The sequence below is a fragment of the Salvia splendens genome, chromosome 21 (genome assembly GCF_004379255.2).
Source record: "Salvia splendens isolate huo1 chromosome 21, SspV2, whole genome shotgun sequence".
NCBI classification, from domain to species: Eukaryota; Viridiplantae; Streptophyta; class Magnoliopsida; order Lamiales; family Lamiaceae; genus Salvia; species Salvia splendens.
The window spans coordinates 23010504-23069390 of NC_056052.1; the positions used below are offsets into that span (position 1 = coordinate 23010504).

The 58887-nt window shown below is 37.0% G+C and overlaps 6 protein-coding genes and 1 pseudogene across 10 annotated transcripts; 5 read left to right on the forward strand and 2 right to left on the reverse strand.

The window, feature by feature from the left end:
* The first annotated feature begins 11095 nt into the window (after positions 1–11095).
* LOC121784391 lies at positions 11096–13781 on the forward strand. The gene is made up of 3 exons (XM_042182537.1): positions 11096–11666; positions 11880–12047; positions 12138–13781. The coding sequence occupies exons 1-3, from the start codon at positions 11160–11162 to the stop codon at positions 13779–13781; spliced, it is 2319 nt and encodes a 772-aa protein (XP_042038471.1). The 5' UTR covers positions 11096–11159.
* A 7236-nt stretch (positions 13782–21017) lies between these two features.
* On the reverse strand, positions 21018–22633 carry LOC121783425. Its single transcript, XM_042181492.1, has 3 exons — positions 22414–22633; positions 21746–21934; positions 21018–21329 (listed from the first exon to the last, which is right to left on the reverse strand). The coding sequence occupies exons 1-3, from the start codon at positions 22474–22476 to the stop codon at positions 21141–21143; spliced, it is 441 nt and encodes a 146-aa protein (XP_042037426.1). The 5' UTR covers positions 22477–22633; the 3' UTR covers positions 21018–21140.
* A 3911-nt stretch (positions 22634–26544) lies between these two features.
* On the forward strand, positions 26545–32162 carry LOC121783256 (secretory carrier-associated membrane protein 4-like). The gene is made up of 12 exons (XM_042181275.1): positions 26545–26751; positions 28621–28725; positions 28814–28876; positions 29318–29351; positions 29436–29558; positions 30022–30084; positions 30174–30267; positions 30367–30412; positions 30500–30567; positions 30715–30763; positions 31418–31483; positions 31738–32162. Exons 1-12 carry the CDS (start codon positions 26689–26691, stop codon positions 31768–31770), a joined length of 807 nt encoding a protein of 268 aa, XP_042037209.1. The 5' UTR covers positions 26545–26688; the 3' UTR covers positions 31771–32162.
* Positions 32163–32849: 687 nt separating this feature from the next.
* On the forward strand, positions 32850–35741 carry LOC121785180 (phosphoribulokinase, chloroplastic-like). Its single transcript, XM_042183559.1, has 5 exons — positions 32850–33572; positions 34424–34508; positions 34716–34800; positions 34889–35133; positions 35271–35741. The coding sequence occupies exons 1-5, from the start codon at positions 33043–33045 to the stop codon at positions 35520–35522; spliced, it is 1197 nt and encodes a 398-aa protein (XP_042039493.1). The 5' UTR covers positions 32850–33042; the 3' UTR covers positions 35523–35741.
* Positions 35739–38338, reverse strand: LOC121785179 (plastidal glycolate/glycerate translocator 1, chloroplastic-like). The gene is made up of 8 exons (XM_042183557.1): positions 37986–38338; positions 37569–37884; positions 37198–37459; positions 37010–37125; positions 36762–36871; positions 36483–36660; positions 36273–36402; positions 35739–36166 (listed from the first exon to the last, which is right to left on the reverse strand). Exons 1-8 carry the CDS (start codon positions 38274–38276, stop codon positions 36016–36018), a joined length of 1554 nt encoding a protein of 517 aa, XP_042039491.1. The 5' UTR covers positions 38277–38338; the 3' UTR covers positions 35739–36015.
* Positions 38339–40761: 2423 nt separating this feature from the next.
* LOC121784486 lies at positions 40762–45918 on the forward strand (annotated as a pseudogene).
* Positions 45919–46469: 551 nt separating this feature from the next.
* LOC121783463 (probable phosphoinositide phosphatase SAC9) lies at positions 46470–58659 on the forward strand. 5 transcript variants are annotated; one of them, XM_042181539.1, is made up of 14 exons: positions 46470–46718; positions 47049–47135; positions 47872–48470; positions 49482–49614; positions 50469–51685; positions 52269–52376; positions 52709–52879; positions 53515–53757; positions 53834–54310; positions 54631–55455; positions 55621–55818; positions 56541–56996; positions 57150–57377; positions 58087–58659. In XM_042181539.1, exons 2-14 carry the CDS (start codon positions 47123–47125, stop codon positions 58366–58368), a joined length of 4950 nt encoding a protein of 1649 aa, XP_042037473.1. In that variant the 5' UTR covers positions 46470–46718; positions 47049–47122; the 3' UTR covers positions 58369–58659. The 5 variants fall into 5 exon arrangements, with proteins under 5 accessions (XP_042037473.1, XP_042037475.1, XP_042037476.1 ...); XM_042181541.1 differs by having other exon boundaries at positions 54634–55455; XM_042181542.1 differs by having other exon boundaries at positions 47875–48470.
* The last annotated feature ends 228 nt before the right edge of the window (positions 58660–58887 follow it).

The window sequence follows — 58887 nt, forward strand, 5'->3', positions numbered from 1 at the left end:
TTTTTTGATTTAATTAATAAAAGTGAAATTACACATGGCAAATTTTAGACCACAAGATTTCTAAAATCCTATGGTCTTAAATTAGTTGTAGTTAACAATTAAATGATGAGTTAGCAATTGATCACTCCACTTACACGATATATATATATATATATATATATATATATATATACATATGTATATATATATATATATATATATATATATATATATATATATATATATATATATATATATATAGGGGAGCGTTATTCTCCTATTCATCCCTTAGAACTTTTATTCTTCTTAATATGGGCCGTTAGATCTCATTCATCAACGGTCCAGATGATCTGCATTATTACACTATAATGGTGCATTATTAGTCAGTGTGCATTATTCAACTGAAAATCTGCATTATTACACTATAATGGTGCATTATTAGTCGGTGTGCATTATTCAACTGAAAATCTGCATTATTAAATGACACGTGGCACCAATCTAACCGTCGGATGACAAAATCGTGGGGCTGAGATTAAAAAGAACAAAGAACAAAAGATACAAAAAGGAAATGATAGGGATGTATTCATTTCCTTTTTGTATCTTTTGTTCTTTGTTCTTTTTAATCTCAGCCCTACGATTTTGTCATCCGACGGTTAGATTGATGCCACGTGTCATTTAATAATGCAGATTTTCAGTTGAATAATGCACACCGACTAATAATGCACCATTATAGTGTAATAATGCAGATCATCTGGACCGTTGATGAATGAGATCTAACGGCCCATATTAAGAAGAATAAAGTATCTAATGGATGAATAGGAGAATAACGCTCCCATATATATATATATATATATATAGGGATGTATTCATTTCCTTTTCCTATATTTCCTCCTTTTTCCTTCTTAATATCAGCCATTAGATTAGAGAAATGGACGGTCAAGATCAACATTGGGTAATTAATCCCGTGTTGCATTATTTGTCCTATTTTGTGCATTATGAGGGTACAATAGTAATCTAATAATGGCTGGAAACCGCTACGAATAATGCACCAAATGGTCACGAGTAATGCATATAATTGACTATATAATGCACAATATGTGAACTGCAATGCATACGACATGTTATGATGTTTGGACACACGTTTCTTGTTTCCCCTAAGGGTTTAATAAGCTTAGGGGCTAGGGTATACTACGTAGACACGTATGTAATCTTCACATGGTAACGAGTAATGGATATAATTGACTATATAATGCACAATTTGTGAACTGCAATGCATACGAACAAGATGTGCTGTGTTATGATGTTTGACACACGTTTCTTGTTTCCCCTAAGGGTTTAATAAGCTTAGGGGCTAGGGTATAGTACGTACGCATTAATAACAAATTATAAAACGATACGAATAATTCACCAAATTGTCACGAGTAATGGATGTTATTAGCTATATAATGCACAATATGTGAACTGCAATGCATACGAATAAGATGTACCATGTTATGATGTTTGACACACGTTTCTTGTTTCCCCTAAGGGTTTAATAAGCTTAGGGGCTAGGGTATAGTACGTAGACATTACTAAATGCACGTATGTAATCTTCAATCTGTTGATTAATCCATATACACAATACCTTTAATAATGCATAATATACTGAGATAATGACAATTAACAGCTACATAATGCACTACCTAAACCAAATAATGCACATACGTATATTCAAATAACAACAATTTGTTAGTAATGTCTACGTACTATACCCTAGCCCCTAAGCTTATTAAACCCTTAGGGAAACAAGAAACGTGTGTCAAACATCATAACATGGTACATCTTATTCGTATGCATTGCAGTTCACATATTGTGCATTATATAGTTAATAACATCCATTACTCGTGACAATTTGGTGAATTATTCGTATCGTTTTATAATTTGTTATTAATGCGTACGTACTATACCCTAGCCCCTAAGCTTATTAAACCCTTAGGGGAAACAAGAAACGTGTGTCAAACATCATAACACAGCACATCTTGTTCGTATGCATTGCAGTTCACAAATTGTGCATTATATAGTCAATTATATCCATTACTCGTTACCATGTGAAGATTACATACGTGTCTACGTAGTATACCCTAGCCCCTAAGCTTATTAAACCCTTAGGGGAAACAAGAAACGTGTGTCCAAACATCATAACATGGTACATCTTATTCGTATGCATTGCAGTTCACATATTGTGCATTATATAGTCAATTATATGCATTACTCGTGACCATGTGGTGCATTATTCGCAGATACCAAAATGTGGCAGTTACTTTTCCGTCAAATGTCAATAATAACCCTGTAATGCATACAACCACCTTCTATAATGCAACACGGAACCAGTTTTATAGAATCAATCTGATCCGTTGATACCTTAGATCTAACGCGTAATATTAAGAAGGAAAAAGGGTCTAAGATGTGAAAAGGAGAATAACGCTCCCTTATATATATATATATATATATATATATATATATATATATATATATATATATATATATATATATAGCATTTCTGGATTTAAACACATACTTATTTTGATCATCTCCATATATATATATATATATATATATATATGTGGGTGCATTATAATGATAACCCCAATTTCCGTAATAACCCTATAACTAAATCTGGACCACACATTTTTAAAATCACGTGGTCTAGATTCAAACTTAGATTAACTTCATAAAAAAAAGCGCGGGGGTAAATATGTCATTTCGCTCAAGATAAAATTTACGTATCCAAATTTCGCTAATTTAATTTCTGAATTTCGCTCATTTTATCATTTTATCAGTCAGTCAAAAGTATCATTTTATCAACTCAGAGTATCATTCTATCCGGCAAAACTATCATTCTATGCAATAAACCTAACATATATCATTTTATCATTTTATCAGTCAGTCAAAAGTATAATTTCATCAACTCAGAGTATCATTCTATCCGGCAAAACTATCATTCTATGCAATAAACCTAACATATATCATTTTATCAGTCAGTCAAAAGTATCATTTTATCAACTCAGAGTATCATTCTATCTGGCAAAACTATCATTCTATGCAATAAACCTATCATTTTATCAATTAGTCAAAAGTATCATTTTATCAACTCAGAGTATCATTCTATCCGGCAAAACTATCATTCTATGCAATAAACCTAACATATATCATTTTATCATTTTATCAGTCAGTCAAAAGTATCATTTTATCAACTCAGAGTATCATTCTATCTGACAAAACTATCATTTTATGCAATAAACCTAATATAATCGGCACAATACATAATATACAAACCTACAAAGCAGTAAACGTATCATTTTATCAACTCAGAGTATCATTTTTATAAGGTTACTGTCATTTTATCCGCTTAGATTATCATTTTATCAGGTAAAAGTATCATTTTATTAAACAAAAATGTCATTTTATACACCAAAAATACCTATCATTCTATCGGCTGAAAGTATCATTCTACCCGGCAAAACTATCATTCTATCGGCTGAAAGTATCATTCTATCCGGCAAAACTATCATTTTATCAGTTTTAAGTCATTTTGTCACGTTAAAGTATCATTTTATCAGCTTATATGCAATTTCTTCAGCTAAACTATCATTTTTATAAGGTTACTGTCATTTTATCCGCTTAGATTATCATTTTATCAGGTAAAAGTATCATTTTATTAAACAAAAATGTCATTTTATACACCAAAAATACCTATCATTCTATCGGCTGAAAGTATCATTCTACCTGGCAAAACTATCATTCTATCGGCTGAAAGTATCATTCTATCCGGCAAAACTATCATTTTATCAGTTTTATGTCATTTTGTCACGTTAAAGTATCATTTTATCAGCTTATATGCAATTTCTTCAGCTAAACTATCATTTTTATAAGGTTAGTGTCATTTTATCCGCTTAGATTATCATTTTATCAGGTAAAAATATCATTTTATTAAACAAAAATGTCATTTTATACACCAAAAATACCTATCATTCTATCGGCTGAAAGTATCATTCTACCCGGCAAAACTATCATTCTATCGGCTGAAAGTATCATTCTATCCGGCAAAACTATCATTTTATCAGTTTTATGTCATTTTGTCACGTTAAAGTATCATTTTATCAGCTTATATGCAATTTCTTCAGCTAAACTATCATTTTTATAATGTTAGTGTCATTTTATCCGCTTAGATTATCATTTTATCAGGTAAAAGTATCATTTTATTAAACAAAAACGTCATTTTATACACCAAAAATACCTATCATTCTATCGGCTGAAAGTATCATTCTACCCGGCAAAACTATCATTCTATCTGCTGAAAGTATCATTCTATCCGGCAAAACTATCATTTTACCAGTTTTATGTCATTTTGTCACGTTAAAGTATCATTTTATCAGATTATATGCAATTTCTTCAGCTAAACTATCATTTTTATAAGGTTACTGTCATTTTATCCGCTTAGATTATCATTTTATCAGGTAAAAGTATCATTTTATTAAACAAAAATGTCATTTTATACACCAAAAATACCTATCATTCTATCGGCTGAAAGTATCATTCTAACTGGCAAAACTATCATTCGATATATATATATATATATATATAGGGGAGCGTTATTCTCCTTTTCACATCTTAGATCATTTTTCCTTCTTAATATTACGCGTTAGATCTAAGGCATCAACGGATCAGATTGATTCTATAAAACTGGTTCCGTGTTGCATTATAGAAGGTGGTTGTATGCATTATAGGGTTATTATTGACATTTGACGAAAAAGTAACTGCCACATTTTGGTATCTGCGAATAATGCACCACATGGTCACGAGTAATGCATATAATTGACTATATAATGCACAATATGTGAACTGCAATGCATACGAATAAGATGTACCATGTTATGATGTTTGGACACACGTTTCTTGTTTCCCCTAAGGGTTTAATAAGCTTAGGGGCTAGGGTATAGTACGTAGACACGTATGTAATTTTCACATGGTAACGAGTAATGGATATAATTGACTATATAATGCACAATTTGTGAACTGCAATGCATACGAACAAGATGTGTTGTGTTATGATGTTTGACACACGTTTCTTGTTTCCCCTAAGGGTTTAATAAGTTTAGGGGCTAGGGTATAGTACGTACGCATTAATAACAAATTATAAAACGATACGAATAATTCACCAAATTGTCACGAGTAATGGATGTTATTAACTATATAATGCACAATATGTGAACTGCAATGCATACGAATAAGATGTATCATGTTATGATGTTTGACACACGTTTCTTGTTTCCCTAAGGGTTTAATAAGCTTAGGGGCTAGGGTATAGTACGTAGACATTACTAACAAATTGTTGTTATTGGAATATACGTATGTGCATTATTTGGTTTAGGTAGTGCATTATGTAGCTGTTAATTGTCATTGTCTCAGTATATTATGCATTATTAGAGGTATTGTGTATATGGGTTAATCAACGGATTGAAGATTACATACGTGTATTTAGTAATGTCTACGTATTATACCCTAGCCCCTAAGCTTATTAAACCCTTAGGGGAAACAAGAAACGTGTGTCAAACATCATAACATGGTACATCTTATTCGTATGCATTGCAGTTCACATATTGTGCATTATATAGTTAATAACATATTATGTGCAGTACGTTTATTTATGCAGAGCATTACGTATACATACAAAGGCATTATTTACAATATATTATGCATTATGAGATTTATCATGTGTATATGGGTGAATTGGTTTTATAGTCCTGAACAGGCGTGTAATTTTTTAGTTTCTTACGTACTTTTGTATTTTGGTATATTATGTGTGTCGGCTTAAACTACTACCCTAGCAGTTAACATATCATGCATTATATATTTAATAACTTGCATTATCTATTAACAGTTGGTGCATTATGTGTATCGGCTTAAACTACTACCCTAGCCACGCCAAAATCTAAGCCCTTAACGGCGGACTAATACTCGAGGTCTTTCGTAGAGGTTGTCTTGCTTACACTATACCACACCCTAGCCCCCGGAATTGGGCAACCCTAGGGGTATGAATGAACCCTAAACTCCAAATAATCAAAACCAGACAAAACGGCTAAGAAGATCAATACATTGCAGTTAACATATCATGCATTAAATATTCAATACCATGCATTATCTATAAACAGTTGGTGCATTATGTGTGTCGGCTTAAACTACTACCCTAGCCACGCCAAAATCTAAGCCTTTAACGGCGGACTAATACTTGAGGTCTTTCGTAGAGGTTGTGTTGCTTACACTATACCACACCCTAGCCCCCGGAATTTGGCAACCCTAGGGGAATGAATGAACCATAAAACCTAAATAATCAAAACCAGACAAAACGGCTAAGAAGATCAATACATTATAGTTAACATATCATGCATCATATATTCAATAACATGCATTATCTATAAACAGTTGGTGCATTATGTGTGTCGGCTTAAACTACTACCCTAGCCTCGCCAAAATCTAAACCCTTAAGGACGGACTAATACTCGCGGTCTTTCGTCGAGGTTGTGTTGCTTACAATATACTCCACCCTAGCCCCCGAAATTGGGCAATTAAACCCCAAATAATCAAAACCAGACTAAACGACTAAAAGATCAATACATTGCAGTTAACATATCATGCATTATATATTTAATAACATGCATTATCTATAAACAATTGGTGCATTATATGTGTCAGCTTAAACTACTACCCTAGCCACGCCAAAATCTAAACCCTTAAGGACGGACTAATACTCGCGGTCTTTCGTAGAGGTTGTGTTGCTTACACTATACTACACCCTAAATGTTCATTGCATATCACATATAATGCATTATAGAAACTAAACTATGCATTATACTATACAATTTGTAGATTATGTATATCACATATAATGCATCGTCGTCTTCGTCTTCATCGAAATCTCGATCGAAAACCTTGTGTTAGACGTGAGGATTTTGATTTTTCCTCTGATAATTCCTCAGCAGATACCTCGCCACCTCCTCGACGGGGCGATTTTGATCCATGACGGGCGCCATGTGCTCTTCGTTGATCACGCTTCTGATGTTGTTCATGTTTAACCAACCCATCCTTAACGACAATCACGCTGACCGGAGAGAATCTCACGGATCTATTTGCGCCGGTGGAGTGGTTTCCTCTTGACGACGGCGTTTTGCTGAGGCAGGATCGGGAGAACGACGAAGCGGATGAGCACTTCGATGAGTTTCTGGATTTCAGCGACGGCGACACGTCACCGTCGATTTTGCTCTTCTTCATGTTTCCGCCGGCGAAGAACGAGTTCAGGAATTCGGCGAGTTTGCCGCCGGGGGAAATCGGTTGCTTCACCTTCTTCAAATCGCCGTAGATTTTCCGCGCTCACAGCCGACGGCAACGTATTCGGATCAATTGTGGGAGTGGAGTGCGATATCGGAATCAGAGGCATGAAGGAATTGAGCAATATGTTCAATCTATGAAAAGAAACGATAACCGTGAAGATCTTAATGGAGTAAATTAAGGAAGATTCCATAACTAACAAAATATTGTATTTCAATTTTGCCCTTTTCGATTTTTATTAGAATTAAATTTAATGATTTAAGCCAATAATTTAGGCCATAGGATGTAGGAAATCAACGGCTGAGATCAAGAAGGAAATAGTAGAAAAGATGGGAAAAGGAAATGAATACATCCCTATATATATATATATATATATATATATATAGGATTGTGATCAAGATAGAACCATTCTTAAACGTAGAACCATTCTTAAACGTAGAACAAATGCCAAACGGAGGTCGTTAGATCTTTTAATCCAATGGTGTTGATTTGCACAGCAACTTCCCATTACAACCAAAACTATTATTAATGGGTGAATGCAGAGAAGTGAAAAAATAAAGCATGCATGGACTCTTCTTCGTTTCATTCATTCTTCCATCAACATGCGAGTTTTTTCACATGTTGAGTCCGGAATGTCGTGAAAACATAGTCTAATATGTATGATTTTTAATCTTGACCGTCATTTTTCCTCATCCAATGAATAAAATATGTAGAGTTCTAGGTTTCATTTGAAATTTTCATGGAACTTCTAAGCCGAATTTATTGATAATATATTTTTATACGTAGTAAAAAATGTATTCAAAAGATTCGAGCTCATTATACTTTATAGTATTAGACTATAATTCTTGCTCAAAGCACTAAGTATATCTAAGTGGAGAGACCTAGAATTTTGAGGACTAAAATAACATTAATTAATCCACCGTCAGAAACATAAAGTAGCTCAAACTTACAAACCAAGTATAATGAACTTTTCTTATTAAGTCGTGAAATTTGGATGAGATTAGTAAACAAATAAAGTAATCTTAATTGAAATAATTGTAATGTTGGCAATTGGGATGATGCAATCTCAATGATATCTAAGTATATCTCCATTGTCTAATTTGATGACTTATAATGGAGCACTTATATAGTAGTAGTAGTAGTAACAAATCTGGTGTCCCTTCGATTAAATGAGACTAAATGAATGTTGAATTTTGACTAAATATTTGGGGCACGATCACTTTGCGAAAATAATAAGAGGCGTAACACGTTTTACTATATACAGGCAATTTCATTTAGATAATGAAGTGAAATACTTAGTTTTTCATTAAGCAGCCGGTAGTGTCAGTGGCGTATTTTTTACTAGTATATCTGATTAGCTGTTACTCATTTTCCTTTACACTTTAAAACTAAATCAAGAGTTTAATCACTAAGTTTAATTAAATTTATTACAATTAATTTTACAAATGTTAGTATTTATCTTTCTTTCTTGTATAGTTTGCAGGCTATTATACAGATAGAAAACATCATAAGTATTTAAATTTACTAACAATAATAATAATGTATGAAAGTGAGACCTGCATTTTATTAATTTTTTTATTTTTCTTTTTTACATTTTAAAATTTTTTAAATTATAATTAATTGATAGAGGAGCGGAGTAGAAAAGTGCGTTACTATAAAATGAAATGAGTTGATAATCATGATTCATGATCATCCATGTGTGGTGTAATAGGCATCCTAATTAAGTGCCCATAACATGACTCTTTAATCTCATTCTCATTACTACAACCTCTCTCTCTTTCTCATGCGTTTCCCATTTGCCTCTTAATTTCTTAATTAGCAGCTAAATCTAAAACGGTAGGGTCATTATAATCTATCCACTTTAATCACTTCTGTAACACACTAATGCAAAACCGAATTCATGATGATTTCACTAAGCACCACCCTCACGCACATGTGCCAGATTTAACACCCCTTTTCTCATCAAATCCTACTAATTAAAAATAACCATAATCCACACTATATCTCATAATATAATACTATTACTACTTGCACCAAAACAAGCAGCACACAATTCCTTTCTCTTCCTTCCTTTCTTCCTACTGGCAGATTTTCTTGCGACAGCCATTAAAAAATGCCAACAAACAAGGTTCCTATTTTTTTATCCAAAAATACATTTGTGCCTTAGCTTTATGCATACATATATTTTATTTTTTTCTCCTCTTTTTGAGCTTTCTTTATTAGCAGTCGAGACAAAGTGGGTATATGGAGGCTGGACACCATGTCGCGGATCCAGGTGGGGTCGCGCGGGGTAGGCCGACTCCACCGGCGGTCCACCGAACACTGCCGGAAAACATCATCTTCGACCTTTGACCTGGTGCAGTTCCGTCTCCGACCCCACGGCCAGCTTCAACTCTACCCGAAGCCTTCCGCCTTTTCCAAAAACTAAGAGGAGAAAGGAACAATACTAATAAGAATAGAGTAGAGATAGATAAGGGGAGGGGTTGCAGAAGAAGCTGATGTATTCTCAACGAAGAAGATGAACAGAGAGGTTAATATTGATTTTTGGGCTGAGGAGTGGTTAATACTCCTATTGATTGTTGGGTTAGAAAATCTATAAGGAAAAAATCTAATTGATTGCCTCTGGTCACTCGCCGTTAATACTGCTTTTTCATTTAATTCGCCTGCCAATAATTTTCTAAGCCATGTAGTATTAACTTTTTTTCCTCCTTAATTTTCCCACAAATTTACATAAATTCCTAATTTATTTAAGTTTATTAGTTAAAAAAATCAGTCAATACTGTCCTTTTTAAATAATTTTATCTTTATTACAAGAGTTACAACTTTCTTTATAAATAAAAATTCTATATTTCTACCCAATTATTATTTTGATTAAATAGAAAGTTATAGTAGGAGACTAAGATTAAGATTTTTGAGGGGCATAGGCTTTGCACAAAAAAAATTGGTGCGTTATTGATATTCTTTTAATCATGTTTTATTATTTTTTTACTTTTATTTTGTTTATTTGACCTAATTTTTATGAATATAATAATTATATACTTATGTTTTTTTATTATTGATTTTAATTACCATCCATATTAAATTAATGGATAAATTTATTTTAAAAATATCTTGAGTTTGTATCTGTTCTCATGAGTTTTATCTGATCTGGTGCTAATGTTGAACACAATCAACGACTGGAAGATATGTTTGCAATTATTTCCAATGATAAAATTTCGGCCAGCTTCAAAATATGAATATTCGTAAAAGTTAAAAATATGAACTCGTAAAAGTCAACTATCGTGATAAAACAAAGATAATTTTATTTGTAATGTATTTTTATAATATATAATATTATTATATTAATTATCTCGTCCGACCCCACGATTTTTAAATCCTGGATCCGCCCATGTCTATATACATTTTGTATCTATGTGAAAAACACACAACCTCCACCAAAGAAATCCATAACACAGCTTTATGCATATGATATATTGCTTACATAAGACTATATATGCAATGTTAGAGATTTTCTCTGTCATTTTCAAGAATTTAATGAATTCTCATAGATTGTAGTAATAAAAAAATAAACCTAACAAATAATCTGCTTTAACGAACTTCTCCCATTATAAATTTATAATATTGCCAAAAGAATTTTCGTTAGAAATGACCCTTTGTCATCATCAAAGATCAACAAAACCTTCCAAATCTTCCTTTACATAAACCCCCATTTCCTCATTCAACAACCTCCACCTCTCTAGCCTTCACCAATGGCAACCACCACAGCCTCCGCCGTCGCCGCCACCTCCCAATATCAACAAGACCGTGCCAGAGACATGTGGCGGCGCTGCCTCGCCTCCGCCTTCCGCACGGCGCTGGCGTGCACCATAGTTGGCGTTGCCACCCTCTACGGCCCGGGATTCATAACCCGCCACGTGGCCTTCCCGGCCTTCTCCTACGTCACCGTCATCCTCATCGTCACCGACGCCACATTGGGCGACACCCTGCGCGGCTGCTGGCTGGCCCTCTATGCAACCGCGCTGGGTGTCTTCCCGGGCATCCTGAGCCTCTGGCTCATTGGCCCGGGAAGGCTCACTGCCGCCACCACCTCCGCGGTGGTGGCAGTCAGCGCCTTCGTCGTGGCGCTGCCCGAGGGCACGCACCTCGTCGCCAAGCGGATAGCCCTCGGACAGATTGTGCTCGTGTACGTCGTCGCCTTCATCAACGGCGGACGCACAGAGCCCGTCATGCACCCGCTCCACCTCGCCGCCAGCACCGCCCTCGGCGTGGCCGCCTGCGTTTTGGCCCTTTTGCTTCCCTTTCCTAGCTTGGCTTATTGGCAGGTAACCATGCATGAAATTTGCATGCATGCTTTTGAATCAGTCAAATTATCGAAAAATCATGAATTTTGGATTAAATTAATGTTCTCCATACAGAAAATAACGTCGTCGAGTTGAAAAACATTAACAATAGCACAAGTGAATTTTTTTACTGAAAGTTGGCGGGCATACTAGAATTTAACCAAACTTTATGGTTTTTTCTGTCGAACTTCACAGGTGACAGAAAATTGCAAACTGTATATCGACAATGCATCGGAGAGATTGAAGCTATTCGTAAGGGCATTTTCTGCGGAAGACAAGTCATCACCCAAGATTTTGATATGTCAAGCCAAATCTCTTAACAAGGCAGCAAATAAATTTCTCCATTGCATTAAATCCAAACAAGTAAGTATTAATGTAATTACACTTAAAATTGATAATATTATGATTATGGATAAGAATAGTATGTTGATGAGTGATTATTAATGTGAGCAGGAAAGCATGGAGTGGGAGAGAGAACCAATCAAGTTCCTAAAATCATACAAGAAAAATCCAGCACAGCCATTACAAGGCCTGGAGACAATCCTGAGAGGAATGGAAAACGCTCTCGAAAACTGCTCCGAATTCCCAGTCTCATTCATGAACGACGCACAACTGAAACACAATTTATCGTGCGCCGAAGAGCAAATCCTGAACCAAGTGAAGAACATGGCCATGCAAAACTCAATTCTCCCACAATCCGAAGATAGCGAAAAACAACACAAGTTCCTCCAAACACTTCAGCCAACTTCACTAAATCTAAAGGACTTGCCCTCTCTGTTCTTCCTCTTCTGCCTCAAACTCCTCCACTCCAAACCATCCCCGAATCCGAATCCCGATCAGAAACAACAGGCGCAGCAGAAGGAAACAATCATGCTCAAGCTATGGAGCAAAGGGAGGCTAATGCCTGCTTTAAGATGCTCTTTGTCATTAGGATTCGCTGTATTTTTCGGGCTGATATACAGCAAGGAAAACGGTTTCTGGTCGGGGCTGCCTGTCGCGATAAGCCTCGCCTCATCGAGGGAGGCCACGTTCAAAGTCGCGAACATCAAAGCTCAGGGGACGGTTCTTGGAACAGTGTATGGAGTGATCGGATGCTTTGTCTTCGAAAGCTATGTTAAAATAAGGTTCGTGTCGCTGCTGCCGTGGTTTATCTTCAGCTGCTTCCTCAGGCAGAGCAGGATGTACGGCCAGGCCGGGGGAGTCTCTGCTGTCATCGGTGCATTGTTGATTCTTGGGAGGAAAAATTTCGGAACTCCTGGCGAGTTCGCTATTGCTAGGATAACCGAGACGTTTATTGGGCTTTCGTGTTCGATAATGGTGGATATTCTGCTGCAGCCCACCAGGGCTTCTGCCCTGGCGAAGGTGCAGCTGGCAGCGAGTCTGGGCTCGCTGCATGAGGCCGTGGAGGCCGTGAGTGTTGATTACTCGTCGAGCAGGTTGGTATTCGAGGAGAGGATGAGGAAGCTGAGGATTGATGTGATTGAGCTAGGGAAGTTCATTGAGGAAGCTGAGGTGGAGCCAAACTTCTGGTTCTTGCCTTTTCATGGTGCTTGCTATGTGAAGATGAAGGTGTCTTTGTTGAAAATGATTGATTTCTTGCATTTTGGGAGCCATGCTGTTAGGTTTTTGGAGCAAGAATGTAGAGAATTGGATAGTAAGATGTGGAGAGAGGGTGCATTGAAGGTGGAGTCTGATTTGAAGGTGTTTAAGGATGCTGTGTGCTGTGGGGTGAAGTGTTTTGAGGAGGTTATTTTGGTAAAATCGGTTGCGGGGCTGGAAGGGAAGGGCTGCGTTGATCTGGAGATGGGGAAGTCGGGCGGGGGGAAGTGGTTGGGGAGGGACGAGGACGGGATGAGGAAGAGCGCGGCGTCGTTTATGCGAGAGATGGAGGGAGGTGATGGTGTGGAGGAAGGGAAGAAGAATAGGGTTGTGTTGAGTTTGGGGGCATTGGTTTATTGCATGGATGGGGTGTTGAGAGAGAGCAAAGAGATTGAGAAAGGAGTGAAGGAGGTTTTGCAGTGGGAGAATCCCTCAAATCAAGTGGATGTGCATAACATTGTGTGTAAATTGCGTGCTTTAAAGAAAGGTGTAAACTAATACTACATCATACTTAACAAAGAATGCCAATTCATAACATTTTTAAATAATACATCATACTTTGTATAGTATTCCTACTGATTAATGCAGACTCTTTCTCAAGGTAAATTTATATGATTGCATTGAACTAATTCAACATAGTAGCTTGCAAAATAATGAAAAAGGTGAACTCTGTTTCTACTGCAAACTAGTAAGTCTGTGGCTTTAGTTGTAATTTCTGGTTATGAAGCTCATCAGAATCCATATTCACAAACACTTCAGAGTGAAAATGTAACACCCTGTTAAAAAAACCAATTATTTTTAGTTCAAATTTTAAATAAATATTCTGCAGAGATTTTCCTCTCTCCGTGATCTGCAAATAAAATATCAAACAAATTCAAATAAATCCAAGAAAAAAAGGAAGAATTCGAAATTTACTCCCCTCAACTCACATTGAAACCGCCCACTCTCCTCACCCCTAAATCTCTCCCATATCTTTAACCACCCTCCCCCTATATTATTCTATTCAAAGCAGTTTATTCTTCTCTCTTCTAATCGTTCTCGCAAGGAAAACCAAGACCCATTCTTCTCCACTTCAATTCAAGAAATCACCATCCGGAGGAACCCCTTTGTTCTCCCACACACCATCTCTCTCCCTCTCTCTCAAGTGCTTCAAATTGATTCTTCAAAAAATTCTTCATCTTTGTCTTGATTGGAGTTGGAAACTCAAGATCCGTTGAAGAATCAAACCACTCGTCGTTTCTACCGATTATTCTCCAACGGAAACTCAAGATCCGTTGAAGAATCAAACCCCCGTGCATATAGTTGAGTGGAGGAATTGTAGATCTAAGAACTAAATGGTTGGGAAGGGAGTTTGCACAAGAATATGTGTATATGTGTGTGGATGTATCAATTGTGAATATTATGTGTGATGAGGAAGGCATGGTTGTGAATCCGTTTTGAAGCATGAATGTGTATTTGGAAGCATGAATATGTATGTGTGGAAGTATGATAGACAAACTAGGGTTTGTGGGTGTTGAGCATGAAAACTGTTGTGTACGGGCAGTAGGTTCCGACGACTGTTAGACCAATCAAACGATCTTATTTTGGAACGAAATTTTAACTGGATGAGGTTTAAGATGTCTTCTGTGTTGTTTCCAAATTTCAGCTTCAATCGATGACGGATGGATTTTTAACAAATTTTACAATTGAACTGCGCAGTCCTGCCAGAATCGTATTTTGCTATGTAACAGTTCAGTGAGTTTCGACTTTGATTTGACCGATCAAAAGATGTAATTTTGGTGCGAAATTTTAAATGGATAAACCCTTATGTGTCTACTGTGTGGTGACCAAATTTTAGCTTCAAATGATATCGGATAAAATTTTAATGATTTTTACAAAGGGACTGCGCTGTTCTGCCGGATTCTTGTTTTGCCGTAATAGTCCTTGTTGACAAGTTTTGAATGAAGTGCATGTATGAGTAAGGATCTGATCCTATGAAGTGGTTAAGTGTTGCACGTTGATGTATGTTAGAGTGATAGTTTTCTTATGATTGTGAACGATTATGATGGGCAATGTGAGAAAATGATGAAAGGAACGATAGGGCATGCATGATTAATGTGTTGGTGGAAAACTGATTGTGTTATGTGCTTATGGTGTTGACAAGGGTTATTGTGCGTACGTGAGTACGAAGAAGCAAGAGTCGTGATAAAGTTGTGAACTGTGAATTATAAGCAAGAGAGGTGGGCTTTCTAACTAAGTATTTTGTGGGCTTTCGAACTAAATACTTTCAAGAGCTTTAGTTTTAATATATTGATTCGAGCATCATTTTATGTGACGAAATTCCTTTTAACTGAGATTGCAAGCATTATTAATTTTATTCGATGATGGTGTGATTTATGTGCTTAAAGTGAAATGATTAAAGTGAAATTCATGTTATGTGATATATGTGTTGATTTATCGAGTGATTTGTGATTTGCTCGACTAGTTGATGTAATGTGAGATGATGCTCGACCTTGACAGAGAAAAATGATTTATGTTTCAAATACGTTTTATGAGAAAAATAAAGTTGAGAAGGGTATGGCATGTCATGCTTTTGTTTTGAGAAATGCCTATCTGTTTATTTAGCAAGGGAATTGTCCCTACTAGACCTATTGAAATTGAATTCGGGTCTGACTAGGGAGTGAGTCCCTACTCAGGTTAGTGTACACCAATGGGGATCGTGAGCCGTCTTTTGGGTCGGCCGGTCCAGTGATTGAGTTTGCGGCCACATTCTCGTTTCACATTATATTGTTGATGTTGATGAGATTGATGTTGATGTTGATGATTGCTTAGTGGAGAGTGAGTCCCTACTATGAGTTTAATCGAATTCGGGTCCTAGCAAGAGTGCATCCCTACTCGGACTAGTGTACACGATGAGGATCGTGAGTCATCAGTTTTCGTGCTCGTGGAAAGTGGCCCCCTTACACGGCGCCCTAAAGAACAGATATGGCAGTTTCTTAAATAATTCAAGGAGAAATTGTTGTGTTTTGAAATGATGAGGAAAAAGGATTTGAGGATGAGTTGAAAGTTTGTGTTTGAGATATTTTTAGTGTCTCGGGTCTTTTCAAGTTAAAACCCTGAGGTCACTCAATGGTGGCATGATATAACTGTTTTTATAAAATTGTTTTGGCATTTGTTCACTGAGTACATCAAGTACTCAACCCTACATGTGTTTTCCTTGTGTGCAGGTTGAGCGGTGACGAGCGCGGTGGGTGTTGAGCATAAAAGTGAAGAATGTCTATCAAATGTCTAGAATATGTTGTGTCTTCATACATAGCATTATTCTATTCTCGAAATGCTTCCGCTAAATATTGTTTCTTTTGAGTTCGTGTATTGTTGAGATATTTTCATTTGGATTTGTTGATTGTTGAAATGATACTATGATTTTATTCGAGCTATTCTCGTTTGTTTCGAGCTATGGTCGAGTTGTGTTGTTTTCCCCTTTCTTCCCCGCTTCTTTAATCATCCCCTAATAGCGATCAACCGTGTTTTCTATCCTTAGAAAATGCGGGCGTGGCAGAAAAATACCAAATTTGGGTGTGTATCCTTCTTTGTAACCTACTGCTACCGTTGAAAAGTAAAGACAAAACCTTATGTATAAACAATTTAATTCTGACCCTGCTAACAGCCCAATTCCTAGCAATGTAATTAAATGTGTAGTACATTGTAAATTAACTAGTAATTGATTGTAAAAAACGGAAAGTGAAAAAGCGAAAAACAAAAGTTACTGATTACGGATGACCGTAGTTGTTAGTATATAGTATTATACAGATTTATCAATAATTTAAGATGTTTTCTTTCAAAGTCAATGATTTAATGATTTAAACATAATTTACCCGCCAAACAAGTACTACCATGTTATGAGGACTAATTATCTTAAAATTAGAATATTAGATAATTTTCAGTTATAACAACACCTCTAATGATTTCGCAATTACAGTCACATCCATTTTGCCTGATATTTTAATTAATGAGTATATTAACATGGAGTATAACCATAACGCCATGTATACCATCATTGACCACGGTACTAATGGAGATGATGATAAGAAAAAAATTGAGAATTGCCGTACAAACTTGCTAGAAAAAACTAGAGCGTCTAAAATTGTACTTAGAACTAGTAAAAATATATAGATGCTACATGGAAATTGCATAATATCGTGGTCATATATTTAGAGCATCCACAGTGGTGCGGATGTCCCGGCCGACTTTCCGGCGGACTTCCCAAAAACACCTCATACCACGTCATAAGGACCTCTCACCGCACTGCCACGTTATAAGGACATCCACTTGCACAATGACGGACATCCCTACGGACATCCACAAAATAAAAATTCACAAATTCACAAATGTGCAATTTACGGAATTAAAATTTCGACACGAATACAGGAAAAATACAACCATTTTATTTCAAAAAAAACATACATATTTAAATTTAAAAAAATACATACTTCACCAAAAAAAAAAACACATCCCAAACCAAAAAAAACGATTCAAACAAAGTACATGTTATGCCTTGAATTTGTATAGTTTGCTGTTAGCCGAACGGGGAGGTCCGTCGTGGCACCGCAATGGCGGACGTCACGACGGACGTCGCCTGAAAGCCGCGGATCTGCGGTGTCCGCAGTGGACGTCCGCATCTGTCCCTCCCACGCCTAATGGCGGACGTCCCACTCAGACATCCGGCACGCCGGTCGGACGTCCGCCGGGAAATCCACTATTGCGGATGCTATTTGTGTATAATTTTTTTACTTTAATTCAAATTTTAAAAACAATAGAAAGGAAATTCAAATATAAAAATAAAAAATGAGGTTAAAGGCTAATAAGTCTTTTTAACATGTCCACTTACTATATTTATTATTTTAATATATAATTAATACATCAAATTATTAATACTCCCTTCGTCCACAAAAAATAGACCACATTTGCCATTTTTAGTTGTCGAAAAAAAATAGATCAAGTTTGTAAAAAGACCCATATTTGCTACCTAACACAATTAAACACTATTAATAATATTAACCCCACATTCCACTAACACTACTTCTCTTTTACTTTTTTCCCCTTCTTTCTTACTTTACTAATTTCACATAAAAACTCGTGTCATTTATAATGTGGTCTATTTTTTGTAGATGGAGAGAGTATAACCTTATTTTAGTCATACAAAATTTGGCTATTTATCATCAATCTTTACGTGGTAATGTAAGTAGTTGGCTTTGCTTCATGTGATAACGATAATGTAAGTAGTTGGCTTTGCTTCATGTGCAGTTATCACTTCACATAAAGTTAGTGGGAAACTGTTCCGAGATCGAATATACTAGTATTATTATAATTACTCATTAATTAACATATCTGATTGCATAGAAAAGAAATCGTTACGTACACTCAACTAGTTGAGTTCCCAAATAAAATTACGGCACCGATTCCAAAAGGACCTAACCAAGAAGGCAAATCAATAAACGAGGCAGCAAAATGTGAGATCATATCTCCATGATGTGCCACTCGCACCTTCAAAATGCCATAAAAGGAGCCTTTGCCAGTTTTTGCTGTTTCATCTACTTCTCAACCACGACAAGCACTCGTGGGGGTGCTCGGGAAGGCGGGCAAGCTGCATCGGTAGAGGGCGCCATTGATGAACCATCGAACATACAAACTAAGGTCACCCGCAACGCGTCACGCGGGTGGCCCGTAATCCGTCACGCCGGGACTAGACGGCAGCGTGACGCGTTGCAGCGCCCCGTCTCATCCCTAGCCCGCCGAGACGGATGGCGAGACGTCTCGCCACGCGCCAGCGCGACGTGGCGCGCTCCGGCGCCATGCGTGACGCCCACTCGCCGACCCGCGAGTGGGCATCGTCACGCTGACGTAATAAATCATTTAAAAAAAAAATCGAATTAAAAAAATTTTAAAAAACGAAAAACGGTAATATTACCGTTAATATTACCGTTTTTTTCTTTTTATTTTATTTTTTTACTCTATAAATACTCCTAATTCATCCTCAGTTCACACACAAATACACATCTATTCTTCCCAAATCATCTTCATTTCCTCTCCAATTTTCATCTAACCTCTCATCACAAGATGTCCGGCTACGGAAACTCTGGCGGTGGCTGCTCCGGCGGGTTCGACATCAACGCGTTCGGCGACTGGGGGCATGTACAATGTCCTGGGTGGTGGTTCCGGTTCGTCGACGCCGGACACCCAGGGTTCGTCGACGCCGGGGGTACCAACCATCCCATTTTGATGTGGATGCATACGCCCGTCCCTCCGCCCCGAGGTATTCGCAGGGATTATCCCAGATTCGGGAGAATTATTCCGTTGAATCCACTCCGGAAGAAGGCTGAGGCGGTGGAGGAGGCCGAGACGGTGGAAGCTCCAGGGTGGAGGCGGACGAGGAGGAGGAGGAGGATCTAGGCCGGCATCCGTACAACTCCAAAGAAACGCTGGCGGTGTACAATGCCTGGATCAGTGTCTCGTACGATCCCATCGTCGGGAATCAACAATCCCGGAAGCGCTTCTGGGAAAATGTCACCGAGGCCTACCACGAGATTAAGCCGAATGGGTCCCACCGCCGCACATTTAAGATGCTCCGCGCTCACTTTGACCGAGTCGACAGGGAGGTCAAAAAATTATGCGCCATCTACAAGAGTGAAACGGCTCATTACCAAACCAGAGCCACGGGAGCCGACATTCTGAGGTCGGCTTTGCGAGTCTACTTCGACGACACCGACAAACAATTAAAACATGTCGATGTTTGGGAGGTCGTCAAAGACAAGGAAAGATGGGTCGGCGGTGTCCGATCCAGCTCGGGCTCGACCTCGAAGCGCACGAAGCACACGGTAGGTGGCCAATATTCGTCTAGTGAGGGCGGTTCGGGCAGCGCCGCACAAGAGTTTGCCTCGCAGGAGGTTGAGGGCACGGCAGACGATGCCGGGGGTTCCTCCCGTGGGCGCCGTCGGCCGCAAGGGAGAAATGCGGCGAAAGCGGCTAGAGGGAAGAGGGGCTGAGCCGAATCAAGCCAGGCGGGTTCGGGGGCATCCTCGAACTCCCTAATGTCCATGTACATGACCGCCACAATGGCGGACACTTCCCGCATGACGCCTCCTCAATACCAAGCTAATCTTGCCAGAATTGAGTTTATGGCAAGACAACTTGGTATTCTGCCTCCAGGTGGCTTCAATGCACCTCCACCGCCTTCGGGGGATGATTCGCCGACAGAGTAGTTTTTTTTCTATAAAATTGTATTTTAAATTATGTCATTTCTATTTTTTTAGGATTTTAATTATGTGTTTTTTTTAATTTTAAGTTGTATTTTTATTTTATGTGTAATTTTATTTTATTTAATGAAGTGTGTTTTTATTAATTGAATTTGGTTGAAAATGAAAATAAAAATAAAAAATGAAATTGAATGAATAGTAATTTAAAGGGAAGGATAAGAGATGTAGGGTTGCAGGTTCCGTCCCTTAGTTAAGAGATGGAGTAAAAAAGTACAGTGGGGCCCATGAATAGTAATTTAAGGGACGGATAAGAGACAGCGTTACAGATAGCCTAATAACCTCATCAACGTCAACCCCACAGTCGGAGCAACTGTGGTGTGTACTTGTGCTTCTGTAATTGCTCCTCGTGAGTTGTCTGTAACTTGTACCTCAGAGTATGTAACTGAGATGCAGCAACCATTAGCTGAGGCAGGAAATTATGAGACATGTTTCTCATTCAAAATGACATGAAATGAGTGGAACTGGATGTGATATATGAAAGAGGCAAGGCTACAGTACATAGAAAAGATGATCACGGCTTTGTACAGCTATTCTGCAAAAGAGATTGTGATCAATTATTGTAACATTATATCCCAGATGCATTGCACTCGTCTAGCAATTTTAGCATATTATGCTCCGGGGCACTGATTGATGGCACTAGCGGAGGTTTTCTCGAGAGAGTATCAGATCCGGTTGAGGTTCGCTTCTGCATGGCCGGCGTATCACTTCTCCTTTGTGAAACAGAAGATACTCTCTCCTTCCATATTCTTCCATCCTGATGATCAGGAAGAAACAATCTCAAGAGGAATACATTTGATCCAGTCCTAAAACCGGGAAAAGAGTAAAAAAAATCACATAAATGTGGACTAGCTGTGGTTACAAATTATCTGACAACAAAGAGTTACTATATTCTAAGAGCTCAGAAACACAAAAGGAAAGTGAAGAACCTGCAGGCCCATAGCCTATAACAATATTAGACATGCTTTTGTAACACTAAGCTTGCAACACTCAGCAGTAATAAAAAAGTTCTACATATCCTTATGATTAGTAAGAGTATAATGGAATTCAACAGCACAGACAGAGAGAAAACAGGAAATCATCCAATCAAACTTCATGAACAAGCTCATATAGGGGAAATGAGATTGAGATTGCATGATTTTTTTTATCACATCCTTGGTATTGAAAGCTTACATTGAGAATTGATGGCTCGGGCAATGGACATTGAACTGGTTGGTCATTGTCAAGAGGCTCGAAGGGGCGGTCGATTGGCTTAAACTCGGTCGCAATTTCAATACCATGGGTGACAGAAGATATAGATGCAGCTGTTGCAATGGCACCCGTTGTTGGCTCTGAAGCTGAAGGCAACCCTTCCCTTGCATCCTGTTTGTCAATAAAACGAATCATCATCTCAAGCACAAAAAAAGTGTTGAACGCAGTCCATGAATCAGTACAAAAAACAACATAGAGTACTTGATCTCTGGAAACAGCAATCACATGCGCAAAAACTATCATCAGAATCATCACTATCAGTTATCATCAGATCAACATATATGCAGAACAAAACCGATCAATTAAAAAAGCTATGTAGTTTCAGAAGATAAATACAGAATTGTGTTAAATCAAGTCCAAAAATCAGTGTTAGATCACATTATAATTCCTAAATGTTGGGAATTAGGGTAAGAAGAGTTCGAGAAAATGTCTCCTCGGTTCAGTTTAACTAAATTCATCAAGTAACAAAAGGCATAAAGGTATGAATGCATACCTGGAGATGAACACGATCACTAAAATAAACAGCAATGGATCAGAAAGTACTTAATGTAAACACGAAAGCTGTAGAGAGAGAGAGAGAAAGAGCTCACAATTGCACTTTGAGCGCGACGATGACCGTTCCTGGAGGAGAACCTTGAGAAAATTCCAACCATGTTTAAGCTCTAAGCACGAAGCAATCGAAAGGGCTGCTTTCAGTGGGAAGATCTGATGATTTTTGGCTTTGCCTCAGAGAGAGAGAGAGAGAGAGAGAGAGGACGGTTCCAGAATGAGATTGTAGTATGGGCTTACTGACTGTGGGAATGCGATATGTATCTGACTCTCTATTAAATATAGGTTCACACGAGCACCCTACACAATTTAATGATAAAAAAGCATATACTACAAATTTGTTCAAGTCGAGTGGTGCTCGATTATTCAATTATTGTTTTATTTTAATTCATTAAAGTACTAGTTCAATAATACAACTATGTAACAACAGACGAAACAAAAGTGACCAAAAATAATTCAAGAGATAACATGGCACAAAATTGTTTATTGTTTTGCTTTTGTTGTTTGAAGTTTTCCCAACGGGTTGGAGTTGCTACTAGACCTACCCAATTTGACGAGTGTTGGTGGAAAACACTAGAATGAATAAGTGATGCTCATTTATTTTCTTTTATATTGGCTTTGTAATGTATTTTTATATGATACTCCTACTAGTTCTATATTAAAAAGGGAGACAATAAGGAATCTCACAAAAAGAGGGCATCTGGCTAGGAAAATGTTATTACTAGTACTGTATTAGTTATTAATGCAAGAAAAGAATATAATGGAAATGAAAAAAAAAAACATTTGCAATGCATATATTGACTTTGAACTTTGAAGGATTGAAATGGCATGTGCACCGCTTTTATCAATTATCATCATGTTTGATTATTACGTTTGAAAATGTAATGTTTGTTGGCATATATAGTTGACATTAATGGTGGGAAACATTTTGTCGCCTCTAGATATTTTTATTTTGATTACATTGTATATTTGGTATTTTCCTTTTGTATATGTGTTTTATTATACTAAAAACAGAACTTGAATATCCCAATCAATTTTGTGTATTTTGTCTCACAGAATTTGAAGATCATTTTCAAATTTTTAATAGTTTCACATGCCATCAGGTCCACTTGAACTACATATAATTAACATCTAAACAGCAATTAAATGGAGTATATCAAATAGAGGAATTCATCAAATTCCAAATATTGAATACATATATCTTAAATTGTTAAGAACTGCCAAAATATGTTCCGTATTCCTATGAATACTACATCGTTGTTTGGCAAGAGCAATATTTTTTTGGGTTAATTGTAATTTTAAACTTAATTAAAGATACAGTTTAATTGGCAAAAGTCTAAATAAGAATAAGATGAATAGGTAAAATGTGATTTAGAGGGTGCAACCATCAAATATCTTTACATGAGTATGAGTTGTAGTTCTTTCTTTATGTTGGCAGTTAGGGAACATTGGGGCTAGATCAATTTATTATTAATTCAAAAATAGTAGCAGTACAAGAGATTCTTATAGTATATCATACAGCAGTATATGAACTATGACGTAGATAGATATTTTTGCCATAAAATAACAAAATCTATGCACAAAATCATTTCAAACACGATTTCTCTAAGAAATCGACATCACATGCACCATATGAATATAGAAGAATAATGCTCGTCTCGTCAAGCATGAAGCACCACTCACTCCACAATTTAAAACCTCTACTTTATTTTAGTCACACATAGAATGATAGAAAGCCTATCCACAAAATATAGTTGTTCAATTACTTCACAAGTCTTGCACTTGGGTGGTGTTCGGTTTGAAAGATAAAATAATACCAAGATATAATCTAGGATTGAGTTGTGAGATTATTTTAGTCATAGGGGGTTAGCTATGACTAATTATCCCACGATTATCCATCTAGGATTGAGTTGTGAGGTTGATTCTCATGAACCGAACACACTACAAATTTAATCCCGGATACAATCTTGTAAACCGAACACACTACAAATTTAATCCCGGATACAATCTTGTAAACCGAACACCCCCTTATGGATAATTTCAGAGTACTGTACCATATTTTAAAAGGAGCCCATGAACATCGTTGCCGAAATTGGTCAGAGTTAAGCCCATGACCAATGCTACGACTTTATCGGACCTCCTACTATTAAAAAGGGTAAATTTTCATTAGCCATATATGCACACAAAAAGTCAAATGAAATTTTTATATATTGACAAGATTTTATAGCTCTACTAAAATATGTGTGTTGCATGAATCAAGATGTTTTGTAAGAGTTTTTGATTGGCGGAGTATATTTTATAGTTCGTCTAAAATGCAGTGCTAGGAATAGGTACTCTATTACTAAAGTCGGAATAAGATGAGATGAAAATGGTTGGAACGTTTTTAATAGAAAAATATTACTCCCTCCGTTCCACGATAAAAGTCACACTTTGTCATTTTGGTCCGTCCCACAATAAGAGTCACACTTCATTTTTACCATAAATGATAAGTAGGTCTCACATTCCACTAACTCACATTTTATTATAAAACTAATATAAAAAAGTGGGTCACATACTTCACCAACTTTTTCAACTCACTATTCTTTACATTTCTTAAAACTCGTGCCCACAATAAGAGGGACTTCTATTATGGGACGGAGGGAGTATAAAGAAAAACTTGCAAAAAATAAAATGACTAATTTTTGTAGACAGATTAAAGTGAAAAAAAATAAGACTATCGATTGTAGACTTGTAGATGGACAAAATATAATATTTTCATTATTTAACTTTAGAAATGCAATTTTTTGAAGTTTCATTATAATAATAGGTACTAACTCACAAAGCTCAAAATATTTTGTGTAGGTTATATGTAGTTCGAACCATGCTCAATTTCCAGGACAAATTGCTTATAATTTTTGACATGGGACAATTCAGATGTGTATACGTTGACAAATTTGTTGGGGATAATATATATTTTCAGGAGAGTTTATACGTTCTTAGGAGATAGGAGTATAAATTTATAATGATTTTTTGGGCAGATCCGAATATGTCTTTAACCCATGGCAAATTCAATGCTCTCATCTTGAATTAGCTATGTAACTTGTATGTGTTAGTAATGTGTTATAAAGACTAATGAATTTTAATTGCTTTTATATTTTATTCATACTTACAGTTTGTCCAAAATTTGATTTTATTTATACCATTCAGGCATCCATTGTAGTAATTCATATTCGATCGACCTATAACTTTAAAGAAATATATTGTGCTCTTTTACATTTTGCTTTGCAAGAATAATACTGCTGACTAGACCGATCAAACGTAGTTATCACTGAACTGAGTTTATGTTAAGGCAAATTCGTGATCGTGACCATCCTACTTAGCTTTATAAAGTGCAACAAAATATGTTAGTGGCAGAGTTGCCTGATTTCTGTTTTTGGATGTTACTAAGTAAAATTAGATAGTTTTATACTAAATTAGCCTACTATATGTTTAGTTTTTGGTCTGAATAAGAAAAGTTATAGAGTAGTTATTACTTTAGTAATGTCCAATTGCACAATCTACCAACTTTTAGTTCAAACCGACTTGATTGTTTGATAATTGGCCGATTTATATTTGGTCACACGCTGGGTTGGAGCTAGAAATTTATAGGAAGGGGAGCAAATTTATATAGGAAGAAATTTTAAGAATTTGAGACGGGATATTTAGTGAGAAGTTAAAAGAAATAAATTTAAAAAAATATGAGAGTGGAGCAATTAACCACCACGATTTACTACACTGTCCCCTTTGCAAGTAATCGTGAGGTGAGAAAGCTAATACTACTATGAGGCGCTTATTAATTTTAAAAAAAATCAATAATAAATAAGTAGTATTTGTTAATTACGATGTCTGGCCTTTGAATTAGATGAAACACTAATTAAACTATGATTTATATTGTTCTACATAAGGATTAGCACACTCCACAGATAATCCTTTCAATCTAAAATGTTTATTATTCATTTTAGTTTGCATCTGGATATTTATTTTTCAAATTTGGAAATGAAAATTTCTTTCAGTTCTCTTTATTAAATACTATGTAATTATTATTTTCTTTCTATTATATTAATTTATAAATACATCCAAATTTTCGTGCCTATTGAAGATAAATCCAGCAGTAGAAATTGGGTGGTGGTGTTTTCGGAATTTCAGCTAATTCCAAAAATGCTTACTAAAGCAAAAAGCACGTTCAGTACGTAGTGCCAGTCCTCTGAGGTTCTCTCTCGCTTTACATACAAGACATCTGTACTGTCTGCATAGCTTTACCCGCATTTTACTACTCTGTTACCGAGAAGTTGGCGGCGATGAATCGCGGAAACGATCCCAATCCGTTTGACGAGGAAGAACCTGAAATCAATCCATTTTCGGTAACAGCCTTTCAAATTATTCAGATCTGCCTAAATATAACATTACATTCCTGAATTTCGTGGTTAATTTCGTCAATGTTGCTTGTTTCTGGTTTTTGTGGGAAGTTGTGATACGCTTCAGATCCGAGACCTACGGCTATGTTCGTTCGGTTAAATTTGAGGCTGGGTTTCAATTTTGAAACGAATTGAGTGTGTGCGTACTATTTTGGGAGTGAGATCTCTCTTTGGCTTGGGAAATATGAATGTTGTTTTTCTAAATAACCGATTCCGAATCAATTTGGGATTTATAGCCAAAGACGTGTAACAATTTTATCCTTATTTTGCTTAATGAATGTATTTGTGTGCATTCTTGTATTGTTACTATAGTAGTAGGAGTATAATGTTAGGGTAAGGTAGCATGTGATGTGGCACTGCATTTGAAGCTCCCGTTCACTGCTTATTTCTCAATTCTTAATACAACTCTTAGGCATCTTGTTTGCCCCCTCTAAATTTTCTAAATTGATTCAAATGTTTAAAATGAATGGAAAAATCTTCGCCTCCTACCATATCTCAATACTTAATCACTTATCACTCAGTGTTATTAAAAAGCGGAGATGGCGGGGCCGTGGCGGATGGCGGTGGCAGTTTCTAGGCTCAACGCCACCGCCACCATGTGATATGGCAGTTTACTCCCTTTTTTGAATGGCGGCCGCCATTCGCGAAGCGCCGTGGCAGGATATGGCTTTCATGGCGGTCGAGATGCCTTTTTGCCTTGTAAAACGACCCCACTTACCCCACTATCCGGCCCACGTGACATGTAACCTAGCCCATTGGCCATTATAAACAGTCTATTTATAGGGTTTATGGGAGTTTCTGGCTTCAAAACATAACCGCTGCTGTCAATCCAAGTTATCGTCTCTCCAGTCTCCACATGCACAAGGCTCCAGATTCTAGATTTTCATTCACGATTCAAGATAGCTGAAAATTTTTATGTACTACTACTTGGACCATCCACAATAGCATCAGACTAGCATAGTCTAGCCAAAAACTCTTCCTGCCACATCATCATGCCCTTCCTACAGTGATCGGCTAGCCGGTTAGTCCATGCCCAACCTCTCTTCCGCTCCGCGCTCGTCCATACCGTTAGCCGATTGCAATAGTGGACTAGACGCCCGCCCTAGCTGCTAGCCTGTGGCAAGGGCGGGCACTAATCCACTATTATGGATGCTCAGTTTGTATTAATTCCACTATTTAATTCTCTCTCTTTTCTTATAACTGTTCTACTCGATGCATGGATTAATTCAACTGTATAATTCTCTCTCTTTTCCTATAACTATTCTACTCGATGAAAGCGTCTCCATAATTATTGTCTTCCACCATTTAATTTTCTAATTTTCCTATAACTATTCTAATTTTTTTTTGCATCTTATGTTATGTATTATATTTTATTTATTTGTTAATTTATCGACCGCCATTTACGCCATAATACCGCCATGCCGACCGCCATATCCCTATGGCGGTTTTTTGACCGACCGCCATAAGCCTCCATACGCTATTAATAACACTGTTATCACTAGCATAATTTTTAGACCTTTCTCCTAAGATACAGACCATCACGGAAAAATCAGGTATCTATTGACTGCATTTATCATATTTTTATGATGTCAAATGTGAAAAATGATGTTGTAGTTCACTGGTATTACATATTTTCCATTTATTTAATTCCTATATATACATAAGCTTAAAATGTCTCACTTAAAATGATGCATACCATAAAATTCTATGCCTTTCGTGGTTGGTTTGAAATGTGTGTTGATACTTATGAGAAACTGCTTGAGTTATCCATGTTCTACCAAGTACCAACTAATATGTTGTTTATTTGTTCTCCAGAATGGTGGCAAGTCAAAGTCTCGCATTCCCAATGTGGTTGCGAGTACACTAGGTTTTGGTCAGAAACATGATGCCACTGTAGATATACCATTAGAGACAACAAATGTAATCTTTTTTAGAAGCCTACGTGTACCCATATCCACACTGCCACTTAATTTTTTTTTTTTCATAACTCCACTGCATAACATTTCAGGATCCGAAGAAAAAGGAGAAAGAACTTTCCACACGGGAAGCAGATTTGAATAAAAGAGAGAGGGTGAGTTTAAGTTAAGGTTATATTACAGCAGGGTGATTCCAAATGTTTAAATTCCATCTGATTTTTTCATTTCAATATAAGGTGTTCATTTAAGCGGACATAGTCTGCCTTTTAGGATTTTAACATGTAGTAAGTAGTAGTATTCTATCTGCATTACATCTGATCTTCTGCAATATTAATTTCTAACTATCCCACTCTTGATCCGTCTTTGCTATAAAAGAAATGAACTAAATTGACAATTCATGATGAGTACTCATTTAAGTGTTGTAGCCATGTAGGTAATTATGAATTATCAAGATTATAATTTTGTTCGTAGTCTTTAATTCTTGAACTAGATGACATCTAATTTGCAAAAATCATTGGTTTGAGCTCTTTATTCCTGGTTTTATGTGCTGTCGTATTTATTGCAATTAAAAGTACTCATTGGCTTTTGTCCTGCAGGAAATTAAACGGAGAGAAGATGCTGTTTCAAGTGGTAATTCTATGGGGCCAAGACTAACAAGCTTGTTATTTTTTTTGTTCTTTTGTTTCTATTTCATTTAACAACACTTTCATTCAGCCAATGTTCCTGTGGATGATAGAAACTGGCCTCCATTTTTTCCCATTATTCATCATGATATATCCAATGAGATACCAGTTCATGCTCAGAAGTTACAGTATCTGGCTTTTGCAAGTTGGTTAGGTGGGTATCCTCTTCTTGTCAATTGTCATCAAATCACACATTCTATTAAAGCGTGGTATTGGTGCAACTTATATCCTTGCCCATAGCTTGGTAAAACTGCACAATCTGTTGCTTTTTAACTAGATTCTGACTTAGTGACTTGTGATTTTGATGTTTGAGCATTTGACGTTTGTCCTGATGGAAATGATCTTTCCCAAAGATGCAATACTGAATATTTTGTTTTAAATTGTTTGAAATAATTGAATTATAATGAGGTTTCAAATCGACCAAGTGCTTTTCTGTAACAAACTTGAGCTAGGGGAATTAGTATGCCTTTGGCTTGTGTAGCTTGCTCATATTTAGTTCATGTTTACTAAAATTAGATTAATCAGCTCAATGGTATTCCGTCACCTATATTGTTTGATTAAGACTCTGATTTTTTTTTCTGGAGCAATTACCTTATCTTTGTACGATTTTGTTACAGGTATTGTACTTTGCCTTGTATTCAATGTCATTGCAGTCACCGTTTGCTGGATAAAGGGTGGTGGTAAGTGTCTGATTGTGTGCTTTAATATTGGTGGTTGCAAATTCAAAGTTTATGGTTCAATTAAAAAAAATGTCATTTACTGTCTGTAGGAGTCAAAATCTTTTTCCTTGCCATAATCTATGCCCTAATGGGATGCCCCTTCTCATATGTGCTGTGGTACAGGCCTTTATATCGTGCAATGAGGTACTTGAGATCTGCTATTTATCTATCTCTCATTCTCGGGCGGAGTTATAACATGTTGGGATTAATTTTTCTTGTTATACTTCTGGTTCTTATCCTCAGGACTGATAGTGCACTGAAGTTTGGGTGGTTTTTCATGTTCTATATGGTACATTTGGATGTTTCACCCTTGATTTTATGTGTATATGATGGTAGATTGTCCATATTGATAATCTCTGAATTCATTGCATTGCAGCTTCACATTGGGTTTTGCATTTTGGCTGCAATTGCACCTCCAATCGTCTTTCATGGGCAATCATTAACGTGAGCAATTTCATTTTTCTTTAAAATCTTTTCTCTGAAGCAGAGTTTAGTATATAGCATGTTTCAAGCTTGTTATGCTTCAGTGTGGATAGTGATATCACACAGCTTGTATTATGACTTGTATTATTTGTTTTCCTTCTCTCTCAGTGGCATACTTGCAGCCGTTGATGTCTTCTCTGACCATGTCATTGTTGGGGTGAGTTTTTTTCCTTTGTTACTTAACCTGTGACACCTTACTGTTTTCTGAATTCTCATATAGGTGTTACATTGAACCTTAGTGTACATGCTGTGATGCTGCTTTGACACCTTAGTTAATTTTGGACAGACTTAATTCCAGTTTATAATTGTCTCTGACATTAGTATGGTAGGATTTCTTTGGATATGTTGCATAAGCAAGTGAAGGAAAAAAGTTTTGTACTTATTACCCTCCACTCTGCATGCATTTGCTTTAGGAATCCAATTTTATTATAGTTTGTGTTTTCCCCAAAATAGTTTCTTATTGATTGAAGATGGTTGGGATATATAAAGAAAAAATAAAAATTCAATGTCGTATCCATTATAAATTTTCTGTTGGCCAGTTGAAAATAATCTTACGTTACTGGCGGAATAAATCTCTTTTTCTGAAGCTATACAGCCTACTTAATTTGGGAAGAAGTTTCAGATGTGGCCACTAAGAACTATGGTTTGGGAGTATTGTTCAGAGTATCTAGGGTTATTTCACTGTATTTATGGGTCTGCCTCTCTTTTATTGTTTTGTTCCTAGCTTCTCTGCTTTCTTATTTCACTTAATGGCCATTGTGTATCTTTTCACGTGACACATCCAAATTATTTAACCATCCATTCTGTGCAGATCTTTTACCTGATTGGATTTGCATTCTTTTGCTTGGAATCCCTGCTGAGCTTATGGGTCCTCCAGGTTAAACTCATAGATGCATCTTAATTTGAGAACTCCAGCATATATAAAAATAGTTTCAGCAGCAAAAGAGATGTTTCATTTCATGTGAATCTTACATTCAAGTGTGGTTATTTTTCTATGACAAAGCCAGCTGTTAATAGGGAGGGGAACTTATATTTCGGGTGCTCTTGGTTTGATTGATGATATAAGATAAGATTGGTAGCTTAAAATCAGGATTGGACTACTTGTTGATCTCTCTCTACTCGCTCTTGCAGAAAGTATATACATATTTCAGAGGAAACAAATGATCATCAGACGGCATCTGAGACTGAGAGTTGTAGCCCTTTTTGGTTGAGCCCGCAAGTATATAGATTTATTTCCCATCGAGATTGACTTCCTCGTTGATTCGGCCACTTCTATAAAATGTGGAAACATCTGTGCTATCTACTCATCAAACCTGCATCACTTCAATTTTTTATGTTCATTTGTAACTGAATACTACTCCACCAATTACTACTACTATATGTTAAGATCTAGTATTTCTTTTAGTTTGGGGTAAGACAACTGTTTTAAGTTGATTTCATGTCGAGCATGGCTTTGGAGTTATCTATCGTGAAGTTGTATGATTGTATCATTAGTTGCATTATTCACTATTGAAATGTGTCATGTCTATAAATTTATTCCTTTTTAACTGCCTCAATATATTTTCTCATATCAATTTTATTTTTTTTGGTTCTTTTTTACATGAACTAAAACGGTCTTGTTCCAAGGTCCTACTTCGTTTTCGAGTTTCTACAATGCCCAATGCCATCATTCTATATTCTTTGTTACGGAGTAGAATTTTGTGCTGTTAAATTTCAATTAAGCATTCCTTTGTCTCATGACATCATTTTCACGGAATCAATCATAATAAATTCGCTGTTTGGACATCTACTATAACAAAACACTTCAATTATTCACTTCACGAGAGAGACTCTTGATTGAATTTTAATGATATAACTCAAATCTTCGATGTTAGTTAGATGAGAAACATCTTAAAATTTCTAATAACCCATTTTTACTCTACAAATGCAGTGTAGAAAGTTCAACATAAAAGGTCCAAAGTCCAAACATACTCTCCTCCTCCTCCCCATATCCTCACACCCCTAATCTCTTAGTAGCCAATCATCTCATTGCCACGTGGCACCCAATATCCGAACTTCAAGATATCACCACCACCCTTCTCCATTCCTCCAACATTTATCACAAATATATAAAAAAAACATAATTTCATTTATACATTTTCAAAGAAAAAGTTCATTTGAATTGACAAAAACACCCTAAGAGAAACAACAGTTGTCCCACTCCCACCTCAAAATCACCTCTAAACCAAGGGGTAGTCATAGAAACACCTCTAAACAGTGACATATCACACCAAAAACAGCCTCCTATCCTAAAAAACTTTCATCAGTTACACTCTAACCACACACCATCTTCTTCCTACATCTCTCACAAAAGAAAAAGAAAAACCCATATTTTTCATACACACACACACTCACTAAAGCAATAGAGGGATAGAGAAAAAGCGAGGAGACGCAGCAATGGCAGTCTCCACAGTGTACACAGTCCAATCCCTCAACTTCTCCACACCATCAAAACCCTTCTCCCAAAAACACATACTCTTCTTCAGCACAACCAAGAAAGCCACCCTCACCAGAAGCTACAAACAGATATCATGCTCCGCCGAGGACAAGACGGTGGTGATCGGCCTTGCCGCCGACTCCGGCTGCGGCAAGTCCACCTTCATGCGGCGGCTGACCTCCGTGTTCGGCGGAGCAGCCGAGCCGCCCAGGGGCGGGAACCCGGACTCAAACACGCTGATAAGCGACACGACGACGGTGATATGCTTGGACGACTACCACTCACTGGACAGAACCGGACGGAAGGAGAAGGGCGTCACCGCACTGGACCCAAAAGCTAACGACTTCGATCTCATGTACGAGCAGGTGAAGGCTTTGAAAGATGGAACCGCTGTTGATAAGCCTATTTACAACCACGTCAGTGGTCTATTGGACCCGCCGGAGCTCATCAAGCCTCCCAAGATTCTTGTTATTGAAGGTTTACACCCAATGTAAGATTTCTTATTGCTACTACTTATTACATGTGTGTTTGCATGGTTGATTCTTGAGGAGAAGGATTTGGTGAAAACTGAATTTGGATGTTTTGTGTGGATGATCAAAGTGATTGATATATTATCCATAATTCTATGGTTGAGGGATTGAGATTTTTGTCTGATTGTGACCCATGCGTCAACTTAAGGGCCATGCAGTCCTTATCTTATATAAGGACTCCGTGAATACCTTCCTAATTAAATGCATAATTTTAATAAATAAATATGAAAGGAAAATGAATGGACAGTGAAACATATTAGGAGTATTTCTTACTTGTACTCTCTCGTTAAATATCTTATATTGCTATTTTAAGATGTTTATCGATAAATATGTGATTCAATTTTAAGTAGCAATATCTTATATTGCTATTAGGAGTACTATTTTTTAGTAACTAACTTTATGTTTCACTTATATTTTAAGTGAGATCGATAATTCACTAACTTTTTTATTAACTTTCTTTTACATTTCTTAAAGTTCGTGACAAATAAAAGTGAGATATTTAATCTAAAAATCCATCTTGGAAGGATGAAATACTATTAGTTTTATAGTATTAAAATGTGAGTTGAATGAATTAGTGGAAGGTGAGATCCATTTAATCTGAAGTCCATCTCGGACAGAAAAAAATTAGTTTTATGAGTAATAAAATGTGAGTTAAGTGAATTAGTGGGACGTGAGACCAAAAAAAGGTACTCTATATACAAATATAAGTGAAATGGGAGATTTAATGGTGAGATTTACTAGCTGAGAAAGAGTGAAGTTTTAAGTTTGAAGATGAATTATTTCTAAATTTAGTTTTACGTTAAATGTGAAGGTACGATGAACGTGTTAGAGACCTCTTGGACTTCAGTATTTACCTGGACATCAGCAACGAAGTCAAATTCGCATGGAAAATTCAGGTAAATTCCCTCTTCAAATAAGCAAGAGTTCATAATTTTTTATTGGAATCGACAAATAATATGCTTACAAGTAAAATCACTAAATGTGGTAGTTATGGAAAACAGTAAGAACTTAATAAATGTGCCCTCACACTATGATAAAATGATCAAGTAGGGTGGTGTTTCACACTTGAAACATCTGATCATCAAACATTTTGGACAATGCAGAGGGACATGGCTGAAAGAGGGCACAGTCTTGAGAGCATCAAGGCCAGTATCGAAGCCCGAAAACCCGACTTTGATGCTTACATCGGTAACTACACTCTCCTTCCTCTGCATCTTCAAAAACTCACAACGCAACACATAGTGAACGGGTGATGAACTTGTTTTCAACAATGCAGATCCACAGAAGCAATACGCGGACGCTGTGATCGAAGTGTTGCCAACTCAGCTGATACCGGATGACAACGAGGGCAAGGTTTTGAGAGTGAGACTCATCATGAAGGAAGGTGTCAAGTTCTTCAACCCTGTCTACCTCTTTGATGAAGGCTCCACCATTTCTTGGATACCCTGTGGAAGGAAGCTCACTTGCTCCTACCCCGGCATCAAATCCTCCTACGGCCCCGACACTTACTACGGCCAAGAGGTAGTATATACCCCTCCATTTTTCCAACCAAGAATCATGTTTCATCTTCTACAATCTTATACAGGGGTGATAGGGGGCTTCAGCACCCCCTACCATTTTTATAAAAAAAAACATTATGTTTCTGTTAAATCTTGCAGGTTTCTGTACTGGAAATGGATGGGCAGTTTGACAGACTAGATGAGCTGATCTATGTGGAGAGCCATTTGAGCAACCTTTCGACTAAGTTCTACGGAGAAGTGACTCAGCAGATGTTGAAGCATTCAGATTTCCCTGGGAGCAACAATGGGACAGGGCTGTTCCAGACCATCGTCGGGTTGAAGATCAGAGACCTCTACGAGCAGATTGTGGCGAGCAGGACGGCTGCTACCCTCGAAGCTGCCAAGGCATGATGAGTTGAGTGCTCTATATATCTATGCTTAGAATTTTCCCACTGTTAGCGCGTTGGTGTTGGGGGGAATTGGTATTGTTCCTCGTCGAATGAGGTGTTGTTGTCTATTTTGTATTTATTCTATGAGTTGAAACTCTGTGGAGATTTGTAACATAGAGAAACGACTTGCACATATTTCAAATGGAGGAATCCTATAATTATAAACACATTTCATACATAATTTGAGAATGCCATGCTCTTTACATATCAATCAACAGATAATGTACATATGAAAAATAAGAATATTGACAATGATGAATTTCTATCTACAGTCTACATACATATCTAAATCTTGAAACGTGTAGATAGAGAGAACTAAAGAAGAAAACAGTTTGATGACATGGTTGAATGGCTAATACATGAAAGATTTTGCTGATCCTGCTGAAAATTTTAGCACAGACAGCACCAAATCAAAAGGTTGATTTTGACCAAACTCGACAAGTTACTAGAGACTTTCAGCCGATTATTGCCAGCAAACTCTGTCTGACAGCTGGGACTGAGCAGATCACTGATCCAAAAATGCCGGTTAGGGCATATGCAATCGCGCAAAATGGAAGAGCCTCGGGTTCCTTAGCTGATAATGCAGCCGTTCCTAGTCCGTGTGCACTGAAAAGCATAACCCAAAACGTTAGAGGATGGGTTGGAGAGAAAGTACTAACTTCTCATTATAGTTGCATGTATGTTTCCTACTATATTGAAGGTTTTGGAATACCTTGATGCAGTTGCAATTCCACGAGCAATAGGATCGCGGAATCCTAATTTGTCAAGTACTGTCTGTGCAAAATTGGCCCCAACTAGTCCAGTTACTACAACAACAGCTGCTGTAAGAGATGTATTGGCACCTGAAATGAAACAAAGGAAGCGGTTGTCACAGTTCTAAATCACATTGGGATGTAAAATGTAGAATAAACTCAGTTTTAACCTTCAAAGAAGGATACAATGCTGAGAGCAAGTGCCACAGTTATGCATCTGGGTAGAACTGATAGTGTCAATGATGGTTCCAAACCAATTAGACGCCCAATGAAAGCCGTTGAATACAATGAAAACAGTGTGGAGAGGATCACAGAGCTCAGTATCTCTGCAGCATGCCTCTTCACCAGCTGCAGTGTGATCAGATTGAAATTACAGTTTATGATATTGAATGCTAAAGCTGCTAATTCCTTCCATATAAATTGCTAGACGTTGGAAAACATGCATTTACCTTCCTTTGTTGGAACATGGAGAAGGCAAATGAGAGAATAACAGATCCCAGAAATCCCATCAAAATGTCACCAGCACCCGGATTTGATGAGACCTTTGTTAGATAGTATCCTGCAATATTCAATTTTTTCGCCCCTCATATACATGATATACTAATAGTATTAAACAACAATAAGCAAACAAAATAACCTTCATTGGATCATAGGAATTCCAGCATAACATTTTATTATCACTTAGATTTAATTATACCTAGAACAGGGTCGAGTCCAGATTTTGATACGTATCCATAAGCATATGCAGCAAGATCTGCAGCTAAGGAACAACAGATAATTGGATGGAAAACCTTCTTCACACCAGTTGGCAACCTGAAGCAAACATGAAGTTGAGAGATACAATTTGAGCAAAATCAAGAATGTGTTACTAGTTCTCTTTCTTACCCAGAACCAAAAATGTAGCCTAATACTGTGGAAGCCAAAAGGAATGGCAAGCATGTCCTGGCATTCGTTCCAAGTATAGTTGGATAAAGAAATGCAGACACAAAAGATACTAGAAATACACCACTCCAAGCCCAAAGCTCAAGCGACGAAAAGGGGGAAGGCTTAGCCATAGGCTCGGCTGGCATCATTTCAGTGTTCACCAACTTCCTCACTGCTATAGCCGTGAAACCTGCTACAGAAAGCGATGCCAACCAGCCTCCAGCTGCACCAAATTTAGGGTAAGAAAAACACACATTACATCCACTAACACCAAACAAGACTTGTCAATCTACAATCTTGGATGGAAATGGAAGCTACATTCCTATATATACCAATAATGTAGATGATTTTAAGGCCAGAAGCAGCCGGAATATCTTTGATGGCAAGGGGCAGAACCACCAGAGACGGAACATAGAACAAGGGGAGCCACCGCTGGATAAAGAGCAGCGCCGGCTGGAAGAAGTTGACCAAGCCAGTTGCCGCAGCAGGGACGGTGGAATCGAGAGCTATCAGAATTGTGAATATGCAAAACATTCCGAATAAAGCACTCGGGAATTTGATGGCGGCGGAAACAAACGCCTGCTTCAGCAGCTTGTCAACAGCCACAATGATTCCCAACGAAACCGCCAAATGCAGCAGATTCAGAGCCTGAAACAGAGTAACCGTATCGCGAATCGCATCCAATTCATTAATTAGAGCAAAATACAGGTCAAAAATCAAAATAGGGCATGATCGATCGGCGCAGTTACCGTGCTCTGGAGAGTCGTCGCCGAGGTTAATCCACCTTCCGATCCGGTAGATTTCACCACAGCAGTTCTCTTGTGATGCGATTTGTTTGGATCCACGAGCGGGAATTTCGATTTAGTAATTAGGTTTGATCGCGATTTTTCCGAGAAAGTGGCGTTCCTGCAACCGGAAGCCACTAGTGACTTTGATGAGATTTTAGTGAGTTTTTGGCATGGCGAGAAGAGAGAACGGTGGCGATTGGGGAGAAGAAGAGAGGGAGTGGAGAATGCGGAAATGGAGGAAGTTGCAGACATGGTGGAAGGTGAAGTGTGGAGAGTGGAAGAGGAAGAGGAAGAGAAGAGGTGACATTCTTCAATTTGTGTGGACAGTTTATTCCCGGGAATTTTTATCTTTTTCAAATTAACAGTTTTGTTCGTTGCTTAGGTGGGACCGCCAACAGCTATAATATTATTCTGTCATTGAAATTACTTGGCTTTGATTTATTACTATAGCATTTTTAGTGTTATTTTAAGTATATTTATTTTATTTCACTTTTTATGATTGAGTAACTAAACCTCGTGTATAGAGATATACAGTGTTTTAATTTACTCCATTCATTTAGTGTAAATTCGACCAAATTGATCAAAGATTCGAATTATGAAGCAATATACCGAATATATAGATATAGAGTGAGATAGTTGCGTTTTGACTAAATGGACGCAACAAAGAGACCTGTCAAAATAGGAGTACTTATAAATCATAAGTGGTATATAGAAGATGATATTTAGAATTCATTTATGATTGTTTTGGGTTTTAGACGAGATAATGCTCAAACCTTGTTATAATCTTTCAAACCCCAAACAAACTTATACACAAAACTTAGTCACTCATAATTCAATTGTTATCTTTCAAAAATTAAGAACATCACATATATGCTAATAAATTAGAGGTGGCCCGTTGAACACTACAATAAATTTATCTTTTAAGGACGCAGTCACTTGCGTTATAAATTTTTAAAAATATCCAAAATTTAAGACGCAAAAGATAATTGTCTTTAAATTAGAGGCGCATTAAATACATGCATCTCTAAATGTATAAATTAGGGACACTTTTAGTAAATATGTCTCAAAAAAGAAATGAATTTGAGATGATGAGATGATGTTTGTTTGTGTGTACAAATATACACTTACTCAGGTTGCGATATTTGGGCATGCGTGAAATACAAATAGAATAAAATAAACAAAACATGATTTGCTATCGTTATAAAAATGATAGTACAATATTTGTATAATTTGGTGCGACGCAAGTTATTATATGCATATTATATTATATGCACATAGTAAGGAAACCAAAATGGCTGGGATTGACTATATAATTAAAGGCTTTTTTTTTCTTCTTTAGAGAATTACATGGTGATTTATTAATATGATACTATCACAGTATCATGTAATTATTGCACATATATTGTTTCCTTAATACATATGTAATCATTATATGTAGTCATTATATGTAGCCCAGCTATAGACAATGCCAAAATTATATAATTTCTATATTTGTCTGCCTTTCTTTTTATGCTTTCAATTAATATAACTTTCTAAGAAAATAACTTGGATTCTCTTTCAAATTTCTTTTACTGTGGAAGGGCCGAAGATTCTCTTTCCAATTCGTTATTTATACTCATCATGGTTAATCTTCTGAGGCTTATAATACCATAATCCAAAACTATGACTAAATCTATACCCTTGGATTTTGAAATGAGTAGATGAGATTAAAACTCACAAATTTCAATAAATAGTAGACAAAATATCAACAAAAAAGTAATATCGTCATTATGTTATTATAGGATAATTTTCGTGGGTGTTTTTTATATCAACATATTGTATTACAAATATCAGCAATATGACATAAGAATATCAACACAAGTACAAGAAAATATCAACACAATTTTATTGATGCTTTACCTACACTATATTGAGATTTTGCCTACACTATATTGAAATTTTTTATTGCATTTGTTGATAAAATCTGTTTATCAACATGTACGAAAATTGAAATATAATTTATCAAATTTCATCATCCGAACATCATCGGAACATATGCAATTGTGATCTCGTTGGAATCCTTATAAAATTATCTTTAATTTTGATATATTTTTTGAGAAAAAATAATTTAAATCGAAAGAGCTACGTGAATTTAAAGTTTTGATATGATTTTGATTAGAAAGAATTGACATTAATACCCTTAAGTTTATTTTATAATTTTTTTATTTAAAATATAATCCATGTGACATTATTTCAACCATTAGATCTTTTAATCTAATGGCTAAGATTTGGTCTTAATTTGTGATTACTAACTAGTTAGCAATTGATCACTCTCTTACTCAGTATATTCATAAAAAAATATATTGATGGGCATTACATATTTTAATATATAATTAATAATATAAGCGAAAGAAAAAGAAAAAAAATAATACTACTTCACTTCATAAGTTTATTTTTCATAAAGAATGAAAATATATAATTATACTTCATTCTTCCATAAAAAATATTGCATTTTTCCATTATTGCTCCTCTACCAAAATTAATCCCATTTCAATTTCCTAAAACTTTATTACTACTTGACCCATTTTGACATAATTTTTACAAGTACTAACATTTTTCGTCTTTCCAATCGTTATAGTAAAACTTATTCATGCGTTTCAGAATTGTTTATTATTTAATTAAAAATTGATTATTTTTTAAGACACTGAAACCGAAAATCGCGGCGAAGGATCCGCAGCGGCGGAGCATAGCCTGAAAATCACGGACAAAAAAAAGACCTTTTTTTCACACTATGCCAACTCTAGACACTGAGAAAGCATTTGCCACTAAAAAAACAAGGCACCATCACGAGCACAATAAAAAAACCAGACGTTTCCAATCCCCAGCTACTGAAATTCTTCCCCTTCAGTTACCAAATCCAAAAAGCAACCAAAAAACCCCATACCACTGGTCCCTATATTCCACTCGACACACACTTAGCGTGAGCAAATTTCTATTTAGCAATACTAATATTCTACCTTAAATCAAATAAGCCATCACCATACTCAGTGTGCAGAAATTATACTACAACCCATTAGCTGACCTTTTTCAGAAAATGGTATGTTGCAATTCTTTGATGAAGAAGGGTTTATGTGTGATTGGGCAATTACCAAAATAGTATCTTTCGTTTGGTGTAGCATGATAAAGTTGATAAACTGTGTCATCTTTCTAGTAAATACCCACTTTTCTTCTTCTCCTCCTATTTCCCTTTCCCTTTCCTTTTCATATTCTTTTTATGTTTGAGAGTTGAGGCGGAGAAGAAGAGGAAATGGCGAGTCTTGGTAATATAGGGGTGTCGGCGCTGATCAACATAATCAGTGCCTTTGCATTCTTGCTGGCTTTTGCCCTGCTCAGAATTCAGCAATCAACGACAGGGTTTACTTTCCCAAATGGTACATTGCTGGGAAGAGGACGAGCCCCAGGAGCTGGGGTGGTGTGGTGGGAAAATTTGTCAATCTGAATATTATGACTTACTTCACCTTTCTTAACTGGATGCCTCAGGCGCTCAAGATGACTGAGCCTGAGCTTATCAGCCATGCTGGCCTAGATTCTGCTGTTTTCTTAAGGATTTACACTCTTGGGTACTTGCACTTTTCCTTTTTTTTTCACCCCCTTTTATCTTCTGATTATTTGTGATTTTCAGTTGAGTTTAGTGGAGTTTTTAAGGTGCTTTTTGTCTGTGGTCTTGCCAAAGTTTCATCTTTTTTGCTTGACTTTTTGCTTGCTATGAGATTTTGTCCCTTTTTCGGGAATTGGTATCTTGAAGTTTATAATTTGTTTATATTGGTAATGTATTTTTATCAATGTCATTGCTGCTTTTAAATCTTTTTTTTTCTTTTCTTTTTTTAGGTTTGTATACCTGGTGGCTTTGTGCATCTTCTGAATTCAAGAAACCTATATGGTTTAGGGAATTGATTCATTGATTAAGCTTTAGGGAATTGCTTCTTCGATTTTTTTTGAAGTACTGAATGAAACTTTAGGAATATGAAGGAAAAATTCTCATATATCAGTACAGTGTATTTCGTTCCTCCGTTTGCAAATTCAACAGTTTTGTTTAAGAACATCATTTGAAATAGGTACCGTTGTAGATACATTTGTGTTTTGAAACATATGTACTATATATTTGGTTCAGACCACCACTAAATCGAAAGCTACATTACATGTCTAGGATGAAAATGATATGCATATTAGTGCCTGTAGTTGGTGGAATTCTTTTAATTGACTGTTTAAAAGTAACAACTCTCTTGAATGATGTGTATACTCATTTTCTAAACTCTTTCTCTTCCTGTTGTGTATTTATGCCTCAGCTGTCAGATTTATGTTGCAGTTAAGTGAATGTTTTTGAAACATTAAGCTAATGTCCTCATTTAGGGTCCAATCATATTTTGATGAGATAATGCAAGAAGCTTAGTGTTTGCTAATGTTGTTTTGGTTTGAAGCCTAACTTGATGTTGAAGGTGGAATTTCTTTTATGATATTTACACGTTGTTAATGATGTTTTGGTTCCATCATGTTGAAGATATTTGCACCAATTGCAGTTGTGGCAATTCTAATACTGATTCCAGTGAATGTATCTGATGTAACTCTATCTTTCTTGCGCACTGACTTGGTTGTCGGTGATATCGACAAGCTTTCAATCTCAAATGTTCGCCCCAAGTCTAATTTATAAGTTTATGGCCCTCTTACCAAAAAATATTGAAATGTCTTGTCCTACTAAAAAACTTCAAGTACATTTTGCATGACATAGAAAGCATATTGTTTGTTGATGTCCGTTTTTACTTTCCAGTCGATTTCCTTATTTTCTTTTTTATTACATCTTCAGTTTTACAAGACCCTAGAGATGACTGTTGTTGTTGAATCTCAGGTTTTTTGTCCACATATCGATGGAGTACTTGTTTACTTTCTGGGTTTGTTTCATGCTTTATAAGGAATACAATAGAGTTGCTTCAATGCGGCTTAAATTTCTGGCTTCTCAAATCTCAAGGCAGGCGTCCAGAACAGTTCACGGTTAGTCATGTGATCTTTGCTGTAACTTGAAACGTGCATTTCTTAAGCGATACTTGATCAAGACTCAATGGGATAATATCTTTGATAATTCTTATTGGTGACACTTGAAAGTGCAAGAAAAGTTTCTTCTTTGTAAAGTTCATAACCTGCTATTTAGTCTTTTTTTACTTTCAAAAGTTGTTTTTTAGATATGCTGTATCATGAGAAGACAGTCATTGCCATATACTTATCGAAGTTTTTAAAAATATAATCCTCAGGTTCTTGTTAGAAATGTACCGCATATTTCAGGACGCTCGATATCAGATAGCATTCAAACCTTCTTCCAGAGAAACCATCCAGATCGTTACCTAACTCACCTGGTCTCTTCCTCCATCATCCTCCAAATCTTGTCATTTTTAATCAATCGAACCTGCTTGATCTATTTTTTACATTTTGTTAATAACCTTTCATGTGCTGTACCAGGCCGTGTAATAAGTTTGCCAGACTCGTTAGACAGAGACAACGACTTCAGAACTGGCTTGACTATAACCAGCTCAAGTTTGAGAGGCATCCAGACAAGAGGCCTAAGACGAAGGTGTAGTCCTTTGTCAATTCGTTACCTTCAAGAGATATTTCCTCAAAATAAGTTTGTCTGGCTTAGAACTTATTTAATATTTACTGTTTTTTCATTGTTTAGAGTGGTTGCCTTGGACTTTGGGGTAAAAAAAGTGGATGCAATTGAGTACTATAAGGATCAAATTAAATATCTTGACAGAAAAGTAAGTGTGATCAACAAGTGGTTTCATTTTGTCCTGACAATATACTAATTTTCATCCCTTGCTTGCTCTTAGTTGACGATGGAGCGCCAAAAGATTCTAAAAGATCCGAAATCCGTTACACCAGCTGCATTTGTTTCGTTCAATTCAAGATGGGGAGCGGCTGTTTGTGCGCAGACACAACAGAGCAAGAACCCCACACTATGGCTAACAAATTGGGCGCCTGAACCTCGTGATGTATACTGGAAGAATGTCACTATACCATTTGTTTCACTGAGCATCCGGAAGCTAGTGATATCTCTGTCTGTGTTTGCATTGGTCTTCTGCTACATGATACCTATTGCTTTTGTTCAATCACTGGCCAATCTGGAGGGTTTAGAGAGAATTGCACCTTTCCTCAGGCCAGTAATTGAAAGGTAAGTGTCGATTTTCAAATCAAAGAGCTTAATATCCTTCACGGGCAGTTTCTTTTCTACATGAAAATACATGTGTATTCTGCTGAAATAATCATTGATTTGCAGGAAGTTTGTGAAGTCATTCCTACAGGGTTTCCTTCCTGGTCTTACTCTTAAGCTCTTTTTGCACTTTCTCCCTGCAATCCTTATGGTTATGTCGAAGGTAGAGGGGCACGTGGCGATATCGGTATTGGAACGAAGAACTGCTGCAAAATATTACTACTTCATGCTTGTCAACGTGTTCCTTGGCAGCATCCTGGCAGGAACTGCGTTCGAGCAGCTTCATGCTTTCCTTCACGAATCTGCTACGCAGTAATGTTCCTTGCATGCATCTCTTGTTGTTTAATGTATTTTAGAGTTCCGATTAATCTAGACGTGTTTCACCATTCAGTCCCTTTGATGTTTGTTTGGCTGCAGAATCCCGAGAAACATTGGTGTATCAATACCAATGAAGGCTATTTTCCAGTTGAAGAACATGTTAATTGTGAAAACCGAGAGGGACATGGAGAATGCGATGGACCCTGGAGGTGTCGACTTCCCAGAGACTTTACGGAGCCTTCAGCTGTATTTCCTTCTAGGCATTGTTTACATGGTCATCACACCAATCCTTCTTCCCTTCATAGTTCATACTCATCTTCTTCGCTTTGGCATACTTTGTATACCGTCATCAGGTTAGCTTGAATCAACTCGTGAAATTCAAGAATGGCTTAGGTTCTTGTTTTGTGAACGTATCTCCTTCTTCATGTGCAGGTGATTAATGTGTATCACCAGAAATACGAGAGTGCTGCTGCGTTCTGGCCTCATGTTCACGGCCGCATTATAGCAAGCTTGCTCATTTCGCAGCTCCTTCTGTTGGGGCTATTGAGCACAAAAAAGGCTGCAAAATCGACCCCGTTGCTAGTGATGCTACCCGTATTAACTCTGTCGTTCCACAAATACTGCAAGAACCGCTTCGAGCCTGCATTCCGCAAGTACCCTCTTGAGGTAACTTCTTGAATGTTACAGCAAAAACTCACTTGAATATTGATATTCTGTAATACTAATGGTGATGAATCTGCCCTCTCTTGGCCTCTTCAGGAAGCCATGTCCAAGGACACACAAGACGGCGCCACTGCTTCTGACATGGACGTGAATGCATACCTGCACCGGTCATTTGAGGAGGTGGAGTTGGTGGAAGTGAAGGTCGACACAGACCCAACCCCGGCCAAGGAAGCCAGCCATTCTCCAAGTGAGCTAAGCTCAGCCTCCCCTCCCCATGATCACCACAAAGAAGAAGAGGCAGCATCCCACACCGTGCAACCGTATGAATGCGGACAGCCTCAAGCCGCCTACCAATATGAAGTGGAGCAGCACCACCATGTGTACCAGTATGAGAGTGGCTCTCAATATCAACATGAAGTGGAATCAGCCACCAATGTGCATAGATATGATGAGAGTGAGCCTCACTATCAGTACTATCACCAGTGAGGTCTGGTGCTAGTTTGGTTTTTTATGTAGAGCTCTTAACAGAAAATAATTTCCATTTTTAGTTACAAGTTTTAGCCAGTTGATGCAGTCAACTCTACCTCCTTGTAGTGGCAAAAATTATTTACAAATACTTTTTTTATTTTTAAACATTGACAGACATATTTTTAATTTATACTAGTATTTATTTTGGGAGCTTTTATTTTTTTTCAGCAAAACTAAATGGATACTATGTTTATAAATGAATCTAATATGAAACCACATACATAAATAATTCTTATTATATGATTATAAATACAAAACGATAATTCCGTAAACATGACTATACATATAAAAATGAGTGTATTAATTATTTTTGACTCGAAGGAGATGACTAGATCCATGTATATTAGAAGGAAGGAATTGACTATTTTCTCATTCTCTCTCTATATAACCCAACAGTCCCATTGTTTTCAATTTTGTTCTTCTATAGAAATTAATCGCTTTCCGTAAATTTCATTAGTTCACTAACAATATTATAGTATTAATTTTTTTTTCTATCTCATTTTTTAAAATTTTATATTAAATTACGTATAATTCACTATTAAGATTATTGGATGGGGACGGGATGTTGTAGTATCTGTTTTCTTTTTCCATTTTTTTGGAGAAAAGTAAACCGATGACTAGACTATTATGAACGACTTAGACACGCTTTTTAAAGTCGTGGGCGTTCATTTTGGTTTTGTGGAAGTTGCTATCCTGTGAAAATGTTCGCGTCTCTTCGTCGTTTACGATTTTTCTTGTTTCTCAATCGTGAAGGCTGATCTGCCTAGCTGTTCGTATTTTGATTCTGGCCACGGCCGCTCTCTCCCCTCCATCGCCGTCTACCCGCCGGAGCCACCGCCAGTCCCTCGCAAAAGCAACCAGCTACCGGCCGGTCAATCCGAGGACGATCTGTCTGTGATTTGGAGGTTCTCGGAAAATCCCAATCTGCTAAGTCTTGCTACCTAAATCAGGTTATTGTTCTGTATTAAAGTTGACCTAATACTTGGTGAATCGGTTTTGATCTGTCTTTCTCAGTGATTGAATAATCAACTTTTCATTTGTAATTAGATCATACTACGTTTTTGTGGCTGTTAAGTTTAGTCAGCTTATAACTATTGGTTTGTTTAAGCCATAGAAGATTGGCGATGTACTGATGTTTAAACATTGTCAAAATCAGAGCATAATGCATACTTACAGAATTCTGACTGAATCTCTTTCGTTATGCTCCAATAATGTAAACTATGTTCGGCGAAAGTAATTGGGTACATGGTTGCTAATTTGGATTTCTCCTTTTCCCTCAGCCAGACTACTCATCCATCCCAGTTTTTGAATCTTACTGCCAACAAGTACTTGAAGACTGGTGAACTTTGAGAGCATGGAATCATCTGGTGAGATGTTAACTGTTTTTACAGACACCCCTTGATTCTTCTTGCTGTCTTCAGCATCTATTGAGAATTTTAATCAGATTTTAATATAATTCTAGGTAAAGACTAGATTGGAACATTCCAAAGATAGGACTGAGCAATCTATATAGTCTTTTACTCGTTCTCTTTCTAGGACTTTTGTCAAGTGAAACATACAAATAGACGATGCCTAAATCAATGCACAACATTCTGTTGTGCTCCTTTTCATTTATAAACTATTTTTCTGTTTATAATCGTTTGATTATTTCTTTGTAAAAATAAGATGCAAAGTGGTTTCACTCCCTTTGTATTCCCCTTGTATGAATATCATTTTGGTTACATTTATGGAAAGGGCGGCTTCTAGTTTTTTGCTTGTCTCTTCTTTTTTGTTTTCCTTAAATTATTTAAACTGGATGAAAACACTTCATATAATCGTAAAGAAATTTCTGTAGTTCTTGCTTTCATAATATAATTTTATGTCATGTGGCCATCAGAGAAGTACGTAGAAGTTCTTACAGATTTTGACTCTAAAACTTTTCTGTGTAAAAGGAAGTGGCATTTTGATTCCTAACTCAACATCTATATTTCCTTTAATAATAAATAAGAAATTCTCATGTATGGTTGGTGCTGAATAGAAAACTATTTTCTGTCACACTGGTTTATATAGGTACAAAAAAGTTGAATTTCATCCTGATTCCAGAATATTTTTGATCTTTTGCAGTAGGTTCTCTAAGGGATACATCTGTTGTTGTTGTCACGTTGGACTCAAGTGAAGTGTATATTATTGTCAGTCTGTCTACTAGGACTGACACACAAGTTATCTATGTTGATCCTACGACTGGGGAACTTTGTTATACTTCTAAACAGGGTTATGATGTTTTCAAATCACAAAACGAAGCATTAGAGTGCATCACAAATGGTTCAAAATGGCCTTGTAAGAGTATAACACATGCTCGGGCACTCTTAGGCTATGCAGCCCTTGGCAGCTTTGGGTTACTGCTTGTTGCAACTAGGTTGACGGCCAGCATTCCAAATTTGCCTGGTGGAGGATGTGTTTACTCAGTAACGGAGACCCAATGGATTAAAATTTCCCTTCAGAATCCTCAACCACAAAGTAAAACCGAAATGAAGAATATTCACGAACTAACTGAGCTTGACATTGATGGGAAGCATTACTTCTGCGAAACTAGGGACATAACTCGGCCTTTTCCAAGTCGTATGTCAGTGCACAATCCTGATGATGAATTTGTATGGAATAAATGGTTTGCTATGCCTTTCAGGAAGATTGGGCTTCTGCAGCATTGTGTCATTCTTCTGCAGGTTTAAGTCATACTTGGTATCTTCAATTTTTGTATACTTGCTAAATATTCTTTTGGCACGTCTAATTTACTAGTGAACCTGCTATCTATGCCTCTAGTACATGCAATTCGCTTGACCTTATTCGGATGGATTCCCATGATCTTATCTCTACTAAAAGATGTCATATCTAAGAAATGATGCTAGCAGTGGGTACTTTCTTTTGCAAAATCATTTAACCAGAAAAATGTCAGTGTCGTGGGTCTAATTTTTGTATTAGCAAATCGAGTTTGAGATTGATACATACTTATGCTCATCTCAGTTCTACATCTGTAAAGTATTCTATGACCTGGGCTGAATGTCCTGCTAACTAAATACTGCTATGTGGTTTGTATCATCACAACATGCAATCTAGTCTAGAACTAGAACTTTTTGAGAAAATAGACAAGGGAATTTGAAATCAGTTTATAGTTATGGAAGTGATATTATGTAGGCTTCCAGTCATTATTTTTGAGCTGCTGTTGCTCTATCCCAAAAGTTTACACGTCATTATTGATCTTCATGGCAACATGAACTCCGTGACTGTGAAATTATATTCTGACACATCTGAAGAAGAAGCCCTGTTGTCTTCAAAAGAGAAAAATACCTGGAGACACTGCTATAAGACATGGATATTTTTGAACTTGGACAAAGGAAATTAGTTAGGTACAATGACAAAGAGAAACATTTTAGAAAGACAAGATGTGAATATGACAGTGGCAAACTGAATGAAGTGCATAATTTGTTCAGATAGAACTTAGATGAAAAAATTACACTCACTGATTTCTAAATAGAAGTAAAGTTTCTCTTGCTTGGATGAGCTAAGCTTTTGTTTCCTACAACTTATATCTTTTATAGTCTTTTCTGCTGAGTTGGATAAGTTCTCCAGCTCTCTTGTGCCTTCTGATTTGTCTTTTCATTGTGTATTTTTTAGAGCATTTTGTACTTAGCATAGTTTCTGAACCCAACATGCAATAACTTCTAAACAACATACAGGGATTTGCTGAATGCAAAACTTTTGGTAGCCTTGGGCAGCAGGAGGGGGTTATTGCACTTACTGCTCGTCGTAGTAGATTGCATCCCGGAACGCGATACTTAGCCAGGGGTATAAACTCATGTTACAGTACAGGTATTTTATTCAATGAAATTAACTAATTTTGATGCATTAGCTTTTCATTTTGTGCCTGTGCAAATGTTAATTGTTAAATTTCATGTATGATTTCATAGAAAATTGCTTACAACTGAGTCATTTGATGTAAAGTATCCTAAGTTCAATCATCGGGGTGAATCTTTTTCAAATTGGTCCAGTAGCCGAATAGTGATGTGCCTTTTATTGGTTAAGTAGCTGAATGGTGAGGTGAAATCTTGAAGTTTAAAATCGTTAACTATACCCGGTATCCTAAAATTGTGATGGAAGTTGACTATGTTCTTGCAAATTAGATTGTCTCCTGATAAACGGCATCCTCTCTTTTCCGCCTACTTTTGGCCTTACCATCGGTAGTACTCCCTCCTTCCCAACAAAGTTGAGTCGTTCCTTTTTGGGACGTCCCAACAAAGTTGAGTCATTTCCTTGTTTGACAAAAATCAAAACATCTAATCACTCTTACTTTATTCCATCACCTACTTTACTCTTTTATCTCTCCTACTTTTTTCCTTTCTCCTATTCTATTTATTTCATTTTTATCCAGTCAACACAATTTCTTAATCTCCGTGCCCAAAAATCTTGACCCAACTTAGTTGGGACGGAGGGAGTATTATGTTTGATTAGTGTAATGTCTTTTGCATGTTTCCTTGTGCTTCTCTTTGTCTGATAGATGCCACTGTGGTATCTTTTCTTCCTGATTGCTGGAACATCACCTGATCTGTGCTTTTCATCATCAAGTTTGTATTCCATCATGCTTGTTTCTGATACCTGGCTTCCCACATATATGCTTACTTGTTTTACTTCTCATTTCCATGCATTTATTTTGGTTGAATGGCTAGGCAATGAAGTTGAGTGTGAACAACTTGTTTGGATTCCCAAAAAAGCTGGCCAAAGTGTTCCTTTCACCACTTACATTTGGCGTAGAGGCACCATTCCTATCTGGTGGGGCGCTGAGTTAAAACTTACTGCTGCTGAAGCAGAAATTTATGTATCAGATCGTGATCCTTATAAAGGGAGCTCGGAATACTATCAGAGATTGTCTCAAAGGTATGATGCACGTAATCTGGATGGAGCTGTTGGTGGGAGTCAGAAAAAAAGTGCTTTGGTTTCAATTGTTTGTGTGAACTTACTAAGGAATGCAGAAGGAAAATCTGAATCTGTTTTGGTTCAGCATTTTGAAGAATCTTTAAACTATATTCGTTCCATGGGGAAACTTCCTTATGCTCGAATTCACTTAATTAATTATGATTGGCATGCTAGTGTAAAACTTAAGGGTGAACAGCAAACAATTGAAGGACTTTGGTATCTTCTTAGAGCACCCACAGTTTCTATTGGCATTTCCGAGGGGGATTATTTACCCTCTCGTCAAAGGATTAACAATTGCAAAGGTGAAGTAATCTGTAATGATGACTATGATGGTGCCTTTTGCATAAGATCACACCAAAATGGAGTGATACGTTTCAATTGTGCGGATTCTTTGGATAGAACAAATGCTGCGAGTTTCTTTGGTGCGCTCCAGGTTTTTATGGAGCAATGTAGGCGGTTAGGCATATCACTTGATAGTGATCTTGCATATGGTTATCAAGCACCTGGTAATTTTGGTGGCTATGTTGCTCCATTGCCTCCTGGCTGGGAGAAGCGATCTGATGCTGTGACTGGAAAAACATATTATATAGATCACAACACTAGGACGACTACCTGGAATCATCCTTGTCCAGATAAACCTTGGAAAAGGTTCGACATGACCTTTGATGAGTTTAAGAGATCAACGATCTTGTCACCTGTATCTCAGTTAGCTGATCTTTTCTTATTAGCTGGTGACATTCATGCAACTTTATATACGGGTTCCAAAGCCATGCACAGCCAAATACTTAGCATTTTTAACGAGGAAGCTGGAAAATTTAAACAGTTCTCTGCTGCACAGAATATGAAAATCACCCTGCAGAGAAGATATAAGAATGCAGTTGTAGATAGCTCCCGTCAGAAGCAACTAGAGATTTTCCTGGGGCTAAGGCTCTTCAAGCATTTTCCCTCAGTGATTATCAATCCCTTGCATGTATGTATATTTCAACAGCTCATTTGGTTATGTAGTCTTTATCTCTCAACATGTTGCTAGGCTATTCTTGAGTTCTGCTCCTTCTGCTAACCTCTACTTTGTTTAAATTTGTTGTTATTTTTAAAATTAATTTCCACTTTATGAATTTTTTTTAAGTGAGGGCTTATTTCAAGCTTATGAAAATTCAAACCTTTATGTCTCTCCTATGGTTAATTTTGTTTGTTAACTAAGTCACTATTCTATATGAAATATAATGCCCAATATGGGCAGTCAAGTTTTTGTGAGCTGTCTTATTGTATAATGATTTTCTACATCATTAATTCATTTTGCTGAAAAACTAATTTCTATGTTGCACTTCGATATGTAACACGCTAGAAGAAGAGGTCGCAGAGAATTGTTAGTCTATCTTAAGATGTTCAGAATTGTCAATCTGACCTATTACTCCACACATGGCTATCAATTCAAAGCAATGTTTAGTTGAAGATACTGTCTTCTGAAATCATGTTGATTTTATATCCACATAAGCTTCTCTGTAAGATGTCAGTTGTCTCCTCCCTTCATGAGTTTCTGCTGATGACCTCAGGTTCCTTCTCGGCCTTTTGGATGCTTCTTGAAGCCAGTTCCGAGCATGTTTGCATCTTCTGATGGGGGAGCCAGTCTTCTAAGTTTCAAAAGAAAAGACCTTGTATGGGTATGTATTTCATGTTGTTATGAGACTTGATGTTGGTCATCTTTTCTTAGTTCTGTATGATTAGCTCATTACTCCCTCCATCCCCAAAGAATATGCACTTTGGGTTCGGCACGGATTTTAATGTAAAATTGGTAAAGTATGAGAGAGGTATAGAGAAAAAGTAATCTCACCTCATTAGAGAGAAAAAGACTTTCCAAAATTAGAATGTGCATATTCTTGTGCGACGGACCAAAAAGGAAAGAGTGCATATTCTTGTGGGACGGAGGGAGTATTATTTTTATTTAAAACAGACACCTTATCGTCTGAGTTAATTGCTTTTGTATGCACACCAGGTTTCTGCGCAGGCTGCAGATGTGGTTGAGCTCTTTATCTACCTTTCCGAGCCTTGCCATGTTTGTGAGCTTCTTCTCACTATAGCGCACGGTGCTGATGATACTACTTTCCCATCGACAGTTGATGTGAGGACTGGGCGCTATATGGATGGACTCAAACTCGTTCTCGAGGTCGGGTATATCAGTATGTTGATATTCCAGACTGTGCCTGTTACAAGTTATCTTTTATTTTTATTTCTAAATATCCACACGATTGTGTTGCTTTGTGGGAGTTATCTGTAATTACTACAAGTTCTTTCTGGAGCCTATCCTTCCATATCTCAGTGATACCTAAAAGTTTGACGCCTTATGCTGTACTAGTTATCTTTGTGTTGAAGTCGTACCCATAAAATATACTCCATGGATTGGGAGGTTTGAAAATTAGTTTGCATGATGTTGGTAGTGGTACATAGTTAGCTTAAGGGATGCTCTTATATCATGCATATTGATGATATGGTACTGCCTCTTAATTTGGTGTACCTTTTGATGCCTTTATGCATTCAAGGAAATATATAAAATTGATATGCTTCTTGCATACCTGTTTACAGACTTTCTTTGTCCTTCTAATAAACAAAATGAAGTCCTAAAAACTTTATATCTGATTTCCATATATAGACCCCCCCCCCTCTTCACACACCTCACATCCCTTCAGTCTAATTGGCATATCTTTACAATCAAAAGGAACTGAAGTTCATAAAAATGGTTTTTCTTGTTAGAGGCATCTTCTATCATCTTACAATTTCTTTGCTGACATTAAATCTTCACAGGGAGCCTCTATACCTCAATGTGCAAATGGTACAAACATTTTGATACCATTAGCAGGACCTATCAGTGCAGAAGATATGGCTGTCACTGGGGCAGGTGCTCGTTTACATGCACAAGAATCCTCAAGCCCCTCCATGTTGTATGATTTTGAAGAAGTTGAAGGAGAACTGGATTTTCAAACTCGTGTTGTTGCTGTAACATTTTATCCTGCTGTGCCTGGGAGAGGCCCAATGACCCTTGGCGAGGTATGAACAAGTCAAGGGAGTATTGTTGGAAAATATTGCTTTGAGGATGACATTGTTGAACTTGTTCATAATGCAGGTGGAGATCCTTGGAGTTTCACTTCCATGGAGGTCAATATTTTCACATGAAGAGAGTGGTTCTAGTTTAATTGAATGGTTAAATGGTAACTCAAAGGAAATGAACCCTTTTCTTACTGAAGGAGATGCCAACAGCATAGATGCTGCCTCAACGAATCATAGAGAGACTTCCACATTACCATCAGAATCATCAGCTAACTCGTTTGTGGACCTTTTGACTGGAGAAATAGTATTTTCTGATGCGATTTCTCAACCTGTTGCTCAGACTGCTGCATATGAAAGTAGTGACTTACTTAACTTCTTCGATGATGTTGTCAGCCAGCCAGTTTCTCAGGGAAATAATAACTTGGATGATGATGTCAGTCGGCCAATTTCTCCGGAAAATAACAACTCCAAGTTGGTTTCATCTCAAGGACCTTCAGATAATGGTTCCCAAGAGTACATCAGATTGTTCAAACTTCTTGCAGGACCTCACTGGGTATGATTATTGATTGTAGTAATATTAGACTTCTTTGTTTCCTGTGTTGCCCCTGTAGCAGAATAATGTTCTTTCAGATCTTATGACATTAAGATAATTTTCTTTAAAAGTTCACCTGAGAATTCCCAACTGCTTTGATGTTTTATTCCTTTTGTTGTCTGATGTTGCTTGTGTTGATCGTAACCTAATGAGTATGGTCTGATGGTAACGATTAGTGGTATAACTTGATGTACTATGCAGATATCTGTTTAAATTTAATTTGCAATTGACAACTTGACAAGCAGCATCTGGACTAATAGTCTTATGTTTATATAAATTAGCAGGAAAGAAGGTTAGATTTCATGGAAGCTATGAAACTTGAAGTAGAACGTCTTCGGCTGAATCTTTCTGCTCCTGAAAGGGACAGATCCCTCTTATCAATAGGCATTGATCCTGCCAGCATAAATCCAAATATGATGCTCGATGATTCATACATGGGCAGATTATGCAGGGTGGCAAGCACCCTTGCACTACTTGGGCTGGCTGCAAAGGAAGACAAAAATAATGCTTCAATTGGGCTTGGAACATTCGATGAAGACGCGATTGATTTCTGGAATGTTGCTTCAATTGATGAGAGGTGTTCAGGTGGTGCGTGCCAAGTTCGTGCCGAAACTGGGCCAGCTGGTAGTGCATCAGTGACTTCATCTTCAACGACTTCAGGACCCTCTTTTGTTTGTTCTGGATGTGGAAAAAAGGTTTGCAGAGTTTGTTCTGCAGGAAAAGGAGCTCTTTTGCTTGCGTCTTGTAACTCAAAGGATATCTCAGGCTATAATGGTGTAACTAGCCAGGGAGGATATTCAGCTGATGCTTCTTCAAATCGCTCTGCAACTCTTGACGGGATTATCTGTAAACGATGCTGCAATGAAGTTGTCCTTCAAGCATTGCTATTGGACTATGTCAGGGTCTTGGTTGGCCAAAGAAGAAATTCTAGAGCAGATAATGCTGCTAGGAGTGCCTTGAATGACGTGTTTGGATTGTCATCAAGAAATTTAATTCCTGAAAGAGATCATTTTCTAAAGATTGAAGAAAATGCAAAGGTTTTAGGGAAGTTGACTGATGGGAAGGAATCACTTGCAGAGTTCCCATTTTCCAGCTTTCTACACCCGGTATTTAGATGATACTCTTAGTATTTTCTGTATGCATTTCATGGATCTTAACTGCTTTTGGCTTTGGGTTATATCGGATGTGTGTATGTGTTTCTTGTCTTCCCCATGTGTAGCTTTATCAGCATGTTACTGAGTAGAAGTTGTCTGTCAATTTATATTTTGTAGGTCGAAACAGCAGCTGGTTCAGCGCCATTGTTGTCCTTGGTTGCTCCTTTGTATTCCGGATCACAAGAGTCATATTGGAGAGCTCCACCTAGTGCCTCATCCGTGGATTTTGCTATTGTTCTCAATGAAATTTCTGATGTGTATGGTGTTGTCCTCTTGGTTAGTCCATGTGGCTATTCAATGTCTGATGCTCCTACAGTAAGTATATTTCTGGTGATCCCAACAGTTGATACATTTTAAAGACAGTTTGATTCTTCTTTTATTTCAGAAACCTGGAATTCCTGCCTAATGATTTTGTCAGTTTAATCAGTCTACATGAACCATAAATGTACTTTTCCATGTTACTTTGTACTCAAATTTGTTCTGTAATTTTCAATTTATTTTTGTCTTGCATAAACCTGAGGATCCTACCCCAGAATCTAATTAGTTGAACTATGTATCTTGAGGTGTCAGAGAATATCAAAAGTTAAGCAATTGAAGGTTTTCTTAACCATGATATTTGATTGTCTTCCTTTCATTTCAATAAATTTCTATGGTGGTTTAGGATTGTTTCTATCATACAATTATATGTGAAAGTGGTTTCGATATTTTTTGTGATCTGAATACTTATTTGACTATGTCCTTTGTTCAAACATTTTGATGAACCAGTGGTGGCTGATGTCATTTTATTGCTAGTGATTATTTAGGTTAGCTTCACTCCCTGGATACTTCGTTGTGCCCATGATTTACCTACAGGAACTAAAATCGTCATTGACACTCTTGGGTCTCTGCCACTTATAAATTCACATTTGTTGCGTTGACTTTTGGATAATAATCATAGTTTCGGCTAACGAGATACTATCTTTTTTTTCTCTCTGAGGTTAGTTTGCGATTTGATTGATTTTGTTCTATCTTTATGCATCTAATTACTGTTTATACAGGTACAAATCTGGGCTAGCAATACGATGAACAGGGAAGAAAGATCATGCACTGGGAAATGGGATATCCAGTCACTTGTAACTTCTTCATCTGAACTTTGTGGCCCAGAGAAGTCATTTCAAGATAGTAAAGTGCCTAGGCATGTGAAATTTGCCTTCAAGAGCCCAGCCCGATGCCGTATCATTTGGATAACGTTGCGTCTTCCAAGAGTTGGGTCTAATTCTGTCAATCTTGGAAGAGACTTCACTCTTCTGTCTATGGATGAAAATCCCTTTGCAAACCCAAGTAGACGTGCCTCATTTGGTGGTGAGTCTGGTAATGATCCATGCATTCATGCAAGAAAGTTTCTGGTGGTTGGAAAATCAGTTAGAGGAGAGATAGGAGCATCACCACAAGGTTCTGACCAAATGAATGTAAGAAACTGGTTGGAGAGACCTCCACAGTTGAATCGGTTCAAGGTGAAGAAACCTTCTAAATCCTATTTGATGAAGTAGAACCTTTCTCCATTCTTGAATTAGTTGGCTGAGAATATTTATTAGTTTCTCCCAACTATTTTATATGAAGAACTTTCTTCGCATATTTGTTGGCTAAAACTTTTTCCAAATTTTCAGGTTCCAGTTGAGGCTGAAAGATTAATTGACAATGATCTTGTTTTCGAACAATATCTATCCCCAGCTTCACCGATGCTGACTGGATTTCGTCTGGATGGTTTCAGTGCGATAAAGCACCGTTTGAATCATTCACCTTCAACCGATATAGATTTAGGGGGCAGGAACCGGCTTATAGAAGAGAGGCTCATATCTCCTGCTGTGTTGTATATTCAAGTATCTGCCCTCCAGGTATTAAAGATGATTGTTGTTTTGCTGCCTAATTGATTTTCATAAACCAAATGTTCCTATTTATTTTAACTTGAGAATGAGATTATCTTTTTTCCAACTGTGATTACTCATGGGATATGTATCACGGGTACACACCTTATTTGGAATTTACATAACTTAACCTAACCAATCATCCTTAATTTATTAGAAACATGAATTAATATATACTACCTCCATCTTTGAAAAATAGTAACTTTTGGAACGACATGAGTTTTAATGCATAGTTGGTAAAGTAAGAGAGAAGAAGAGAAAATGAGTAAAGTAAGAGGGAGGAAGAGAAAAAGTAGTGGAAGTAGTGTTAGTAGATTATAAGGTCCACTTCTGAAAATAGAAAATTTAGAAGGTTTCTGTTTTAAAGGGACTGAGGTAGTATAATTATGAAGAGCAAACTGAGGACAACTTGTGCGCAGCTAGAAATAATAGCTACTATTGCAGATTCATTCCTAAATCTTATTGTAGGGGTTTTTACGTTCTCTAGAGTTTTCTTTTTGTCCTTGGTTATTATGTATTACATAGATGGGACTGCCTAGATCCACGTTATGATGAAATTTCTGTGACTCGTGAGGCATTTTCAAACTAAGTTGATGGATTATGAGTGAGATTGGACATTAGGTTGAAGATGGCATAATTTAGATGAGAACATAATCTGAGCCAACATGTTTCTCCACAGGACTCCCATAATATGGTGACTGTTGCTGAGTATCGGATACCAGAGGTCAAGGCTGGCACACCCATGTACTTTGATTTCCCCAGACAGATAAGCACTCGCCGCATAACATTTCGGCTGCTTGGAGATATCGCCGCGTTCTCGGATGACCCATCAGAACAAGATGATCCAGAATACAAACCGTATCCATGGGCTGCAGGATTGTCGTTGGCGAACAGAGTTAAGTTGTACTATTATGCTGATCCTTACGAACTTGGAAAATGGGCAAGTCTTTCAGCAGTCTGATCAATGCATCATTTATTAGCAAAGTGTGCACCGGAGGTGAGTTGTTGCTTATCTCGTTTCTTTCGTAGCATGCTGTTTGTTAGCTAGCTAGATTGATTCTTCAAACAGGAAGTTGATGTTGTTTTCTTTTCATTTTTGTAACCATTTATGAACTATGGTCTGGTTTTTGTTCTTGAGTTGTATGTAATTGTATTATCGATTCATTGGTGTTAGCTCTGCGTTTCATTTCCAACAGAATCAGATGCATTTTTAATGTTTTGAGGGATGATTGTTGTCTGTGTGTATTTTGTCTATTGCTTACTTATCATTTTTTTTCTTTCATCGTTTTGCTATTGATATACTTATCTCTTTATTTTTCGTTCATGGTTTTGCTATTGATGGATCTTCTCATGCTTTCTATCTGGTTAAAAACTATTGATAGAAAAATTAAGCAACTACTATGACTTTCTTCAAATCTTAATTTTTTTATTGGTACTATAACATACTGTATTATATGAATAAGTTATGATAGATCTTGAC

Coding starts and splice junctions, on each gene's coding strand:
- LOC121784391 (XM_042182537.1), top strand. CDS start 11,160: ATGTGGCGGCGCTGCCTCGCCTCCGCCTTCCGCACGGCGCTGGCGTGC. Junction 11,667..11,879: donor CTAGCTTGGCTTATTGGCAG/GTAACCATGCAT, acceptor CGAACTTCACAG/GTGACAGAAAATTGCAAACT. Junction 12,048..12,137: donor ATTGCATTAAATCCAAACAA/GTAAGTATTAAT, acceptor TAATGTGAGCAG/GAAAGCATGGAGTGGGAGAG.
- LOC121783425 (XM_042181492.1), bottom strand. CDS start 22,476: ATGGTTGGAATTTTCTCAAGGTTCTCCTCCAGGAACGGTCATCGTCGC. Junction 21,935..22,413: donor GTCGCGCTCAAAGTGCAATT/GTGAGCTCTTTC, acceptor ATTGACAAACAG/GATGCAAGGGAAGGGTTGCC. Junction 21,330..21,745: donor CCGAGCCATCAATTCTCAAT/GTAAGCTTTCAA, acceptor CCTGATCATCAG/GATGGAAGAATATGGAAGGA.
- LOC121783256 (XM_042181275.1), top strand. CDS start 26,689: ATGAATCGCGGAAACGATCCCAATCCGTTTGACGAGGAAGAACCTGAA. Junction 28,877..29,317: donor ATTTGAATAAAAGAGAGAGG/GTGAGTTTAAGT, acceptor TTTGTCCTGCAG/GAAATTAAACGGAGAGAAGA. Junction 30,085..30,173: donor TTGCTGGATAAAGGGTGGTG/GTAAGTGTCTGA, acceptor TACTGTCTGTAG/GAGTCAAAATCTTTTTCCTT.
- LOC121785180 (XM_042183559.1), top strand. CDS start 33,043: ATGGCAGTCTCCACAGTGTACACAGTCCAATCCCTCAACTTCTCCACA. Junction 33,573..34,423: donor ATTGAAGGTTTACACCCAAT/GTAAGATTTCTT, acceptor TTAAATGTGAAG/GTACGATGAACGTGTTAGAG. Junction 34,509..34,715: donor AATTCGCATGGAAAATTCAG/GTAAATTCCCTC, acceptor TGGACAATGCAG/AGGGACATGGCTGAAAGAGG.
- LOC121785179 (XM_042183557.1), bottom strand. CDS start 38,276: ATGTCTGCAACTTCCTCCATTTCCGCATTCTCCACTCCCTCTCTTCTT. Junction 36,872..37,009: donor TGGACTCGACCCTGTTCTAG/GTATAATTAAAT, acceptor TGAATATTGCAG/GATACTATCTAACAAAGGTC. Junction 36,403..36,482: donor CATTGTATCCTTCTTTGAAG/GTTAAAACTGAG, acceptor GTTTCATTTCAG/GTGCCAATACATCTCTTACA.
- LOC121783463 (XM_042181539.1), top strand. Junction 48,471..49,481: donor ATTGTGTCATTCTTCTGCAG/GTTTAAGTCATA, acceptor AACAACATACAG/GGATTTGCTGAATGCAAAAC. Junction 54,311..54,630: donor TTCTTGCAGGACCTCACTGG/GTATGATTATTG, acceptor TATATAAATTAG/CAGGAAAGAAGGTTAGATTT.